The 72,089-nt window shown below is 45.9% G+C and overlaps 1 protein-coding gene across 1 annotated transcript; it reads right to left on the bottom strand.

Annotated features, from left to right (window-relative positions):
- Positions 1–15,792: 15,792 nt before the first annotated feature.
- LOC142559344 (uncharacterized) lies at positions 15,793–33,205 on the bottom strand. The gene is made up of 4 exons (XM_075670957.1): positions 33,200–33,205; positions 30,652–30,843; positions 23,809–23,934; positions 15,793–16,661 (listed from the first exon to the last, which is right to left on the bottom strand). The coding sequence occupies exons 1-4, from the start codon at positions 33,203–33,205 to the stop codon at positions 16,434–16,436; spliced, it is 552 nt and encodes a 183-aa protein (XP_075527072.1). The 3' UTR covers positions 15,793–16,433.
- Positions 33,206–72,089: the final 38,884 nt, after the last annotated feature.

Genomic DNA, 72,089 nt, shown 5'->3' with positions numbered 1-72,089 from the left:
CGTGCACCTGCCCGTAGGGATTTCAAGGTAGGGTCGCAACGTTGCCCGCTCTCGAAGGTACGCAGGTCTGGAAAGTCGGAAGAGATGGAAACTAGGTAGTCATCGAAGTCATCATCCTCAGCTTTAGTGTGCGGCGAAAGGATACGGGATAGGCAATCAGCATCCGTGTGACCAGCGCCCGCTCTTGTAGTTAACGGAAAAGCTGTACTCTTGAAGGCACAAAGCCCAGCGGGCCAACCGGCCAGACGGGTCACGCAGCCCAGCCAGCCAACAGAGTGAATGATGGTCAGTCACTATTGTGGATGCGCGGCCATGTAGATACGGACGGAACTTCTGAATGGCGAAGACGACTGCTAGGCACTCGAGTTCAGTAACGGTGTAGTTTGTCTCCGCTTTTGTAAGTGGTCGACTAGCGTAGGCATTGACATGCTCAGGGCACCGCAGAGCTAGACAAGGACAGTTCCAATACCCACACCGCTGGCGTCAGTGTGCAGCTCAGTTGATGCCTCCGGATCAAAATGTCGCAGTACCGGTCCAGAAGTCAATAAAAATTTCAGCTGTTGAAATGCCGACTCGCAGTCAGCAGTCAACAAGTATGGGGTGTGTTTGTGAAGGAGAGACGTGAGGGGAGAGGCAAGCTGTGCGAAATGCTTGATATAACGCCGGCAATATGAGCAAAGGCCCAAAAAGCTTCGCATATCTTTCACCGTTTGTGGCTGTGGGAAGTTGGGAACCACTGCTATCTTTTCAGGGTCTGGTCGTATGCAGTCTTTGTCGACCAGAAAACCTAGACGAGTAACTTGAAAGAGCGTAGGCTAGGGCGTGTTGGTATTCCATAACTGAGGTTTTTTAGCGCACGAGAAGGGACGAAAGACAGTGGCGAGACGAGTGTTTGATGCTCACCTAAATGACATTTCTTCGAGTTTAAAATAAGGCCAGCTTGCTGGATACAGTCAACAACGATCGACAGGCGCTGATTGTGCTCGTGAAATGTCTCGCCGTAGACAATGACGTCGTTTAATTAGCACATGCAAATTTCCCATTTGATTCCGCGGAGCACGGTATCCATAAGTCGCTCGAATGTCGCTTGAGCGTTGCATAAGCCAAAGGGCATAACGTTGAACTCGAAGACACCGTCAGGTGTCACGAAGACTGTCTTCTCCTTGTCTGAGGGGTGCATGGGAATTTGCCAATTTCCTGACCATAAATCAACAGAAGAGAAATACGACGTGGAGTGGAGGCAGTCGACGGCGTCATCTGTTCGTGGTAGTGGGTACGCGTCTTTCTTTGTGACAGTGTTTAGGCGGCGATAGTCCACACAGAATCTCCATGAGTTGTCTTTTTTCTTGACTAGGATCACAGGAGCAGCCCAAGGGCTACATGATTCCTGGATCACTCCTTTCTGTAACATTTCTTCGACCTGCTCGGCGATGACTTTTCTCTCTGACGGTGCAACACGGTAGGGCTTCTGACAAATTGGCGTTGCTTGCCCTGTGTGGATGCGGTGTTGCATACGAGACGCCGGTGGTGTATGGGACGCTCGTTGGCCTTGAGCAAAATCAAACACTGTGGCGTAGGGAGCGAGCACAGCTTCCAGCAGACACTGCCCACTAGAAGACAGCGACTTGTTAATCATGCGCTTAAAGTCAGCAGAATTATCATGGTTGGAATCGGGAGTGGATTTTTTTTTCGGCTGTTGACTTTTCGACCGTTCAGACGCTGACAATGGCTTGTTCATCAACATTTGCCAGTTTAAGTCCTAGCGGCAGTGTTATGCATTGGGTCGAAACGTCCACTGTCGACAAACGTGTACACCCATCAGTGGCGACAACGAGGGAGCGAGGGACTATCGCATTTTTCTTGAGCTCATTGTTAAAATCAGGCTCCGCTAAACCACAACAACAACCTGTAGGAGAGCGAGAAGTGTTGACGGGTTCAAAGATTGAAGTCTGAGGGGGCAAACACATATCTTGTGACACGGAGAGAACGTCGGCGGTATCGCTGGTGCTATATGTCATTGAAGTTCGTGCGTCGCCACGAAGAGAAATCGCGCCACTTCCACAATCCAAAGTTGCCCCCCACTAATGCAAGAAATCAATTCCTAAAATAATCTCATGGGTTGTACGTGCAAGCACAGTAAATTCACTTCGGAATGTCTGGTCCCCTATGGTAACATAAACAGAAGAGACCCCAAGTAGGCGTAACATTTCCCCGCCAACTCCACGAAAGGTAGCGTTCCGATCCCAAGGAAACAAAACTGTTGGTCCAAGACGATTTTTGAAGGACAGGCTTATAACATAAACTGCCGCCCCTGTGTCAGCTAAAGCAAAAGCACTCACATTCTCAACTAAAACGCACACTTTGTTGGTAAACAATTTTACACAAGGGGGTCTTGATGAAGATGAACATATTGTGGCCTCACCCCCGTCGGTCGCACCAACTAGTTTCCCAGTGGCGGCGGGGATAACGAGCGACGACGAGGTGATGGAAGGCGTCGTTGTCGTGTCGGTGTTGGTGTGAGGCTGCGATGGGAAACGGGGGAGTCACTGCGGTTCGCGCGTCCCTGCTGCAGCCACTGGAAGGAACTGGGATACGGCCAGGGCTCGTCAGCGGGCACGCGGGGTGTGTAGGGATTAAACCGTGGAGCACGCTGCTGGTGGTGGTGGCAATACCTAGCAATGTGTCCAGGCATACCGCAGCTGTAGCAAATGCGGGAGTCGCGGCTTGTCGCGGGTGACACCGGTGACATGGGTGTCATAGGTATAAACGTACTCTCAGGCTGGTTGTAGGAGGGAAGAGCCCGCAGAACAAACTGTTGTGGTGCATCTTGTCGGCGTCCCAGACTTGTCGGTTGCGGTGGCAAGTTGCTGCTCTCCGTACGATCAGCATAGGTCCTGCGAGGTTCTCGGTAACCTGAGGTGCCCAAGTGGCCGGTGGCACACGAGAGCGATGATCAAATACACATTGATGGCACACATGAACGTCGTCTACAACTTTAAGGCGTTCAAGCTCTTCTTTAACCACTTGCCGAATCACCGAGATGTCGTCGTTTGTTGGGACGGACACACTTGCAAAAGTAGTAACATTATCCAAGCGTTCAAACTTTGGTCCAATCCTTCTCATTTTCAGCGCTTCAAACGCCCGGCAGTGTTTCTTCAGATCAGATGGAGTACTAAGATCTTTCTTCGTTATAAGAAAATTATAAACATCTTCATCGATTCCTTTAAGCAGAAGTCCTACTTTGTCTTCGTGTGTCATGGTAGCGCTGACGATTCCGCATAATTTCAGAACAGCCTCTATGTACGTTGTACACGTTTCGCCAGGTAATTGAGCTCGCCGGGAAGGCGTCTCCTCACCCTACTTTTCTTAGAGATTGGGTCCCCGAAGCACTTGGTGAATTCTTCTAGAAAATTATCCCAGCTTGTCAGAACGCTCTCGTGGTTTTCCAACCAGAGGAGCGCGGTTCCAGCGAGAAAAAAAAATCACGTTATCGAGCTGCTTCGTAGTGCTCCAGTTATTGTGGCGACTCACTCTGTTGTAGTGTTCAAGCCAGTCGTCGACGTCTTCGATCGCCTTCCCCGAAAAGGTGGATGGCTCTCGCAGTGGTGTCCAGTAGCCAGCCTGACCTGGGTGATTGCTGTCTGGTCCGCCGCAGGTGGGGTGGTCATTGCCTTCTCCGGAATCAGCCATGTCCACTGCTTGTGGTCGTAAACCGGCCAAGCGTCTACTCCGTCCGACAGTTGGTAGAGCTCGGTCGTCCAGGATCGTCCTAGATTTACCCCGCACCTCTACCAAAGATGTTACGAATGATATTGATTTACAGGGGGAAACAAGGTCTGAGAGGGAAGCAACAGGCCAGGCCCAGCCGGCGCAGAGTATGCCGAGATCACGCGCACAAACACTACTTCTTCTTTCTCTGCCTCAGCCGCGTAGTGCTGCGACAATATATTTACATAGCCTGTGGAAGATAGTGTAAGGGGAGTCTGCTGGAGGTAGATGGCTCGAAGCGGAGGACAATACTCTCAGGATAAATGGAGATGTATAATCGACTAATTCACAAGAATGCTCTAATGACTTTTTAAGTGCTTGCGTTACAGCATATATTGCAATTTATAAGTTTCAGCCGGGGAGTTTGCGGAACAGATGTACTTGTAAGGAATTCTAAGGATTGTACGGAATCCGAGATATACGCCGTAAAAGTTGCGGTAAAAATGCACTAGTGTTCAAGTTACCATTCGACAAATCGTCCTTTTATTTATCCAAACATAAAGGTAACTGCAACGCCCATGCATAACATTCCAGACCTTGGAAGTGAATATCTCAAAGCTTGGGCCATCCTGAAAATTCGTTCTAAGTGGATAACTATTACTTGGGAACTCACCGACTACAGTGAGTAAATTGCAGCATGTGCCCTTAAGTAATTACTTAGAAAGTTATTTGGTGAATTTTTTTTGCCTATTAGTCGATCGTGCATTTCAATTTCTCTGTGGAAATAATGTACTTAGCCCGCTCTGTTATGAGGGGTACGGTGTGCTATCTGTACAGCAGAGTCATCTGTAAAACGAAGGATTTCGGAGGTCCTAAGTAGTTCCTTCTAAAGGCGTTTGTCTAATATTGCAGTGACACACCGAGCCCGTGCCGTGTTATATCCCCAGTTTATGTTGTTTGTACCACGGTGATTCTTTCCTGCCGCGCTGCGTACATGTACTGTTTAAATCAACGGTCTCTGAGTTCAGATAGAAATGAAGCAGCTGGAAGTTTTCCCGCTAGTTCGTTTTTGCTCATTTGTTCATACTCGCGATTCATTTTCCTTCAACACAATGAAAGAGCTAGTCCAACAACTGGCCTGCGCAGTTTTTATGTGTTATCTAAATATTCGTCGAACAATATGGTGTACTAAAAAAATAAGTAAAACTTGTGGTCGTTTGTGATCAGATATAGTTGCTTACAGAATAAAAACAGTCAGCAACTTATCAGTAGCTTTCAGACAGAGCAGCAGTGACCACATAAAATATATACCAGGAACAAAAATTGGACCTCGGAAAGAAAACTGATCAGGACGTCTTTTGCCCATAAAAACGTCATGGAAGAACGGCTTCTAAGCATACAGTAGTACTACGTGTATGTTTTGCTGTGTCTGTTGGGCAAGTGTTGCAAGCGCCGGTGAACCTGTAAACAGAAAGACGCAATGGAGTGGTTTCGGAATTCTTCAGGTTTACATTTATGCTAATGCCACGACACAACGACGCTATCGCGCTATAAAGCGGGCCCGCTACACTACGCGCCTATTCCCTTCACTTAAGCTATCAGCGAGATATATGCTTGGGTCTCAACGTAAGGCATTATCATACGGCAGCAACTCAAAGATCGAAGAAAGGTCGAGCGGCAAACAGTGCATTCCCAGACAAATCACATTACATAGCTGACATTCTTTTTCTGCTCATCCCGCGCACGAGCACTCACACCTAGAAGCCGGGGGCATTGGTTCCTTAACTTGACTTTACGAATACATAGGCACAAATGATCAAGCCCACTTCTACAAGCCCAAACCATACCGTTAGTTCGTGGCCTGCAGGCGTCTTTTGGTTTACATTAACCATCAGAGAGTGATTGACTTTGGTACACGTAACAGGGTAACACAGCCACACAGCACCTCAGCATCCTAGAACGTTCGCGCTACGTGTACATTGCCCGTTCAGGGGCTGCACTTTGGCTGGTTCCGAGCTGTTTGCAGGATTATTTATCATTGCATTCTTGAGGCGAGCAGCACGAACATACTGGGATTAGTCATCATTGCATTCTTGAGGCCAGCAGCACGAACATACTGTGTGCGAATTGAGGAAAGGAAATGCTAGTTTACTAGTTGCGGTGTTTTTTTTAGGTATTGATTCTTCTAATACGCATCACGTGCGTAAGCACGCACACCTAAAGTCCCCGGATATTCACTTTCAGCCCACCCAACCAAACAGAAACGATCACGTACACAGAAGTGTGAACCAACGAGAGACAAAGCTATCACTCTGCTTCCGCAACAGGATTTTCCGCTCCCGGCATAGAATATAGGAATCACGGCACGTCACCGGAGAGCGTGGGCGAAATGGAACCACCCTCTCAAACCGCCAGTGACATCACGTCCTGCACCCACTCTCCCGTTTCTTCGATTTGCCACTCTAACCATCTCGCTCTCTTCATTGCCTGTCGTGGAAATAGGCGGCGTACAACGGTGCTCTTCCCGCCAGTGACGATTTCGGTATTCTTTAAGATCGCCATTTGCGCGCTTGTGGTTGTGCGTCCGCGCCGAGCATCTTGGGTGCAGCACGCTAGCTTCCCGCGTTTCGCTTCCTGTCGAGCGAAAGATCCGTGAAAAATGGAGCGTACGCAATACGTCCTCACAGGCTTCGGCGACTTCTTCGAGCGACAGCGCATCGCCTTCGTCGACCCGCTGCCTCGCAACCACGTCTGTTGTGCCTGCGGTTTCGTGTCGTCCTTGTCCGTGAGGCTGCCATGCAGTCACGTCTTGTGCCGGCTGTGCAAAAGTCAGATCGCGAGTGACGGTGCCAGGTGCCCCGTGGAAGGCACGCAGTTCAAGGAGGACGACGTCGCGTCCCAGACCATCGAGCTGCCTGACTTGGAGCACCTCCGCGTCTTCTGCATCAATGGCGGCGGCAGCGGCCAACGCTGCAACTTCGTCGGCAAGCTGTTGGAGCTGCCCGCCCACGTGTACGAGTGCGGCAACGATGAGGTGAAATGCGAGAACTGCGACAGTGCCGTCACTCAAAACGCGGCCGTCGATCACCCCCGACAGTGCTCCGCCGATATGCCGCTCGCGGGGCCTACGGGAAAAGCTGCCGAAGTCGCTGCGGCGGAGGGAGACCCGGGAGCCGTCGTGGAGGACGTCGAGAAGTGGCGCCAACACGCGTCAGGGAAACAAGTCGACCGGCAGGGATTCGAGAAAAAAGCTGACAGCAGCTTGGCGGAATGTGCGACCGACCACCGAACACACTCTATTCGCGCCAAAAGAACGTCCAGCGGCGAAGTCAAGCAGCCCGATACATGCTCCGCCGGGCCTGTTTCGAGCTATGTTGCTCCCGGAGCTCACCGCGCCACTTCCAAGCCATGTGTATTCACCACGTGGTGCAGGCTCGACAACATATACGAGAAATATGAGGAGCTCCGATATAAGTACGCTGCTTCGGCTGTCACAAAGGGTTGCGCGGGGGGCGCCTACCCTTTTTCGCTCAAGTGCACACTCACCAAGGAAGAAGAGCACGGGGGAGTGGAAGTGTACTTTTCTCTCTATTTGCGCAGCGGCGAGTGGGACAGTTACGTCGAATGGCCCTTCAGTAAGGACGTGACCGTGATCCTTACACACCCTAGCAACAAGGAAAAGGACATGAGATTCCAGGTCTGGATATTCAAGAGGGACAGAGTCGAGAAACCTGCTCCACTTGGTGCCACTTCCAACGAAGGTCACCCCATGATTGACGGCGAGAGTTGGGAACGCATTGAGTTCGAAGGTTTCATCCATAAGAACGCCCTTAACATCATTGTCGAGTTTGAGTGACGGACAGATGACTTCGCACCGCGAACATTAGTTTCGAACGTTTTTACAAATGTTCAGTGCAAGTTGAAGACCATTTGATTTCGTAAGAAGCTACTCACGTGTGCTCGAATCTAACCAGCATCTTTGCGAGAACCACCCGCCGCCAATTAGATAACGCTGCATGTTTGTATTCGCTGTGTCCGTTCATTTTCGTTTTTTTTATTTAAGCCCAATGTATTGACGTCATGCTGGTTGCGTGCGTGTAAACGCCCTCATTTATTGCTAGCACCATCTAGTCTTGCACATCTTAACTATCGTGCAATGATATCTTAGTGCGGTTTTTTGTCAACCATGAAGCCTGTTAAATGGAAAGTGTTTTAAACGGAAGCAAATTTTCCAACGGATTACAGCAGTTTTGCGCAAGTTTACTCAGACTTTTCGCCGGCAGTATTATGCACCGCAGCCTGTTTACACTGACTTATCATCCAAACCGCAGCCTTTTGTTTCTGCAACCCTAAGCACTCAATGTAGCATGCCATGCATATTCTAGAGTCTACACTCACCTATGCAGCTCCCATTTACGTTTCTTTTGTAACAAAACTTTGGATAAATGGATGGTTGTCAACCTTGAATTCACCTCGTGAGGGCCGCCGCGGTTGAGGGGCACCTTTCTCGTGATTGTCCCAGCGTGGTGCGAATGCATCAGCGGCGAGATAGGCATTTGGGGACTTTCGTTTCTCAGAATCTGCATTAGACTAGGTACTACAGCACCGCGGAGCAGAACGCGCTTTGATCTGTTTGTCCCTAGCCGAGCTTCACTAAGCGACAGCGTATAATAGCCCGGAGGGGCTCGGTCTTTGCGGGTCTTTCGTGGCGCCGCACGATAGCATTGCGCTAATTACTGTAAGTTCCTAGGTTCGAATCGCGATTACAAATAATATTTTTAATGCTGAATTCTATGCCATCCTCACCGTTTGACTTCTGCAGTTTATCTTTCTTCTTGCTAAGCTTCACCACCGCCCCTGGCATGAACGGCTCCTGTCAAGTGATAGCGTATAAGGAATATTTGGGGGGGGGGGGGGGCGTCGTGGTTGCTTAGTGGCTCTGGTGTTTGGCTGCTAAACATAAGGTCGCGGGATCTAATCCCGGCCATGGCGGCCGCATTTCGATGGGGGCCAAATGCGAAAACACCCTTTTACATAGATTTAAATGCACGTTAAATAACCCTAGGTGATCAAAAGTTCCGGAGTCTCCCACTACGGCGTGCCTCATAATCAGAAAGTGATTTTGGCACGGAAAACCCCATAAGTTCTTTAAGGAATATTTTGAGAGAGCACCTAGGGTTTCGGCTTCCGCTGGCGCGTTTTGAGCGAGCAGCCGTACAGCGGCGATCTCGAGGACTGCTTGCGCTCGGTTAGCGAGAGGCCAAGTGGCGGCTGCACCCTTGGAACCTGTAATTCTTTGGTTCTTCTTGGTACGGAAACCATTTGGAGGATATTTTTCCTTAATGATGCAACATGAAATGGTACTTACACATTTCTTATGCATTGCTTCAGGGCTATCGCAGCAAGATGCAATATGAACGATGTGTCAAACAGCATCTTGCGCGGCCTCGCACGGATTCCACAACACGGAAACAGTTATGCACGATTTGACTACGTAGAGAAACGTGAAAAAAAATTGACGCTTACAAGCATAGAAGGAAAACAAGATTAGCATCGAGAAAACGTGCGCAAAATTTAACCGTGCAAGAATAAAAGAAGTTCATTCACGCAAAAAGTCGACAGAGTCAAGCTTTTAGAAATGCATTGCCCACGCGCAGGGATGACTCCACTCACCGCCATTCGATTTTCGTTCACGGTCGTCAGTGCCTTGCTGCTATGGACGCAGAGCATGATTTTAATGAAATTTCTTAGCTCCGGCTAGCAGTTTATCAAGCGAGGAATGTAGAGTAGGGTGGTTTTGTGAGCTAGTTCGTCCATGACGAAATTGTCAAGGTTCCAGCACGTAAAGACGCGAGTACTTCGAAAAAAGAAACGCACAGGATAAAGCTGAACGCAAACTAAGTTTATTGCGAACGAATTCCGTAGATAGCCGCCACGCATGCCTGAAAACGACGCAAAAAAAAAAGAAACGGAAGAACACTAGGTCATACAGCCTCCTCCCTTCCACCCTTACCCCTGGATCTCGGCAGGTTATTAGTGTGGCATGTTTAGAAGTAGATTTCAGAATTCAAGTGCCTTAATCATTCTCTCCCACATAACTTGGCGCCAAGGTTTCTAATGTAGAAAGCTTCATATATCTGTCTTCCCGTTTTACCACGCAATCTCCTCGCTATTCTCCCTCTCTCCTCGGCGCATTGATGCACCAGCAGCATGTTGGGCCAACTTAGAACCCACTCCAACAGGGAGGTATATCATAAACGACATATGAAGCGCATTTCCTGAAAACGGTGGTGTGTTGTCTTTTTCCACAGCCACTGCTGGCTTCTTTCTTCTATCCTGCCATGCCTTTGAACAATCCTTCTAGTTCTGTCGGCGCATAAAGCACCAGCGTAATGCCATTCGTTGTGGCCACACGTTTTAGGTTGACACATGAACCATGCAAATACGGCGTTAGTCAAACCTTTTTTTTTTCTTTTCGAGGATTGGGGTGTTTTGCGCGGTCTTCATAGTTTTTCTTTTTTTATTTTACTTGCCAAAACCACAATCTGATTATGAGGCAAGCTGTAGTGGGGACTCTGGACCACCTGAGTTTCTTTAGCGTGCACCTAAATTTAAGTACACGGGTGTTTTCGCCCCCATCTATATGCTGCCACCATGGCTGGGATTAGATCCCGCTACCTCGTACTTAGCAGCCCAACACCATAGCCACTAAGCAATCGCGGCGGGTAGCAACAGCCATCAAAAATGACGGCGTGTAAGAAGTAATGTGGTCAGAAAGTGGCCGGGTAAGTATGCGAGGCCGGGGTAGAAAGCGGCGCATAAGGGAAACGAGAGAAACCGTCGCACAGCAAGACCATGTCAGCTTATTTCGGGTCAGAGGTAGAGTGCGACAAAAAGTTCCTAACAGTGTCCAAGTAAACAACGATGGCTACGACATTCAGGGCCACGGTGGCTCTTTCGCTTGGTGCTGCGGTCACGTTTCTTTTTTGCGGCTTCGAATCAACGTGTTTCGTGGAAACGGAAGGGGTCCGTGTTGCCAATCGCTTTGTTTATATCGGTCTCAAAGATTTCAGTGACGAAATGACGGATATAGTTGCGCTGCGCGAGTTTCAACCTGTCCAGTTAGCCGCGTCAGGTTTTCTTTTTTTAAATAACAAAGCACCTTTTAAGCGAGCCGGAGTTCTCGGACGATTGCAGTACTCCCCAAAGCGGAATTTGAGCCCAGCTCTGTGCGTATTTTCACTTCGTGATATACTGAGACAAACAATTTAAGAGAGGCATGTAGCAGAGTCGGCAGTTATTGAAAATTTGATCTGGGGGTGAAGCGTGTCGGCTTTTATACATGACTCAACGAAGGTTACAGTGCAATCACCGGTGGCTCTTGCCTTCCAGAAAGCACTTCAGAACTCACGCTGCGCATACCATCAGATTACCCAAAATATCGCAACCATTGCAATCGAAACAAGCGCGAACGAGACCAAATCATGCAAACCATTAATTTTAAACCGCACCAAAAAACAGGCGGACATAGAAGAAAACAGGACCAGCGCTGACTGCCAACAACATATTGAAACGCGCACAAATATATATTATTCGCAATGGCCTGAAAGAGAGAAAGGAAGAAAGGGAAGGCGAGTCATCGTCAATCAAGTGCTGCTGCTCATGCGTCACAAATGTAAAGCTGTAGAAATAAACATAAACATAAATTCCTTAACGCAAAGAGCTATAGAAGGGGCGCTTACTCAAGCTGCTCCTAACTCGCAAATCAAAAAGGCCTAAACAATTTCCCTGGCCATCTGATCGCTGTACCTTATTAGCACACGTGTGTCTATTAAGTGGGGTGAACAGCCACACATTGCACAAGGAACAGCTGGATTACTACAAATCTTCAGATTGACACAGTACACATGCTCAAGTAAAAGTTCATTAAGGCAGCATCCCGTTTCCCTAAGTGCAGCCACAAGAGGCGGGAATGGCATAAACTACATTAGCATTCCAATCTATGGCCTTGGTGGTAGGTCGCTTACTATACAGTCCAGGCGTTTGACGGCTATAGCTGACTGTGTTGCACAACCTTCCCAACTTGCTAGGAGCGGTGAAGACGACCTTAACACTGGCCCGGCCGGTGGCTTTTTTGATGTGGTGAGACACACAACGTATACAGGGGACCACAACAGCCTCGTTTATGTCCTTTACCACTTCGCGCAGTTTCATGGGGGAACGACCCACTTGCAATAATATTTTCGTCAAGGATGACCTCAGTTTTGCTGTATAGCCACTTGCCTTAAGCCGACGGACATGGTTAGCAAAGCTGCTGGATATCACGTTGGGGCAAGAGCGAACGACATCATTTCTTAGAGCTCCCAGGGCTACGGAGCGCTCCACAACATTTGATGATTGTATGCGTAGGGGAGCTCTTGGCGATAAGGAACTTAAGTTGCTTAAAAGTTAAGAAACTTAAGTCCTTAACTTTGTGTCCTTAACGATTGTGTCCACATTGTGTACTTTGCATTTGTATAGTTTTACGTTTCTGACACACGCGCAGGAGGATTGACGATGACTCGCCCTCCCTTTCTTCCTTTCTCTGTTTCTGCCCGTTCCGAATGGTATGTATTTGTGCGAGCTTCAATAGAGAAGTTGTTGGCAGTGAGCGCTGGTCCTGTGTTCTTCCTTGTCCATGTCTTTTTTGGCGCTGTTTAAAATGAATGACCTGTGCCAACTAGCTTGCACCGAAACCCTTCTAATTCATGCAAACCAAACAAGGGCGAGTGAGAGCTGACGCGAGCAGGCGATAGTACGAAACGACCGGTCCGGCTGAGATCAGATATAAGTATGCATCGAGTGGTCGTCCAGGTCCACATGAAACCAGTTTCCCACGCACATGTCACTGCAGAGGCCGCTCTCACCGTTCGTGGCTCGCTTCTTTCATCTGGCACTCCATATTCGCTCTTTCATCTTTCGCTGTTGTGCTCGTTCGCTCGGCTACGCCACCGCCGCAGAAACGGGCCATTAAGAGCAGCGCTCTAAAACAGGGAAGTGTTGGTGCGTAGAAAGTATCTCCGAAAGGTGCAAGCACTTGTTCGCGGCGTTGCTCCACTGGTACTAGTACGATGCTTAACTGTTTTCTACCTTTATAGGCAACTCCGCACTGCCGTTAGTGTTGTAGTATATCGCATAAACGTTTAGCAATATATAGGCAGTAACGTCTGTCGTGCTCTCTGAAACTTAATATTTCTTTTCTGCACTGATCTGAAAAGGCTAAAAACTGTAAAGTTACATGGTTAGTGCGTCTGGGTATAAAAAGAAATGAGTGTTTGTTTTTTTAGGTCAGGGTGCACCTTCTTTTTACAGTTCGCTCATACGTGTGATGAGGTCGTCTGCGTCCGGTCACTGACGCTTGTTCGTATACTCGCAGTAAAACCCCAGTAATTCCGGACAAAGCGTTGACACCATGCAACGTACGGACCTTCAAGATTCAAAATTATAGCAATGGCACATGCAGCGTACTATACGAAAACAAAAAAAAAACGCGTAGCAAAAAAAAAAAAAAAAAAATCGGCACCGCGTCAACAATTTCACCACAGAGCCAGAATCAGCAGTGTCTAATCTGTTATTCGCCGCCCGTATAAGACGAGCGGCCTGCTGATCGAGTGTGAATCAGCAGTTTTGTTGGAGTTGATAGGCGTACAAAGACGTCCAGTCGCACTTGCAGAACGCGGGTGCAGAATCTCAAAAAAGCGGTTTGCCCCCCTCGCCCCATGTAACTTTTTCACGCAATTGCATTGTCCTGCAGCTCAGCAGGGTTTGTCTTTAAATCCAAGACCGTCGTTTGCTCACTACAGTTTTCGCAATCTGACTAGCTGATTTTCAATGAATAATACAAGCTGGTTAAATGGTGCTAATGGGTGCTAGTGGTCTTATTAGTTTACTGCAGGAGCATAGTGAACAAAGTAGTTGAGCTTATCGGTTTAATAGGGTCAGTAAAGGCAGATATCGTAATTGGCACTGAATCTTAGCTCAATCCAACATTTAGTGATAGCGAAGTATTTCCGCTAGGCTAGGTAATCTATGGCAAAGATAGGCCTCGCCTCAACGGAGGCGTTTTTTTTTCTTTTTGTTCATTGGACATTACGCTCTAGTGCTCTGTACACGTGTCATGACGCTATTGAAACAGTCTGGTAAGCAATTGTGTTATCTAACAGTTCTAGGTTTGTTGTTGGGGCTGTTTAACGAGCGCCGAACTGTGATTGGGGCAGGTTGCGGACTTTGCTCGAAGTTGTGTCTGAGGTGTCTGGCGAAGTCATGTTGTGCGGTGGTGATTTCAATCTGCGAAACCTGTGCTGGCGTGATAAACACTGTCACATCGATGTTCGTTGAGCTGCAAACACTGAAATGAAAAAGGTAGTAGACACGTCTGTCCTGTTAGAGTGCGTACACAAACCAACACGCGGAGGCAATATCCGATATGTGTTGTTCTCAAGCTTGCGTAACTTAAGTTCTGCTACACTTACACTATAGTAATGAGCGATTATTAAGCTGTAGTTGCCACAGTTCGAACCAGATTAAGCGATATATCTCTTGTGAGAACAGAAAGGCGTTTTTCTGTGATAAGGCCGACTACGAATGCAAAAACAAAATACTTTTTGATTACCTGCCTGTTTTTGGGTGCCTGGCGGAAGAACATAATGTATATGCACTATGGGATACTTTCAAATGCGAATTGCATGAAATTACAAATGAATGAATACATGCCGAACGTATAATCTTCCAAGCTTAAAAACCATAAAAAGCATAAAGTACACATTCCCCAAGGCATAAGGAAGCAGCCTATTACCCCACCGGTGCCCAAAAACATGCGTCCCGAACACCACAGAGAAAGGCGGGAGGAAAGGGCTAGGGCTATACAGAGGATATTCCAACGCTCTCAGGACGTGGTGTACGTTGACGCGGCAGCGTACGCAACTAATCAGAATATGTCTATCGTTGCTGTGAACTCAGAAGGTGATCTTAAGGTCAGCGGATCTATTAAAGCCAACAGAGCCGAGGTGGCTGAGGAATCGGCTATTGCTCTCGCAATGGGTTCCACACTGACCACGAAAGTAGTTAGTGATTCTAAAACCGCCATTTTAAATTAAGCAAAGGGGCGCATTTCGCCGGAATCACAACGAATCCTGGCAAACTTCCACGGTCAGCGGGTTGTCCATGTCATCTGTGCGCCCGCGGACTCTTCTCTCCCCTGCAATGTGGCGGCCGACACCGTGGTTCGAGGACTCACAAGCCGAGCCACCGGGGCGCCGCGGCTGGGGCTGACAGGGGACCGGATGGTTGCCTACAGGGAGATAACTAACCATTGCAGTTTGGGGAGGGTGCGGTTTCCCTCCCTCACACCCATCACTTAATAAGCAGCAGGCAGTGGCATGGCGCCTCCTTCAAGCAAATACGTATCCAAATCCGGTGATCCATAATCATTATTACCTAGACCAACGATCGGCGAAATGTAAATTTTTATCAAGAAAGGGTGGACCTGTATCACATTATCTGGGCCTGCCCTTGGGCGCCCCGACAAGGCCAAAAAAATTAAGGATCGGAAGCAGTGTGAGACCGTGTTGCTCAGCTCAGCCACCGAAGACCAACTTTTGGCCGTGCAGCAGGCCGAAGATGCCGCTAGAGCTCAAGGGCTTCTGGCCGCCATTTAGGCAATGTTGCCCCCTCCCCCCACCAATCTGCCGGCTACACAAAGAGAAGTTATTTCTCTCATTTTGGGTGATAACAGCCACTTTACAGTAAAAAAAAAGAAAAAAGAATTTTTACGCAGAAGAGAGCAAAGAGCGAGGCTCACTACGAGGAATCGGCACAATTAACGCATGATTATAAGCTGAATAGTAAAATCGCATGAGAAAACTACTGTGAAGGACTAAATGATAGACTGACAACAAACCCTAAGCTTTTCTGTAGATACGTAAAAGTGTATCGATCAAGTCAATTGGGTATAAAAGGAATCTGTATTAACCAAGTTGATACAGATGACTAAGAAAAGGCGACGTGCCCAAATAAATTATTGCACTCTTCATTTCTGTGCGCGCGAAACAACTGGTGGAATGTAAACAGTTTATACAGGAAACTTCGGACAGCTAATATGAAGTAAACCAAACCACGAGCTTTTCGGGGCAGCTTGCATGGAATTAACTAAATAAAGGCCAATATCCGCGAGCTTTGGAACTCGTCTCAAACTTCGTGTGTGCAGGGCGGTGTTCTCTCGGGGCAATGTAAATTGGACGATTTCATTTGGGTGCGGACGGGCTCAGAGCGACAAAAATTAATTTTATTTCGCGGTAATTGTGCTACGCAAACTCTTGAGGCAGATGCATTCGGCGTTTGCAGGATCGAAAGATGGCGGCTTCGAAGCGGCTCTTCTTTTATGGCGTAATTTTTGGTCCGAGTAGAAAGCGGTAATCAGAGCATAAGTAAAAAAGAATAGTACATGTAGCATGTGTATTACAAAGGAGTGGCATCCTAATTTCATTTGGAAATAAATGCGGCGTGGGAATCATTTACAAAACACGACAGTATCGGCGTGAATGGCGCAACAAAGCAATGCTTTTAGCAAAACGAAGGCGAAACATCACATCTGGGAACAACAGAGAAACGCGTAGGAACGTGCATCTTTTACGTCTTAGTGACATACTTTTCACTGCCTATATCACCGACGTAACCGTCGCGTATCTTTACGCGTCGCAGTTATCGGACGACATATTGAATGCACGACTACGGCAGCCTTTCTGCGTGTATCCCGTGAGGAGCAGGTGTTCCAGCTTGCACAGGAGCTTGAGGCGGTAGTAGGGCCCACGCAGAGTCAGGAACACACAAGCGCTGGACCATGAAGCATCGTAGTCAATGTCGTACGCTGCGATGTGGTAAGCAAGCGCCTTGGCATTCGGTTTGGTGTCGCATATCTGCGAAGGGAAGGAAAGTGAGGATGTTGCCTAGGCTTCTGTTTAAGAACGCAGAATTGCATTCAGGGGAACGGGTTCTTAAAAGCAATATCATCATAATAAGACTGGCACTCGTAGGTGCAAAAACTGATATGATTCACTCAAATATAAAAAAAAATATTTAAAAATCTTCTGGCACAGTAGTCTCGCAGGGAGGGTGCCCACATTTCTGTTAAAGCTGCTCTTGAATCAGGCATCTGTGTATGTGATTGTGTGTGTGTGCTATGCAGCTTATGTAATCGTAATGTTTTCCTGGAAAAGCTCACGGGGGACACTATGCACGAATGCGAGCTTTCTGATTCCTTCTTTTCTACCCCATGGCGGGCGCCACCGCTGCCGCGGATGCGCGGAGACGAGTGCCATCTGGATGGTGCTGCAAGGAACGGAGAGGAGCGCGCCGCAAGACAGACTTCAAATGGCAACTGGAAAAGGGGATTGTGTTTCAGTTTTCACGTAACAGGACTATGTTTTCTCGCATATTCAAACTTCAGACCAATGGTATCATGTCTGCAGGTTTTTTGTACGTCCTACTTTGCAAATTTTCTGACGCGTTTTACTTTGAGAAATTCAATTAGTTCAGTAACACCTCTGCGCCACGCGGAGAGCTTGCGTGGAATTGAACGCGTCGTTCGGGATGTTTTTTCTCATGCGGTCAACGGCGTTGACACCGTAGCCGACACCAATGGCGTATTTTCTGCGACATGGGATCCTTAATTTTATCGCATTATTATGAGGCTTTGCCATTTCGCAGTAGTTCCCTCCTTTTTATGGATCGCTTGCTGCAGTGTATCATGATGCGCTCCGATCCATATAATATAATTATCCATGCGGTAAAATTTGCAAGCTTTCTGTATATGCTGTTCGCATGTCATCCTAGATGTGCGCGCGCTAGCAGTTTTACTCCGGCCGTTAAATACACGCGGAGGGATCCTAGGTTCAGTGGTTATAGGGGATGACTTGTTCTGCGCACCACGGCTCTCGCACCCGATAGCTTTTCATTCGTCACAGAGGCTTTCGCCCAATCCGGTACTGTCGCTGGGGCTTTGATGAGGCGACAAAAACAGGATTTTGCTGTGCTATAGCATCCCTTTCCAATTAACAAATGATGGCTGAAGGTATACGAGGCGCAACGCTCTAACTCGTAGCTATTTATTCCCAAATGCCTAAGCTTGTTTGCGCTCGCATACTCCTCCGACAGTACGCCGGTGACGTCACGTCCACCAGGGAAGCGCCTGCTACAAAAAGGGCCGCGCTTTCACCGAGGAATCACTTGGCAGCAGCAAGGGCAGCCTGACGAGACCATCTAAATCTTGTCCGCTATCATTGCAGGTTAGAACGTTTTCCATACAGTGAAGTGCCATTTCTGTCCTTTCTGCCCAAACTGCTGCCAACGCCGTTGCTTGTGTGCACTCTTTTGTTGCATTTGAGATGAGTGGATCTGCTGAACTTAGGAAGGAAATGCGCGAATTTCAAGCTAAACTTGAACGGGATCTAAGAAAAGACCTAAGGGAAGTCAAGGCAAGTCTCGAATTTTTCAATAAAGAATTCGGGGACAGAAAGAAAGAACGTGATGAGCTGGCAAAAGTAAACAAAGAGCTCCAAGCGGCTAATGAAAAGTTATTAGAAGAATGCCAAGCGCTCAGAACGCAAGTTTTACAGCTCGAGGATCGAGTGACTTTCTCGGAGCAGTATTCAAGGAATCGGAACCTTGAGATTAAAGGGATCCCTTTCACTGAAGATGAAAACCTTCCTGATGCTCTTGATAAAATAGGGGAGGCTTTAAAGGAGCCTATTGCGAAAAGCGACATTGAAATTTGTCATCGCGTTCCTGCAAAAAAACCCAACACTGTACCAAATATCGTTGCACAATTCAAAAGCCGTCCCAAGCGAGACGCTGTGCTCCAAAAAGAACATAAAATGCGCCTATCAACTGAGGACCTGGGTTTTTCACCAAACTCGCCGCTGTTCATCAACGAACACCTGTGCCCAGCACTAAAACGAGTACTTGGCAGTACTTTCCACCCTTTTGCAAAGAAAGCAAAAGGGTGGAAATCTGTCTGGACAAGCAATGGTAGGGTTCTTGCACGGAAGGATGAATCGTCATCGATTCTGTACCTTCGCAATGCTCAAGACGTGGAAAAAATGGTTTAAGTGTCTTCACTTTTTTATATTTTGCATCTCGCCTGTAAAATGGCTCAGTCTCCGCACGACATAAACACCACATTTAATACATCGAGGAAAATCGGCTTGAGCTCTTTTCATCTGAATATTAGATCAGCGAGGCATAAAGAAGACGAGCTTTCTGTTCTTCTAAATGAATTTGTTTTTGACTTCGATGTAATAATGTTGACTGAAACGTGGTATTCATCAGATACAGAGGTTTACAGGCGTGATGGATATAATAGTTTCTTCCTAAACAGACCTAATAAACAAGGTGGTGGAATAGAAATCTTCATCAAAAATAATCTAGAATGTGAAATAATTCCTGAACTGTCTCTATTGACTGAAGCTTTTTGAATGCCTATGCTTGAAATCGAGAAAATACATCTACTGTGTGATCTACCGACCGCCAAACGGTCAATTCAATCAATTCATTTCCCACATTGAATTGCTATTCAACAACGTGAATGTAAATAATTTGGAATTACTACTTGCGGGTGATTTCAACATTGTTGTGCTAAAACCTTGCCCTGCGCAAGAGACCTTTCTTTTGGCAGTGGAAGCAAATGGTCATGCTATCACTACTAAAACTGCAACACGTGTTACAATGTACACAGAGACTTTGATAGACCTTTTTATCACCAACATTGATGTAAAAAACGTGATATCAGGAGTTGTATGTAATGGCATAAGAGACCACTTTCCGATATACCTTTTTGTTGAATGTGAAGATAAAAGAACACATGCGCAAACTTCGATGACAGTAAATATCCAGAACATCGCCCCTGTAACTTTGGAATCTTTCTACTCGAGTCTTGTGAATGAAAACTGGGATGGTGTATTCCATTGTGACACTGCAGATGAGGCATATGAAACATTCATATCTATTTTTAAGCGCATTTACTGTGAACAATTTAGAGAAATTATTTTAAAGCCACATCATAACAACCGAAAGCCATGGATCAGCCGTGAGTGTTTAAAACGAATAAAAAAGAAGGGTAGATTATATAAAAAGTTTGTCAAAACGAAGTCACTTTTAGATTTGAAAATATTTAAGCAATATAGAAATAAGCTGAATTCCTTCATAAGAAATGAAAAGCGGCGCTTCCTGCAGCATCAGTTCCAACAGGAATCCTGTAAGGATAGTGCAGACGTGTGGAAAAAACTAAACAAGTTGCTAAACAGAACCCCATCGTCGCCAGTTATCAAAGATCTCGTTTTTCAGGGCCGCCGCATACATGGCACAGAGCTTGCCGAAGAATTTAACAAATTTTTTAAAGATGTTGTCAGCAGTTCTCAAAACCCTCAATCTCTGAGCAGCACTATTCCTAGGAATAATCGCAGCATTTATTTTGATCCGACAGATGAACGCGAGGTATGTAATAGCTTCAACTCGTTGAAAAATAGCAAATCACGCGATATTGATGGCATACAAATTATTCCAGTTAAATATGTGCTGAACGTTATTGCCCCCCTACTGACTTATATATATAATCTGGCGTTATCAACAGGTTGCTTCCCCAAATTAATGCAAATCTCCAAAGTAATTGTACTTTTCAAGAGTGGCGATAAAAACGATATGTCCAACTATCGACCTATTTCTATTCTGCCGATTTTTTCTAAGGGCCTAGAAAGAATAATTCATAAAAGACTCATGAACTTTTGCAATAAGTTTAACCTCATTAATCCGTCACAACATGGTTTCCGCCCAAACAGGTGCACTGAAACAGCCTTACTAATGCAAAAAGAGATAATCCTCGAGGCACTTGAAAAAAGGGAGATATTCATAGGTGTTTTTGTGGATTTCTCGAAGGCTTTTGATCGCCTAAACCATCAAACACTACTCACTAAGCTAGAAAGATATGGAATACGTGGCACTGCAGCTTGTCTACTAAAGCCCTACCTACAGCACCGATATCAATGTGTAACAATAGATCAGCATGTTTCGACCCTTCAACCAATAACCACTGGAGTTCCACAAGGAAGTATCTTAGGACCGCTACTGTTTATTATATACATAAACAACATAACAGATATCAGCAACCTTCCAAAATATCTTCTGTATGCAGACGATACGAGTCTCTTGTTTAGGGGTAATAACATTCCATTGCTCATTTCAAGCATAAACAGCGTATTAGAGAAGTTGAAATCATGGAGCGCAGCAAATTCCTTGATAATAAATAGTAAGAAAACAAAAGCGGTACTTTTTCATTACCGGCAGAACATCGTTACATCAGACATTAGGCTAAAGAGAGACAATTCTATTATAGAGATAGTAGACACAGTAAAAACACTAGGAATTTTCTTTAACAAGAACATGAGCTGGGACCCTCATATTAGCTCCACTTTAACCAATTTATCAAAGTGCGTCGGAATACTCGGGAAATTTCGCTCCTATCTACCTGTATCGATTAAATTAATAATATACAACACATTATTCATGTCATATGTTAACTACTGTTTCCTTGTTTGGGGCACTACTACTCAAACTAACCTGCACAAAATACACACGCTGCAAAAGAAAGCAGTACGTTACATAGCAAATGTTGACTACCTCGCACACACCGAAGAATTGTTTAAGCGATTCAAAATCATACCCGTTCATAAGTTATACGAATTTTTCTTAGCCGTAAGATATAAAAAATTCGTTTTTCACAATGACAACTTCTTGATAGCATTGTCATCCCTCGAAGCAAACTCAACGCCATACTCGTTTCGAAAACACGAACGTTGGACCATTCCCCTTTGCCGTACACAACATGGTCGACAGATGATGCGTCATGCAGTTCCAAGGTTACTAAATAAATTCATATTTGAACGTTTTTCTCTTGAAACATCTAGTACACAAACTCTAAGAAATCATTTTTTGTAAGCCGCTGTATTCCCTTTGGATTAAAGTCTGACACGAATGACATTTGCATCTCGGTTAACACCTATGCATTGTGTATAAATGAGCATGTACGACGAGTTTATATCCATTGTTCTGAATTTCACTAATAACAATTTTTCTGAATTCTTCCACTGTATTCCCTTTGCGTTAAAGTGTGATGGAAAGGACATTTTCATCTCTGTGAACACCTATGCATTGTGTATTAATGAGCATGTACCAAGAGTTTATATCGACTGTTCTGAATTTCTTATATTATATTCTGTTATGTAGTGTGTGTGGATTTTGTACTTTGTTTTAAAACTTTTGACCTTGCTGTACGCCATGTAGGGGGGCTCGGGCTTCCTCAAGCGAAAATCGTTCGCTTTTTGCCTGAGCCTACCCACATCATAATGATGTAAATAAAACTGACTTGACTTGACTTGACTAATAGGTTCACGTGTGTATGTACAAGTGTTATATCTCTGAGACGCGTAGAATGGATGAACAGCTACCAACTGTTACAATTCAGCAATATCTTGAACTGCGTGTCAAGTGTTGACTTTGTAAGCGAGCGAACAAAGCTAACTCGCAAGACTAACCATGCCAGTTGAAAGGCTTACGTTCAAGGTGAATAGCCTCTGAAAGTGCTAACACACAATGAACGTTTCAGATGAGGCACAGCAAGGTTTAAGAAAGATTTCGTAAGGGATTAAAGAAAATATGTGAGTTCTGCTGCGTGGGTTTCGATGCCATTGCCTGCTGGATGCTGAAGTTTCAAAGCTGGCTGGAGCGAGAAATTGTGCGCGAAACGCAAAATGCGAATATACGCAATTATTTACTTGTTTAGTAGCACATTATAGTTGCCGCAAAAGCAGGCACTATCGTAACGAACTGTAATTTTGAAGTATTATTTACACCAAACATTAAAATTCGTGAGTCTAATCTAATACGCGCGTCTGCTTACAGCATGTCTATTTTTCTTACCCACAACCAAACTCGCTCACGATTAAGCAAAGGTGACTGAATTGCTCAAATATCAGCAATGAGTAAATGAATGCGCTTGTAATTGAGTGTGCCACGTACTGATACTAGAAATTTCCGCCACAAGCAGCAAGACAAGCGAGTAACTAGGGATAATATGCATTTGCTATGAGCTCGTGCAAAATCTGAAATACTGCATGTTCTTAGAGCAAACCTATTGGAGCTGGTGACACCCACGACCGTCTATTATAAAAACTGCATCTGTTCAGGTACTAACCCCACAATTACTCGAGCTAGTCATCTAGAGATGCTGCTGTATGTGGCTGGTTCGTTTTGTTGAGTTTACATAGCGCCTAAGTCACTAACAATTCTTCTGATATCATTTGTTCGTCTACCAGTGTCTACAAGACACACGCGAGCATCTTAGCGCTCACTGAAACGACGCGGTTATGCTTTTTATTTTTCGTGACATTAGACGATGTCCGCTTCAGTTCGCATGTGCTCTTCGCTTCGGTTTTACACCGTGCGAGATCAATGGGCAGAAACGGAGCGAAACTCTCTCTCCAATTGTTACCCGTTACTTTTACGATTGTCCTTTGTCTGAGTTGAGGATCGTTTTTCTTTATTCACCTACATGGTCATTTTTTTCCCAATATAAGATCATGAAATGCTTGTTTTACTTACGGTGATTATATTGATGATTTCAATTGACATCTCCTTCGTAACGGGGCCGCAAGAAGTGGGCACCTAAGCTGTTGGATATCGTAGTGTATTATATTCATGCATAGCTGTGTAGCAATTTGCCTCTCTTTCTTTTTTTCTTTGTTTAATATAACCGCTACCTCGAAATGGCTCAGTTACCTATGCCTTTAACGGCTGTAGTTATATCAATCTCTTTCCTGCTTTCTTTTCCGGCTAGTACTGCAAACTCCTGTTACATATCTCGACGGCTGAACAGGTAATGCATCTATCCGCTTTCTGTCCCAGTGCTTCTGGAAGGTAAACGTTCTGCACGCTCTCAGTGGATGAACATCTTGGCATTGCATTAACATGTACTCAGTCGTTTTTGATCTTTTGCTGCCGCAGATAGATACGAACCTTTGAACGCAATGCCCTCTCGCTGTCAAAGGTCACGGTGACCTTGGACGTCTTGCTGTAGGTTAGGGACACGTGGAGGTTGCTGTGATATAGGTAGTTCCTGGACAGTTCTGCGTCAGAGCAAAACTTGAAAAGAAATGAAATACAAAGAAAACATTCTCGATAGCGGAGCGTGTTCTACAAATGAAACTTCATTCTATGAAGAAATTTATAAGGCGCTGAAGTAATAGGAGAAGTTGTACTATTTACAATAGGTTCACGATTTCACGGGCAGATATCCGAATGAAATGACTATGTGTCTTGCGCACCATATACGTGAGTCAATGTTGCGCAATCCCACAAAGTTTTCTTTATGCACGTACATCGTGAAGGATGAGAGGTCTTTCAGCCTCACAAGTTTTGTGGCAAGGAAGATGGAGCGGCCTGCATCAAGTTCAGTAGAAAGAAATAAGGTTTCATAACGTTTAAATAAGTTTCCGCAGAGACAGATGCGTCGCAATAATGTGAGACGAAGTACAGAAGGTTAAATAGTACAAGTACTTAAGCCTATATAATGAAAACCGAAATAATTACATCCATAGGTAGGAACAAATACACAACTGCAGCAGAAATATTAACCGAGGACTGTAAGCTGAGGACTGCATGAAAAATAAATGATCCGCAATCTTTATTTAGGGTATTTCACCCCTTTTAAAAGCAGTTGAAGATGCTAACGCGCTCAGCTCCTTTTCAACCCTCTCTCTCTCCTTATACTATTTAATTGAGTTTTCTCAGAAGTATTACCAGCTGCAAGGTTCCTGTTATCTTCTGAGGCACATCGTTTTCACTAAAAGCAAAAAAAAGGATAAAAATCAGTCTACGTCTAGATAACGTACATACCATACGTAAAATACGCACAGCCCGCTTTGCGAACGTTAGCTTAGGACATTTCTGGAAATAAATACAACCATCTTGCGAACCTTGTGCCCCCTCGTGGCCGCTTAAACATCGTCAGTAAATTTTATTTTATTTTAAAAGCCACCCTCCCCACTGCTACAGAAGTAGCCATGCACGCGTCCACGACGTGTAATATTATTAAGTTAACCGATATACGTTAGGACCACCACTGGAAGCGGTGGCGCTGCCATAGTTCCCGCGTACAGAGTTGGATTACGCGACATCACTTTGCCTTTGCGAGAGCTGACGCGGCGTGGGAGAGACGAAACAACATCTGAGCAGGTTGATCAAGTATGAAATGCTGTTAGCCCCCGTTGTCGGTGACGTTCTAGAGACCTTGAGCGAGAATTCGGAGCCCTTATCCATAAGCTCCAGAAAAGAATGGAATGAGAACTACCGGGCATCGTCACTAGAACAAAGCGAGATCACGAGGGCATGCAACCGAAATTTAAGGAAATGCGACCTTTGGTTCCCAATTCTTTCTAGGTGACCGCATTACAAACGCTAGTTAGTACCCAAAAAAGCTACAAAAAGTATTGCGCACGAGTTTTTCCTAATGTTCGTTCACAACATCACTCAAGCTGCTACTTCAGGTGCTCTGAAGTTGTCATTTTCAATTGCAACGTTCAAAAGGAAGATACAGTGTACATATGCTTGATTGTTGTCACTTGGCGTTCAGACGGAATTTCTTGTACTTTTTTCAACGCCAGCGGTCCGTGAGTTCCGCGCGCGTCCGGCGCTCTCCGGGAGCCTGTTTCTACGAGACGAGACTTGTAAAGAGGTTCTGTCTGTGACAGGAAACCATCGCGTCCATATGGACCAGTGCACATTATGGCGTAGTGCGGTGTGGGGTGGTGTAGCGTGGTGGGTTGTGCCGTTGGGAGCATGCACTACACCCCTTTTAACATTGTGGCTAGTATCATCTCCCGCCAATCTGCTTCGCTGGTTGCCATTTCATGCTTACAGCTAATCACGATTATGTGACAGCTAGAATTTTTTTGATATTTAACATCCGCAAACGTTCCCACATGCTGTGGGATGGCATTGCCTTATTAGCAGCAAAAAAAAAGAGTTCTTTATGAAATTCTTGGTACTTCTAATTACGTTCATCGCGGAATATATACAACAGGGCCGGCATTTTCTCATGTTTTTGCCGGCTGTTCGTTGACAGTGCCATGTTAAGTGGCTGCCTATGCAAGCGTAAGCTGGTGAGAGCCTTTCTCGCCAACTTTAGGGGTTAAAAATCGGACCATAAAATTTTGCAATCAAGAGGCAGTTTCTTGTCGAAGAATAACAGCACTCACTATGTGGTCGAGTTACAATTGTCGATGGTGTTAGGCTATGTGAAAAAATATATGCATTTAAAAATATGTAATTTGTTTGACCTATAGCCAGAATGAAAGAAGGCATTGACTACTACTTAGTAAAAATAGCAGATAACGTTTTCTCCTTTTCTTTGTTCTTTTCTTCCCATCCGGCGTCTGTTTCAAGACGAGCAGAAAATTGCCGCCGATTTTGTCATTTGTGCTATCACTGCCTGGAGGTGCCATGCAAATGAGCACGATTACGTGGTTCGCACCCTTCTTATGGAGGAAACTTAAAAAAAGTGGTCGCTGATTGTGCAGCTCTTGCATTCTATTGGTGATACAGCTTAATAAAGACGCAACGAAAAATTTTCCAAGAACGATATTGCCCGTAATTGCGCCATCAAGATACTTTCATTATAACGTTATGCGTAAAATGTAGCTGCATTTAGCTTTACCTAGTTGGCTTACGATAACGATACGAGTAAGCGTAACAGCGCATGACAGGCGTGTGGGCCTGTTGTTCGCAAAATGAGTAAAAGAAAAAATGTAATAGTAAATGCCGAACCACTAGGGCAATCTCGAGCAATATTCGTTACATGCTGAAAGCGAAGACCCAAGATTCACGGGCTATATCTCTGTCCAGCGTGCACTTTGTTGTGTATATCGCTTCATGTATTCTACTGCTTCACACTTGCTCATGAAGCCTGCTAATTCATGCACATACCATTGGCGCTTTAACGTAAAGTATTCCAAACTGTTTCCATTTTGTTTCTTCAATAAACCTCCTCGATTGCTTAATCATATATCCTGCCCGCCATCCGCCCCTTTCGCGTTTCTGTAACGTGACCTCGCGAAAACCGCGAAGACTCCCAATCAAATTTCACGTGCACACATTTATTTTGCATGATTAAACCGAGCAAAAGAAGAATTGTTATTCGTATTTGGGCAACCTTCATGCCATTAGCCCTCCGGTAATGGTAGCAAGTTTTCGGGTAACACCGATTTCGCCTGTCTGTCCCGCGATGGCACAAATTTGCGAACGCTGTCCAGGTCGAAGTGAAGTGTAAGCCATAAAAGTGCGTGAATAATCATAAGCCTATTTTACGCCCACTGCAGGACAAAACCCTCTCCCTGCGTTCACCAATTACCTTTGTTCTGAACCAACCGACTGAAACTTGTGCCTGCTAATTTCCTAATTTCAGCACCCCACTTAATCTTCAGTTATCCCCGAATGCGCTTCCTTTCTGTGTGCAACTATAACTCTAATGGTCCACCGGTTAGCTAACCTACGCCTTACATTGCTTGAAAAGCTTCATGTATTTCTTCATGTCAATTACCATATCGGTTATTCCCATTTGCTCTCTGATCCACACTGCTGTCTTCATGTCCCTTGTCGTTCCGCCTGTCATTCTTTGTTCCATCGCGCTTTGTGCGGTCCTTATTCTCGAGCTTCTTTGTCAATCTCTAACTTTCTGCCCCATGGGTTAGCACCGGTAGAATGCATTGATTTTACACATTTATTTTCGTTGACAGTGGTAAGCTTACAGTCAGGATCTGACAATGTCTAACCAATGCACTCCAACGCAATTTTATTCTTCTCCAAATTTCATTTTCAATATCAGGGTCCCTCTTAGTAATTAACTTAGGAAAACGTACTCCTTCACATACTCTAGAGGCTGACAGGCGATCTTCAACTTTTGTTCCCTTACCAGGCTATTGACCAACTTTATCTTTGCCTTCTGCATAATAATATTCAACCCCACTCTTACACTCTCTCTGTCCTCAATCATTTGTTGTAACTCGTCTGCATTGTTGCTGAACAGGACAATGTCAGCTGCCAACCGAAGGTTGCCGAGATATTTGCAGTTGATCCTCACTCCCAAGCCTTCCCAGTTTAATAGCTTGAATACTTCTTTCAAGCATACAGTACAGCAGCATCATTCGAGAGAGTGTGCCTCCTTGCCTGATCCCTCTCTTTAACGTGTATTTCTACTTGTGCAAAATCGAGGTACCTGTAGAGTCATCGTAGATATTTTAAAAGATATTTAGGTAAGGCTCCTGCACTCCTTGATCACATAATGCATCTACGACTGTTGGTATCTCTAGTGAATCAAATGCCTTTCTGTAATCTATGAAATCCATATAGAGAGGCTGATTGTACTTTGCGGATTTGTCGATTACCTGATTGATGACGTGAATGTGATCCATTGTAGAGTATCCCTCCCTGAAGCCGGCCTGTCTTTTTGGTTGTTCTTGCTGAATATTTTATGCTATGGTGGCAGTAAGCTAATGGGCCTTTATTTTTCAATTCTTTAACATCTGCCTTTTTCTGGATTAGTATAATTCTGGCACTCTTCCAGTTCTCTGGAACCTCTGAAGTCGCGAGATATTTCGTAAATAGGCGCCGCAAGCTTTTCAAGCATGATATCTCCTCCGTCTTTTGTTAAATAGACTGTTATTCTCTCTTTTCCTGCAGCTTTTCTCCGTTTCATATCTTACAAGGCCCTTCTACTTCATCGCTAGTTATAGAAGGAGCCTCTGTAAACTATTCATTACTACTTCGAAGGCAGGTATTGTGGCTGCTCTGGGTACTGAACAGTTTGATATATATTTTCTTCCACTGCTTTTACTATACCCTCGAGATGGCTGATGATCTTACCCTGCTTATCTTTCAGCACGCACATCTTGGCTTGTATGCAAAATTTTCGTCTGACTGTTTTCATGCAGCGTCCATTTTTGACTGCTTCATCAGTATTTCTTACCGTATAATTTCGAATATCGCCTACTTTCGCCTCGTCGATCAGTTTTAAAAGTTCAGCGAATTACTCTTGGCTTGTTGTGGTGTCTGACACCGGCAAAAAAAGCCGAGATCCAGTGGCGTTATACTAATCCAGGTACAGCAAAATTAGGAAAGCCCACTAAACTTCAGCAAAATACAGTCCCTCCCCAGAACAGGGATTGGCCATCGTGTTGCAGTATCGGCCACTGCTACCCTTATGAGTCTTTCGAGTGCTTGAATATCCCGACAAAAACTGAACTTTTTCCGGGATAGCCGCGGATTGCTCTGTTTCGAAAGGAATACATGCCTGCCTGCCGATCCTTCGGACACTGGCTACTCGGAGCTACCCGTGACCATGAGGTTGTTGCGTATAGTAAACATTTTGGCATGACAGTGTAACGTTGTCAAGCCTCTTATGCACTCTATGGACATTACTCTGCAAGCTCTTCTTCACTGAGGATCCCTTTTAGCGGCATTTTAAACTTTCCTTTGCACGCCGCCGCGATTTTCTACCTGCCAGCGCAAGCTAGGTAAGAGGAACTGGGCTAATTGCCGATGCCATTCCTCTTCATTTTATCTAGTTACACTGCTCTAGCTCGGAGGAAGCGGAACCCTCTACACTGTTTCGTGCTCCTGCACTTTTGTCTGACAAGAAGGTAAAAAAAAACTGTGAAGGTAGGCAATGCTATTCGATTCGAAAGCAAATAAATTTACCCCCTATAAACGAAGACAGCGCGGTTCGCCCAAATAACGCCGCGGGTCACTGAGCGATGTTTACGTCGGCGGTTCCGTTAATTTGAACCATGGAGCTTGGAATAAACGCGTATTGGAATAGTTTTGTGTTATTGGATCCCATATGTAAGCAATAATATTTTCCGCGGTAATTTAACCGCCGTAAAGCTTGTGTAGAAGTTGCTTTGCTTTGAAGCCTGAGTCCCAGCTAACGTTGGCGAAGCTGTTCAAAGAAAAATGATATTAACAGATGTGTGATACAAGATACCATAGATATTTCATTGAGCAGCTGGGCTAACGTTATTTTGGACGCCCTAAGTGTCAGCGATAGTGCGTGGAGTGGTATTTGGCCGACATTTACAGGAAGGAACTCGAAATAATCATATATAGCTCAAAAAACCTTAAAATTGAAACAAGGAACAATCGATCTATGTAACAATTTTACAACTGACCGGAAAGTCGTGGCTGTGGGACGAGACATTCGCCGACCATTGCGATACTCCCTGATGCGAAATTTCAGTGCACCTTTAAACGTGTTTCCATTTTGCAATATATTGACTGACGCGGATAACCTGTACCGTGTGGCACGTTGCAAACAGAGCGAAGTGCGGCGCGACTGCCTCGCTAGTGCTGAGATTGCCAGAGGCAGCGCGTAGGTGACGCGTGGACGCGATTCACTGCAGCCGCCCCAAACAACGCTCCCAGACGACTCGCGCAACTTTGGGGTCACCTAGTAGCAGTCGCCATCGCACTAGGCTTTCGTTTGGCGTTTACGCCATACCCTCCTCCTCCGCTTTCCAACTCAAGGTTCCGATGCACCATCGTCCTCCGCTTTTCTCCACAAGTCTTTCATTCGCCGCTGCGCTCTGCGTCCGCTCTGACAATCTCTGTGCTCCTTCGCTCGGTTACGCCGACGCCGAAGCTCGGCTGATGAAAGGATGCCAAAGAGCTGTGTTTTAAAATGAAGCTCGCGCCACGGCACCACAGCGAACCCTCTGGTACGTCATCCATCTTTTCAGGTCGTTCTTGCACTGGCGCCATGCGGTGCCTCGTTATGTCCTCTAGACCAACACTAATAAGAAAACTCACCGACGCTGGTGGCCGGAACTGCGACAGATAATTCGGCTTGCAGGGCTTGAAGGCGCTGTAATTGCCGATCCGTACATTTCGCGGATCTGGATTCTCCGGTTCGTATAGTCGGGCTCTAAGAGTGAACGCCAGTGCCAGTGAAGGAACGGTGGTGGCGTTAGCGACCTGCTGCAGCAGCTGGATAGAGTCGTTCTGGAAAATCGTAGAGCGGTGTCGTGCATTAATGAAAAATGTTTTCATGTTTCCTTGTGATTCGACGACTCAAAATTTGTTTATTATTGCGATAGCAATTATATAGACACTCCAGGCGCATTTCTCGCGCCGTAGCCCAGGTGTTAAGCATAGAGTCCAAGGGCGATAACACCATCGCCGTGCGCCCTACGCTGTATGTGTCAGTGGAAGCGTGCGAGGGGAGCCGATCGTCGGGCGGCTCAATCTCGTATGCTTGAAAGGGTAGAAAGCGGCGAGGAAGCGCACCGTCTTCCATCGCGCGCAAGGCATCGGAGGAAGGGGAAGGGGGCAGTGTCCGGCTGCAACTGCGCATGTGATAGTTGCGCGCGGTCACCCGGCCGTATCTTGAAAGTGATCACCATTGGGGGATGAGTCTAGGTGCGTCGGCGGCTGGTAACACTGTGCGTGCTGTGTTTCCTTGGCGCTCAGTCAGCGTTGAAGTGATAGACAGCACAAAGGTCTCTCAGCTCGCTTTTGCTAACTATTTTCTCAAGGCAGCGTTTTGACAGCAAGTGCGCACGGTCATCGACTGTGATGCGTTTGTTCGCTGATCGCGCTGACACCATGCTCGTTAATTCTGTTAGCAAGCGAATGTTTACAACTTCATACGGCCTACAAAGGTACTATGCTCATTTCATGTGGTTGTCTGCTAATTTGCTATCGCAATCTATGCTTCACCTTTCCGGCGAAATTTTGAGTTTTATCGAGTTTTCGAGTTCTTGAATGCAGCGGGCAATCTGTAATCTATGGTCCAGGCGATGGTTCACCATTTTACCCTGCAACGTGCCGCCTTGTCGACGCATCGCGTTCGTTATCTGCGTTCGTCCATGCGCGCGTGTCGGCACTCGGCATTTTCGAGTAGTATGCGCCATTTCTATTCTGCGTTAACGCTCTCTTGTTTGAGGCTGCCAACTGGAAACAGCAAGCTATATTCACAACTACACTTGTAATACAATCCTCGTTTTGAATTTATTGGTGAATACGGCCGCCCTGCAGAAACAATGTCACTTGACTCATTTATGCGGTTGATTGTTCAAAGCGATAGCGAGCCCATGACACATGTAACAGTGAAGAAATCCGAAGCTATGATGTGCGCATAGAGACGTGATAGCGTCAGTTTGTAACTTGCATATACCACAAAACATAATTTTGTTAAGCTGGAAGGAACTCAGACATAAACCCCTTTTGCAGCGTTTCTACCATTTATAGAGCGCCCACTTCCTTGCAGCAACGTGACTAGACTGCCCTCGCCTCCGCGTCCCACGCAAGAGTCCGCGTTTCTGCCAGGTAGCTCCCCGCTCGCCCTCGTGCCTAGCGTTTGCCGCCAGCGTTTCCCGGTAAACATTACGGTTTGACAAGCTGCAGCTGCCGGGAAAATTAGAAGCAGTCAGCGACCTTTTGGACGATATTGCGTTTTACTCTTCCGTAAAAACCCCACACAAGCGATCTTGCGCGCCGGCGACTTTGATAGACGTCTCCCCGGAGTTGCCGGTATTAGGGCAACAAATATGCCCTGGCACTGGCGTGACGCTTGCCTTATTAAATTACGTTGATGTGCTATACTGTATAGAGCAGCATGAAATATTTATGGTCTTTCAGTAGGTCCTTGTCTTTGCAGGTATCAGAATTTAGTCGTTTACTCGTTCCGTGCGACAATCGGTCGTACTTCACTGACGTATGTACATCCATTTCTGGTTTCGCGCTATTGGCTAGTCGCTTATCGCACTTCTGCGTGACGAGTGACGAAATCTTGATTTACACAACCTAGAGATCGAGCGACAAGAAAGAACGATCTGTTCGCGCGACGCGCGACGGCCCATTTCGTCGCTCGTCGCCGTCGCCCATAAGATCGCTCTCATGGGGTTTGGGACTCAAAGGCGAAGCTTAAGCGTCATCCATATTTTTTGTTCTGCATGTGCGAAAACCGTTGGCCGACGCGGAGATAGTGCAATAACGTGCCGACGTGCAGCGGAGGTGAAGCAGTCTTCAAGTGCTCCGTCAACTTGGAAAAGCGTGCATAATATCTTGAGTCCAAAGAGAACCCGTGCGCGATATCAAGCTGATCAGAACAGATGCGGCATTTTGATCCGCGTCGGCCACGTCTACACGCTCCCACCACACTCTCTTTGTCGGCGTTACAAGCGCTTGCGCATCTGCATTCCTTTCCTTCCACTCTCCCGTGGTGGCGGTCCCGTCTCAACGTCACGCGTGTTTAGTTTCCCACTGCTCATCGGGGCGGCGGTTGCGTCGTCTGCGCGAATGTGTATAAAAAGTCGAGGCAAATGAGTTCGTAAAATTGTTCAAAATTTAGTGTTACCTGCATCTCGTGTGCTAATCAGCTTCGCCGGTCATCTAGCGTCACAGAGTGGAACGACTCACAATTATTTTTTGTCTAGGATTTTTTTTAACTTGCAGCGAAATTCAACTAAATGAGCGCTTTTCTTGCCCTTCTAAATGCGGCTGCAATGGCCGAGAATCCCCACATCATACCCAGCAGCAGAAATTCATAGACACTGAGACATTGGCGCGGAGGATCACTTCGTATTAAAGTTTTCCAATGAAAAGGCACAATTTATTTGTTGTGGATTGAACTTGAACGTCCCTCATGATCTGTCAGCAGCTATTCAGCTCAGCGAAAGCAGGGATAGTTGTTAACCAAACACGTTCTACTTTTTTGCTTTTGAAATTATTTAACAGTTGCGTCCGTCACAGTGGATGCCCGTCTATAAAATTATGCAATTCGCATGATATATGATGTAATCACGACATTAACCGTCAGGTGACGGTTTGCGCGTACAATGACGCTCTCGGTAGTATCAGCCATATTGTGCACAACTTAGTTGCGAAAGCGTGCAATCACCCATTGAGTGCAAAAGCCTGCGCTTGCTGCAACAAAATGGGACGTAAATTCCCCCTGACTGGAATGCCACGTCACGTGCACTCCTCGAATAAGTAGAGCGGGTGAAAGGGTACACCTGCTGGCAAACCAGCTGTTGCCTGAGGTGAGAGGTCATCACCGCAAGGCCACGTTACCCACGCTCATGCGCTCTCGGAAGCCTGTGTTATCGGCTTGTGCCCTGGCCGCGCAAGTTCTTGCCTGCGTTCTAACTTTGCCTCGGTAATCGTTATGAAGAAATAATGTAATAAAAGTAGAACTCGAAAGGAAAACGCTGGCAGTAGCGCGTTTCTAAAGTACGACTCCACGCTCAGAAGTTGAGTGTCTTATCCACTTGGCTAAACCAGCGCATCCTAGATAGTAGACCTGTTCACTCTGCTTCATGACATACAGCTAGTTAGACCGAAATGTCCATTGCCAAGTCAGGTTCGACGTCAATATGACCGCGAGAAACTCACGAGAATCCCCGTTAGTTTCCATGGCAGTCGGGCAAGGCAGCATGACGTCACAGATCGATGCGCGCTGGCCTCGTGCTATCTAAGAAGCGCTGGCCAAGCGTCTGAATGCGTTCGCTTGCCCATGGGGAATACGTAACTCGGAGCATAGAGTTCCCTACAAGAATTACTAGAGGGAACTCTGGCGCTAGTGTCTACGGGAGCTGCAATGGCAGTGGTTGTCCCAGCATGGAAATTATGGGAAGTACATGGATTTGCCTAAACTTCATTTTTTTGGCTTCAAACGGCTTTGTGACTGCGTAAACTTGTCATTTGCAACAGTATATTGCGCAATAAATAATTAAATAAACATATTAAAATTGCCCGACAGCAGGATTCGAACACAGGGACTCTAGCACAGAAGTCTAATGTTGAAATCATTAAGCCACGGACGCATGTATCGACAAGCGAATGAAACACCCTTATGAATTTATCGCGGGCATGCCAGTGCCTTGAGACGCTTGGCGCGTTTCGATTTGGCCACGTGGACAAGCTCAATCGTTGCTATCAATAGCAATTTTACGCGTTCCCGGCGTCTTCTGCACTTCGAAGAATATAGATTACGCAGAAATATACGACAATAAGATTTATATAGCGCAATATACAAAGCCACAAGAACGTCTGAATCCACAAGCACGAAGATCAGACAAATCCATGTACTTCCCATCATTCCCATGGTAGGACAACGACTGCAGCGCCAGAGTTCCCTCTAGTAATTCTTGTAGGAAACTATGACTCGGAGGACCACTCAGCGACGTTCAATTGGACATTATTGCGTTCGCATTCACAAGTCACAATAGGGAGCTACAGGTGTCTACGGATTTTTATTGCAGAATCGCACTAGAAACTATCGGTGTACCTAAGTTGCGATTTCGCGTAAACGCGCATGTTCGCACAATTATCACTTTTCTTCGCAAATAAGTTGTAAGAGGTTTCTCGCGTGTGTCTATTTCCACTTGAGGACGATAATGCTGTGCGTAGGAGGAAACCATTCGCAAGTGCGCAAAAATTGAGTGTTGGCTGCTGTACTGTCCTTGTTACAAAATGCCTCGTTGGATAGTGATCTTTTGTGCTGCTGTAGGGGAGGACCCAAAGGACGCGGCAAAATCAATTTCATAGTGCTGCAATGTGTGAGCACTTCTCGGTGTAGATGAAGATACGTTGTATAGGCGACTTAACTGTTACGGGAAATTAGGCAGAATATGCGCTGATACCGATACCTCAAGTCAAAACTTCTCATTGCCTCTGCAATCATTCGTTGAAAGAAGAAAGCTGAGTTCTTCTTGGGCAAATTTCTATCTCTTAGAAAATATATTGTTACGTCTTTAGTGTGGATATGAATTTTCATGCTTGAAAATATATCGTGAGATTTTTGTACGCCACGCGTAAATATATGCTTAAACAAGAAGGAAACTACTTTGCAATACACTAGCTGGGCTTGCTGGTGCATACTCAGTAAATCTAAAGGAGTGCAACCTGGAAGGCGGACGAAGAGTACAGCACGCGCCTTGTCCTGTTAACAAGATCTATCTGATGAAGGACGCACATACACATGCATCATTGCTCATGCGCTGCAGGACCCATTGAAAGATACTCGTATTTAAAGATAAGAAAGCATTTCTCCTTTTTCCATGATGTAAAGTGCTTCTACTAGCTCTCGAACTGTTTTATCGTGATTCATGAGCAGCCCTTTGCAACTGTTTAATTTTGGACCACAGGTGACACGTGCTTCCTTCGAGCAGACTTGCGAGTGATCATCAAATAAATCTTGGCGACAGTACGGCGTTCGTGCCGTCCTCGTTCTTCGAGCGTGTGCCAGGTTGTGATCCTTTATCATTATTGAAGGAAAATACTCACCACAGTGTGGGGGTAAGGAGGCTGCACTCCTGGCGGAACAATGAAGACGGACGGCGGCAGAATGAGACATTCTGAGGACGAAGTGTGGACGCCGGCAAGGTGCGCGATTGACACGAAGAGGTGGGGAACATACTCCGTCCTGCACGTAGGTGGAACAAAAGCATTATCCGGCCTTTAGATACAGCACACCAAGTCAAAGTTGCGGAGATGAGTAAAGTAGAACGCTAATGCCGGTTTTCTGTTTTTCAGAATGCCCAACGTTTTGAAAAGAAGCTAACTTTACATTTATTTTAGCCCTGGGGCTACATGAGAGGCTACGGCCGGCACCAGGCAAGAGACAGATTCCTTTAAATAGTTTGGTAATCCTCTCAATATGGTAAATAAATTTTCTAATCTTTATTTGAGGGGTATGTTGTATTAGCATGATTGGAGATCGTCTTGCAAGCAGTGCCGGGACAAAAAAAAGTCAATTTAATTCGGAAGTGTTTTCCTCGCGTTACGAGGTAATAAAGAAGTCGCAATTTCGAACGAAATCCCAAGCCGCGATTGCGATAGCAAATTGGTGGACATCTATACGAAGTGGTTCTATTGGCCGTATAAACTTCTAAATATAGCCATACTAATTAAATTAGCAATCATGGTGCCACGCGCACACAAGCAAGCATAAACACATCTCACTCTAAATCCGCCGGAACTCGCTGAGAATCGCTTGAGTGAGCCAGCGCAGTAGCCGCAGCGAGCGAATTGACCTTTGTCCCTAATTGCGCATAAACACGAACTAAGCCGCAAAGACACAGCGCATGGCTGACTCGGTCGGCGTCCCAGATGGCTTTCCAAATAGAACAGTGCCCTGGCGGGCACGCGCGGCCGTCCGGGTGTCCGGGTTACCAGTCTACGCACCCGGAGTCTCACGCACCCCCTGTAACTCTCCGCGTGGCGGAAGGTGGCGCGCTTCTTCCCCGCTTTCCAACCTTGCGTGTGCGAGGTTGAACCGCGATTGTCCGCTAACGCTCACACGCTTTCATTCGCATCTAGAGCGTACGGTGCGCGGCGACGATTTCATTGCCCTTAGATTTTATACTGTACCTCACGGCAACGGCGACGGCGACGGCCGATAAGCGCATGGAGTGTCCACATAATGGCTCTCATAAAGTGTGAATATATGCTTTTGTATATGTGTGTGTATATATAAGTCACCCTGGCAGGAAGCTTCACACTGCATCACAGCGACGGTGAGCGCACCGGACGTACTTCGCTCCGCCCTATGTTTTGCGTCAAACGGCAGACGCCACCGGAAGCCCGAATGGGCAGCCGGCCGGTGGTATCACTGGTTGTTTCGCTTCGATGAACGCACAGCCATTCAGCTTGCGATCCGACCTCAGGATGACTTAGGAGCTGTTGTCGTTTGTGAAAGCGGCAAAAAGAAAGGCTCACGCTATTCCCGCTCGAGGCATGTGGCAGCATCAGCCTCGGAAAGACGTAGCGGACTAAAGGAATTTTATCCAAGAAAAAAAACGTGGACATTGTTGTCGAATATGAAACCGTGGTGAAGAATAAGTGTCTGGCGGCGCAGTTATACGTTCTTTGATGATGATGATGATGCTGATGATGCTGCTCATGATGATGATTGAACTGCATGCCCTTGTAAACGGGGCGGTGAAAAACAGTCACCCACCCTGCTTGATTTAGTCAGGTCTGCTATACATTATTATCCGACATTTGTTTACAAATCCTTAATATTTCTTCCCTTCAAGATATACATTGTAACTCTCGCTATAACTGTCAGAGATCCGGTTGTATTAATAACTTCCTTGCTTCCTCACCACTAATACTCCAAACATCTCTTGCTTATCTCGACTGCTGACCGGTTGACACTTCCGTGCACACAAAACGCAAGCGCTTCTGAAGGAATACGTTACCTATGATTTTCATTAGGTCAGTCCCTTCGTCTTTCCTCAAGATGTGCTCAGTGGTCTCCGGAGCTTTGTCACAGCCTACATATGCCTAATCTAATTTCGAATATTTTTACGGTATGTTTTTGTCCTCAGACAACCGGCTAGAACGCTAAAGAGCAAGGTATGGCTTTTGTGTTACGTTACAAATGTTCCCTTCTAATTTCTTTCGTCTGATTCTTGTGAAGGTCTATGCACTTCTGTGTTTCCATTCTTTGCATCTAATTGTCTCTGTTGCTCTTCTTTTCTTACTGATGACCCTAGGTTGTCTATTTACTGTTACTGTTGCCCAGTACTTGGTTGCTAACTTTCTGGATCTCTTCCTCCGTTGTATGTCACGCTTTTCAAGTACAGATATTTGTGCACTTTAGCTGCCCATTACTTTTCATCCATGTTCCTGAATCTTTCTTGAAAACTAATTTTGCTGTGTTCTTCTTTGACTTCAAAAGAAGCCAAACCCACGTCATTCTACAATGCTTCATTTCTAGTTTTACCATAGGCTCTTAAAGCCAACCGACCTACCTACCGTTGGTTAACTTCAGACCCCCACAAGAGATTCGATTTTATGCGTAGAATGGCATTTGCGAACGTTAGCGCGCGCACCGTTACTCCTTCCATATTCCACGCAACACCTCATACTTATTATGGACCCCTATGCTCTGTGTTTCATTATTGCAGCATTTCGCCTCCCTTTTATTTTCAGATTCTGTTGGTGGTTGCTTGAGTAAGTCTATCGTTCTTTTATAAATACGACTAGGTATTCAAATTGTTTCACTATGGGGGCGAATTTTTGATGAATGTACACCACGCAATTACTCGACCCTTTATTAAAGATGATAGTTCCAGATTTCTGTGTGCTAAACTTGAGGCCTAGATTTGTGGCTGCGTTGTCAGAGATATTCGCAAGTACCTGTAGATCTTTTACTGTCCGCTAGTAGCACCATGTGGCCCGCATACATCAGTCAAGGGCGCTTCTGTTGCGCCGTTTGTACAATACACATTTAGGGTAAATCAAAGCAGAATGCGCTGTTTTCCAGCCTTTCCATGCCCTTAACATGAAACTTGAAGAACAATGGAGATAGAGGACATCCTTCTTCCACTCCTTCGTGGATTCCCACCACTTAAGGACAAATCTTATGTTACCCGTCATAAAGAGATATGGCGGGTGGTCACACCTAGAACAAATTGTTTAAGGGAAAAGCTGTCACACACAAGCCCAATGCTTCTAAATAAATATAATAATCTGGGGGTTGATATCACCCAAATAACGGCCCAACAACTGAGAGAGTTGTATGTGCAGGATTTTTAAATTACTGTTTAAGTGTACATCCTCTCGGCTAGTATGTATATAAAGTGTGCATATATGCTTTTGTATATGTGTGTGTATTTATGTAGGTATGCATACGAGTGTGTATGCATATACGCGTATATGAATGCATGTGTGTATATATATATTTGTGTATATAATGTTCAGCGGCGTCTTCTTGTTTCATTTGTATTCACCACGAGAACCACACAAGCTACCCTAAGTATTTTTGATTTAGTCACCAGTGGCTCTCTATGGATATGGTGTGCATGTGTATATGCGAGTATGTGGGTTCATGAGTATATATATATATATATATATATATATATATATATATATATATATATATATATATATATATATATATAATGTATGTATGACACATATGTGCATGTATGCTTTTGCCGAAAATTCTGCAGGGGGGGCTCCGGGCCTCGTCAAGCTGCATCTACTGTAGCAGCTTTTAGTTGCAGCCTCCTCCATCAAGTAGATGGAAATAAAGCTATTCTATTCTATTCTATTCATTACTTTTTCAAGCTTAAAGTACAACTCGTTCTCGGTTGTTTCCATGTATCTCCCTCAGCAGCAGCATAAAACCATCCACTATGGCTTCCTGATTAAGAATATCCCATCCTGATTCCATGACTACGTTGTTACTGACTCCTTTAACCTAGAAATGCTATCAATAAAGGTCTAATCTAAGCTACTGAAATCTCTATGCATTCAGTTAGTACAAACATATCATATAAGCGCCTGCCTGGCCCGGGTTCCAAGCATCTGCGACGCCCCTTTGCCGCAGAGATATCGCTTGAGCGATATCTCTGAGGTATTTTTAACATATTTAACGTTATTTAACACCGTATTTAACACGGTATTTAACGGTATTTAACGGTTTTAACATATTCAACGGTATTTTAACGATATTTTTAACAAATTTTCTTGCAGGAGTTATGTGGCGCAGCGAGAGGGCCCAAAGAGAATGTTCTGAACGAAGGGATTGAAATGGACGGGTTTGCGTTTGCAAGAGTCAAGCCACAAGCCAGCATTAGTCAAATAGTGCAGTGGGCCGGTGTTTGCATTTATTTTTTTTGTTACGCGTTGATAAACAATAAGCGGTCTCTCAAAGGGAGGAAGACTAGGTAACTGCAATGCTTGGAGACTTTTTTTATATCGGTGCATGCGAATACGCGATGCTTGCGCACTTGTCTTTACACAGCTGCACTCTGGCATTTGTTTATCCGTCCCTTCAGCTGAATACGATATTCTACATTGGGGTCTCATATGCTGTCATTAACCCGGGGGTCTATTAGACGGTTTTGTGAAGCATCTTATACCGTACTCCGCCCGACCCTCACACGTAGACTTCCTGTGCACTTGAGAACGTTTTCGCAGTTATTACGGCGACACCTAAGAAATAAAGAGGCACATTTGTTACGTGGTCCTAAATATCACCTCCAATGACAAAGCGCAGCTACCAATCTCGGTGCGGCAGGAAATCGGCTCTGGATGGAATTTATTCCCCGTGGTTAGAAACGTGCATCCTTTAGGCTCGAAGAAACCTGCAACATTGTATGGCCGGAATTGACCAGTTTCATACAGATCATACATAATAAGATACCTCGTAGAAAGTGACGAATTTATTCATTCATTCTTTTTTTCTGCGTCGTCATCTTTCTGTCTTATTCGAATAATCTCCAGTGAACTGTGGTTTGAGTTCGCTAAAGGTTATCGTTTCCTCTCAGTGCTTGAGATGGTACTTACATCATGAGCTCCGGAAGATGCGCCAGTGCGCTGATGTTGTCTGGTGCGACACCGAGTGCCATCATCGGACTCCGAATCGTAGTTGCTTTCGGGACAAGGTGGCCATAAATGGACTGCGGAAAAAGTGTAATATAAGAAGGTCATTTATATAAAGAGACGGCGGTTTGTGCGAATAACATAGCGATGAATGTCTTGAAGAAAATACAATCGCCATTTTTTTACAAACACGATATACGCCGGGCATATAAGATTACTACAAGCCTCTGGTTGCAACCAGTGCTGCTTGAACTGGCTAACTAAGAAGGTAGATACGACTATTTCAATGTCCAGCTGCAAGATAGGTTGAAGTTACGTTTGAATATACAACGTGACAACACCAACTGTCCTTTATCGTACGCAAGCGGATATATATATACACTTAGGACCAATTTGTGAAGAAAAGACAGAAGCATGTCATGAACACCAGTGACGCTCGTTTAGCTAAAACCTTGGCTTGATAAGATTAGCGCGAATTATATTGAAATTAGAAATAACAAAAACAGAATAAATAAATGCCTAAAACCACACAGGAACCACTAAACCTTTAGCGATGTGATACAACGTTTATCCTGTTGACGGAGGACCTGCTTCCTATGTGGCGAAGTGCTCTGTTTCTTTAGCGCAGTGGAAATGGCTTACATTGGACGCCATATGTCCTCAATATTCGTGAGTGTGTGTTGTCTTCTTTGTGTTTTCTTTTTTTTACTGTTCGTGCATTTCCCTTTTCCTCGTAGCCTTTACGCTCTCTGTGAGTGTTATCGTGGAATCATTTTTTTCTTATTACGAAGATTTGAATATTTCTTTCCATGGCGCGATTCTTTTTTTTCTTCCCGTGGTGCTCCTAGGTGTGCATAGATCTTGCTGAGTTTTTTTATTCGAACCCTGCAAGAACCATGTCTACAAATTTTACTAGAATGATGTTGCTGCAGATACCTGCCGTGCTTGCTTAGTGGCTATGGTGTAGGGCTGCTAAGCACCAGGTTGCGGGATCGATTCCCGGTCACCGCTGCCGCATTTCAACGGGGGCGGTAACACTTGTGCACTTAAATTCAGGTGCAGGTTAAAGAGCCCGTTGGTTCAAATTATTCTGGAGTCCCACGCTGCGGGGTGCCTCATATTCAGATCGTGGTTCACGCACGTAAAACCCCATTATTTAATTTTTTGCTGGAGATAAATTACCTGCCCCGGCAACAATTTTCGCAAGAAAGTTATAGCATTCCAGCCATTAAACAAGTGCATATTAACTTTAACTATAATTTTAACTCTGCACTAACATTTGGCTAAACGTTAATACTATACGGTTGAAGGGAATCGCCATAAATGCTGTCTACGCGTTTGTACATCCCGTCTGCGTCACGCTACACGTTCAATTTACCTGATTACGCTGGAACTACTCTTCGTGGCGCGACCCCTTGCGACCACCAACTACTGCGTATTGTAAGGCTTCACTGTATGGCGCGATCGAGTGGTTTGTCTCGTATCTCTACTGCTGAAGTGATCATGCGGAACAACTCGAAAACCTCTGCCTTATGGGAAGCTGGACCACGCTGTGCTGTTAGCACAAGAGCGTGGAAAGTACTAAATAATGAGCGGAATGCATTGTGGTACACAACTCTTTGAAGTGCATGCTGACTTTAAAAAGGTTTATCTATCAGGGAAACAATAATTGTTATAAGACTACGGCACTAAGTGAATGTACTGCACCCTTCTAAAATTGTCTGAAGGTAACGTTAAAGGAGGTCGTAAAATTTTGCCACTGAATTACCGGATGTCGCGATTGGTTGGTGCGTTCATTAACCTAATGGTAACACACCTGTTAATGTTAACAATGTTAACCTAACATTAGCTAATGTTAGAACTAGGTGTTATAGCGGCTAAGCACGGCGGGCACTAGTCGTGGCTACATAAAATGGACTATATTACCAAGTGTACAAATTAGCAGTGCTCGTTGCATATTTTTATTGACTGAATAATTTTACGTATTTATTTATTTTCGTACCCACGATCGCCCCCATACTTTACTAAAATGAGAGAGCAAGAACAATTATAAGTGTTAAATGTGGTCTTGAAATTCTTGGAGTTGGAGAAGACAATGAAGGAGGCAGGGAGGTGGTTCCAGCCTTTCGAATTTCTTTGTATAAATGAATCTGCTGATATACTTGTGCGATAAAGGGGTGAACAAATTTTGGGGGGAATTATCAATGTAAGATTATATGTACGATGGCCGACGGAGCAGCTCTTTTCTAAGTATCTGTCCAAAGTAAAATATTTTATGGAAGACGCACAATGGAGAACACTTTAGGCGCATAGCGAAGTCTGGTGTGTCAATCTTTAGTTTCATTCAGCAAACATGCTAAAATAGCCTCTATAGTTGGAAATATTAAGCCGTTTGCTGCCATTCTTGACAGACTCTTAGAGGAAGCTTTAGCTCGGGCCCAACTCCGACGCGGCCTATTGAAATAACATGCAACATGCGGAAACGCTTTTCTAAGTAACCCCTGGACCCACTTTCATTAAATTTTTTTGCATTTGAAAGAGAAAGTTAAATTCTAGTAACTGTTTAAATGGAATTTAGATTTAGAGCTTGAATCTTGTTAAAAGGGTTTTCACAAATTTGAAAGTTTGAAAAATATAGAGGCACGAAGTTTAGAAGTTAATAGCACTGCATCAAAAACAGAAATCGCTGATTCGTAAACGGCATGCACTAGATTATTGAAAGTGGACAAATTTGGTATGTCATCTTACATTTTACGGGAATCTGTTACGTTGTTTACAAATGTTCTGGAAAAGCTGTATTTCGATATTACGCATTTTTGCGATTCATATGTAACATATCAATTTTGTCCGCTTCAGGTGTACTATTCGATACAACTGACAAGACTGTGATATCATTTTTCATTGCTGAGTTAGAGTTGTAACGTTGATAGTTTTGTTTTCTGAACATTTGCGATTTTTGCCAATTTTTTAAAATAAAAATTGAGGACATAAGTCAAAAATTCGAAATCAACAGTCACTAGATTTTAAGTTTTTTTTTTCAAATGCAACAAACCTCGTCAAATTTGGTGCAGTGGTTGACGAGAAAAACGAATTGTCCTTTTACATTTTATATAGGAGCACCTGAGCTAAATCTTACTCTCAAAAGGTTGTTAGTGTTACGTGGCCCCAATTTCAATTTAGGCTGATATACTCAAGTTGGGTCGGATCAAGATCTTGTACAGTTGGAAGCTTTAGGGCAGTAGCCGCGGGTGTGAAGTTTCGACGCTAAAGCCTTAGCGTGTCTATAGTGTGGTCGATAATGTAATAAAGATGGAAAGTTGACAATATACTTTGTGCTACATTGATCCCGAGATATTTGAAAGTCCCGGCAGTTACGGATGTGTTAGAGTGTAATCAGTAAGGTTTGCTCAGTTAGCCGGTCGAAAAAATGCGCATGCTTTCTCACTTCTTAATTTTCAGTTTCATTATCCAATGAGAACACCCACGAGAAATATTGATTAACTGTACAGTGCGTTCGCGCCTGCATTGCAACGGTTGCTAAATGCTCGCAAATGTTCTTGCATTGGCGCTGTCAGCACAAGTTTCACCCGAATGGTCTCGTGATGCGCATGAACCACTAGTGGCTGGCACCACATCATGCATATTATTTGATGTAGTAAGCCTGTATTGACTAGATGTTCGCAGCCTTACTTTAATAGCGTCCGTGGGCAACTGGTGGCGTATGGTGTAAATGACAGCTGAAGGCCGGTGGTCCTATTCAGGAGAGGTGTATTACAATACGAAAACGGTGTGTAAAGCACGCACGGCTTTGAATTGAGTACTTATAGTGACCTATAATTGCGAAAGATACCAAACACTCAGTGGAATTTGCTCTGTGTAGGCTTTAGTTAAAGTGTTCTCAGCGAAATCTGATGTGCGGCAGGCGTCAAAGGAAGATGATAGCCGAGAAATATTATGAACTAATCGTAAATTTATGCCCGAACTTCAGCGCTCTAACATCATGTAAACTCTTTTGGAGAAGTGCGCCAGAAAGTGTGGTTTGGCGCCCAACTTATGGAAGCTGCAGGCTTAAAGGTTTCCATTCCTAGCAAGAACCGGCACTCTTTCAATGAAATATCGCTTCTTTGTTCAGGTCTTGCACTTGAAATCCAGTGTGCTTAGATATACAGGCCCATACTACAGCAAAGAAAGACGCAGAAGTTACTGTGGGAACGCTACTTTACAAGTAAGGGCCCCATGTCTAGCTTCTGTTAAATGCGTGATGGAGCTTCAAGCAAATATGACCAGAAATGCAGCGCGATTTGAATATTCTCGGTTTCGGGTTCATATGCAAAGTTTATGTGACTTTCAATTATGTGAATATTTTGTGCAGAAGCTTGTGAAAGAAACTTTCTTTGCAACGACGCCTGCTGCAACTTGCAGGTATTGTGTTTCGTCATCACGCCACCAGGACAGCACCACAATCTTGTCGCATAGTGACTGCGATACAGGTCTCTTGCGCTGGACTCCTGGTCAATGCTCACGGCTTGGGTTCAATGCTCTTGGGCTCAAGCTAGTACTCTGCAGAGGTTGAAACAAACTGACGAGGATAGCCATGTAGACGACTATCGCAGTCAGGCTAACTTTACGGTCTTGTCAATATTCTCGCGCATTATGGTACTGCGGGCCATCACATGGCTCAGACCTAGTACCTACGCCTCCGCGATATTGTGGTAAAACGTTGGATACATGATGCAGGCGCTCGCCGACACAGCTACGGCTACTACCTTCAGTGCTTGCAGCACTCTCCGCAAGACCTCAAACTCAACAAGGTCTCCGTATATGCTGAGAGCGCCGAAGTGCGTGATCCTGTTCTGCCACAGAGCGTCCAGTGCCTTCTGGAAGTCGGCATCCAAGAAAGAGTTCATGAACTCGCCGTCACTTCTGCAGCAAAAGATCGAACGTCGAAAAATTCGGTTGAATGCATGTTCTCTTATCATCGTCTTTCTAGATGAGCACGCGTTCAGTGGTTTTTGTATATGGCGGCTCAACAATGAAATATCACTAAGACGAAGATTTCAGTGCACCGTAGTAGATGGAGTACATTGTTAGAATATTCATAATATTACGGAAAATTGTGTTTAGAATGCGGCGTGCTTGAAGAGATAACACAAGTTAAAATTGCAAGTAGGTATTTTTTAACACCGTTGAACAGATTCAATTGTTCCGCCCCCTCAGTGACGTTCTCGTGATGAGCCGCTATTTTCCGAGTTATCGACGACTGCCGCTGCTTTACGAGAAAAGTGTACATTTTATTATAGCCTGATATAGAATTTACGTATTAGAAAAACGTCGCATTGGAAGTATTATGGCGAATTAATCTTATTCACAATTTTCTTGGTCTTGTGCACTTGTAAATCACCATTTCTCTAACGCTCATAAGTAGTGGGGTCAACCCATTTTATAACAGTGTAGCCGATCTCTTGGGCGCTTGGTACACAGTGTTCCCGTTTAAGGGCTGGACCCTCTAGACAATCTTTTGGCGTCCTGGGTGATATCGTATCTAGAATATGCTACGTGAAGTGTGATGATTGCTCCTACTGACGCTTCATCTGAGCAGTTCTCACCTTGGGTAGAACGAGATGCCGAATTTCGTGCTCGAGTGGGTTTTTGCCAGATCGACGAATTTCCTCGCGGGACCCAAGTCACCTATGATGCCTGTGGTCCCGTCTTCCCCCACGGACTCGTAAAACACGTAGCGGCACAATTTATCGTCAGGCAACTGGATGTACGTGGATATTTCATTGCCCACCGTGCACAACAGCAGGCCCGTCGCTGCCACTGAGAGGAATCATTCGATGAATTTGAGCTGAATGCTTCTACGTTATAGTGCTAATGAAAAAGAACTCATGCAGAAATTATCGGAGATGACTAGGTAAAAAATCCAAAAGCCGGGATTGCGGTCATCGCGAGTGTGGGTGGGATGCATCGGCATTTCTTGCTTTCTGTTAGTAGGCATCGCGGCGCTGATGCTCGCTGCAGTAAATGGAATGTTCGTAACCGATGTGGTAACCCAGCGCCTCGGAGGTTGCGCTTCCGAGCTCAAGGTGATGGATTTAATCCCGGCTGAGGCGGCTGTGCTACAATGGCAACGCAATGCAAAAAGACTCCAGCAGCACGCATTGGATACACTGTAAAGAACCCGAGGTGGTCAAAGCTACTGCGCTTTCCTCCACTACGGCGTTTAGCGTAATTAGATCATCGTCTTGCCATGTAAAACCGCTCAATTTTTTATCTCTATGTTGGAACGTTCTAGAAAAATGCGGCCAAAGCTTGTCCACACCCAAGAAGATTTGAAAGAATTCTGCCGTTTACCTGTGTAGATAGCACGCCAACGCTACGCCGCACAGAGCACTGCACGTCGGACGCTAAAGGTCGCTCAAGTGTTCTCGGTCACTCGTGGCAAAACCACGCGACCTCGCACTCACAGCAATGGAAAGCGAAAATTTTTATTTCTGGCCTTGGGCGAAGTAGCTGCAGTTAAATGGCGTCTAGAAGATCTCAACAACTGATCACGTCAAAACAACTTGGCCATTATTGTTTCCTGATGTGATCGCAAAACCAGAGCTGGAGGGAAACAGAAGACAAGACTTAAGCGTTCCTCCAGGACGAACTTCCAGTGTACATCAAATGAACACGCATCAATCGTGAGCATATAAGCCGGGAAGACATCGCAGAGGCAGTACTCATCCTGTAATTATTAATTATTGTCAACAATTTTATATATAACAGACAAGTTCTATCTTGCGGGGCAAAACTAAAGGTTAAACGTGTTGCAATTCGTGAGGATCTTAGTGTCACTGTTCGCCTCTCGAATTTGGAACTTGTCAAAATACGGTCGCAAGGTTGACAAGCCATTCAAGTTCCGAGGAAATGCGCCGCATGTTAAAGGTAGGTGAAGTGGATAGAAAAAAGCGCCATCGAGTCTGGAAGACGGACATCACCGAATCACCGACATCAACAAAGCATGTGCTCTCGCCTATACACAGTGTGCACTTGTTTGAATGAGCTTGCTTCTTCAACTCTAAACTACCATTTTGCTAATATATAAGGTAACAATTTTCATTTTTTACGTCTTTTCTCAAGCCATATGATATTTTTGTGCTGACTTATGGGTCCCCGACGAACTTCAGGATACCAAATTCCGGCAGTCTGGCGTTAATGAACGTCACAAAGTATGTAATGCTACTTAGGTCTCGCCATAACTCCAATATGTTGGTAGTCATCACCAGTATGCTCTGAATATGAATGGTGTGACCAGTTGCGCAGTGGTCGAATACTTAATAAACAATTTTTTAAAATTTTTTAAATCTTTCTTGTTCCACAGGTCCTAAACGATATTTCTAGTTTCTAGTTTCCATTCCCCACTAACACTAACATCGTGCTTAGTGGCAGCTTTAACGTGCCGCACATAGCAAAATAGACTGGTGTAAAGCTAGCGCTTTTTGAATAAAGTACTTTATCACTTGCGTGTGCTTATCTCATTACTCCCCATCGCTTAACTCAGTTTGTATGTGAAAACACGAGGCTTAAACCTAGTCCTGAGGAGTAGCCTATGGAGATTCGTCGCCCCCCTCCTTGATATGAAAATCTTCGCGCATTTTCGCCAGCACAAGTGCAAACAGACACGCAGTAATTTGTTGCAGGCACGGAATACGCACGCGCTCGTACACAAAGAAAATCATTTCTGCACCATGTTGTCTTGGGCAGGCAAGTGAACGATACTTTGATGAATACTTTTTTCCACACGGACACAGAAAGGTACACACACGAGTGCTATGTGACAAAGATTTCTTCAAGTACGAAGCCTCTAACGTATTAACATTGGCTGGAGAACGTTTGCACCTGTTGGAACTCACGCGTGGAGTTCCGCCTGACGATGTATCAATGAGGTTCCTAGGTATACGTTTTTATTTTTATGCAAATCGCCCGAACTGGTCTCATGAAGCTAGAGGAGAGAAACCATTGTTGCCATTTAGCTGCTATGACTCGAAATTCGTTAACACGAGCATCGTCAGACACTGCCTAGATAATGCTCTGAAAAAGTCATCTTCCCTTCTAGTAGGAACCAGCATCGCCTCACGGATGCAACTTATCCCGGCCACATTCTGGTATTCGTTGCCTAAGCACTTCTCAGGAAATGGCCCTGTAGCTGTAAGGCCTACAAAAACACTGCAGCTGCCTTCGATGGCCGAATAAGATTTGCCACTTTGCCATACTTGCACAAAATAGCCCACAACATTAAAAAGGATGGGTTATCGGGCAAACTTCAGTCTCGTTTTCATGGCCCCGAAGAAGCTTTGGAAAATATGCAAGACCCGCAGACCAGTAGCTGAAGAAAAGGTAGGCCGTGGCAAGAAGCACAGAACACGGTTCGTATCCTGCAAGGAAGGCGTCCTATACCAGATACCACTACCGTGTGGTAGATACTACGTCGGGCCAACCGGGCGATGTCTAAATGATGGGCTCAGAGACTGCTGCAGCAATGTAAAGAAAGGTAGTGTGATTGGATAGCAGCCAATGCAGCTCGCGTGATTGCTCGCCTCAATTCTAAAACTGTTTTCATGTGCCACAATAAAAAATAACCAGACTAATAATTGAAAGTGCAAGAATTGAGAAGCTAGGCCAAGATGGTGTTAGCCTGCCTTCACTATCCTTAAAAAGCAACGAATTATCGTATCTGAATTCATCTTTGTTTGCGCTTACCAGAGTAGTTGCATGAAAAATATAAAATGGTGATCTGGCTTCCAATAAACATTATGTTTAAGTTAGCACTTGTTTGTGTCCTTTCCTGAATCCATGTGAAAAGAATTATTCGTGGTAAGATGCCATATCAAACATGTCACACCAAGAAGGCCTGAAGTAATTTGTTGAACAACATTATCGCTAAGGCATTCGTCCTGACTGGGGTAGGTGCAATTGGTGTCGGTTTCGCGGTATAGTTTTCTCCTCAACACGAGGTGGGGAATCTCTTTTGGTGTAAACTGCGAAGTACCAAGGTGTGCACGTTGGAGAGACAAAAATATTCGGTTAGTCATTGTTCTTGTTCTACATAGGAGTGCTACAGGAGAGCTACGTTCATTCGCTGTGTCCACGATGTGAGGGCCTCCGTCGAGCACCGCTTTGCCATCCATCGGACAACGTTCAAAAGCTTGCAACTTCTACCGAATTAATAATAATAATAATAATATTTGGGGTTTTACGTGCCAAAACCACTTTCTGATTATGAGGCACGCCGTAGTGGAGGACTCCGGAAATTTTGACCACCTGGGGTTCTTTAACGTGCACCTAAATCTAAGCACACGGGTGTTTTCGCATTTCGCCCCCATCGAAATGCGGCCGCCGTAGCCGGGATTCGATCCCGCGACCTCGTGCTCAGCAGCCCAACACCATAGCCACTGAGCAACCACGGCGGGTATTCTACCGAATTACCCGCCGTGGTTGCTCAGTGGCTATGGTGTTAGGCTGCTGAGCACGAGGTCGCGGGACTGAATCCCGGCTACGGGGTCCGCATTTCGATGTGGGCCAAATGCGAAAACAGGTGCACGTTAAAGAACCCCAGGTGGTCGAAATTTCTGGAGTCCTTCACTACGGTGTGCCTCATAATTAGAAAGTGGTTTTCGCACGTAAAACCCCATAATCTATCTAGTCTTTTACTGAGATACGCCGTCAAAGATACCAATTAAACCGGCGCAGCCGGTCTTCGAATTTTGTATCAAGGACATGAGAACGCCAGTGTCCCTAATCTCTTAAGGATGCCGTTTGTAAATAGTTCGTAACTGCATGCGTTTCCTCTGTATTTACTACCTTCTTACCATCTATGGTTTAGCGAGCAGCTAGTAAAGCTAGGAAGTGCACTGTTATGAGCCAGAAAGACTCTTTTAGTGTTTTTTGCTAGGTAAGTTCGACGCTACGGCGGAAGTTTGTAAAGTGTGCGACCTTGTCCGGCCATGGCCTATTATGATGTAACTGTCATAGGTTTAGGCAAAATTTAGATAAACTGGATTGCAGTTACGTGCGTCGTTGTGGGACAAATACAGGGTGTTTAAAATTAAGCTTTATGGTTTTCCTAAAGTTAGGCAGCGGGACGCACGCGAATACGTGTGCAAATAAGTGGGGAAGGGGACCCAAAGTGAGGTGATAATTATCGCTCTCAGCAGTCCAATTGACTAAAATTGAACAATTTACTTTTGGTTCAGTGCAGTAAATGGGTATGTTTGTAATAAAAGTTAGAAGCACTCGTGCTTCTACACTGTATCAGTTGGAAGAATTTTAGCATTTCTTTGCTCCCAGATATCCGACTCCAATCTTTAAATGTCGTTCGCATGGTTACGCATGCAAGAAGGTGAGGATCGGCGCAAAGCCCCTTCCTGATGTGACGCTGCTGTTGCGTGTGTTGTTTAGTCTGACAACGGGGCGGAGGCATTGGAAAATGTGATAACTGTCCTCCTTTCCATCTCGGCTGGCGAAATAAAAATCGAAGTATCCGGAACCGCTGTCGTAACATGCGACCACGCAGCCTGTATCGATGGTGACAGCTGCCGTGTCGAAATAATGGCGCGAGCGGAGAAGCAGGAGGGCCTTGCGCGTGCGTAATGGTGCGGGCATGGTCCTTCACTGGGCAACGCAAATAATGTTACTGCTGATTTCCAAGTATTCTAAGTTTTCTTCAAATCAAGAGCTGCAACCGCACGGCACACCGCGCTGTCATATTTTGATTTCGCCAGCCGAGAGGAGAAAGGGAACAGTTATTACATTTACCTGTGCCTCCGCCCTGTTGTCAGACTAAACACCGCACGCAACAGTCGCGTCACAGCAGGGATGAGCTTTGCGCCCATCCTCACAATCTTGCATGCGTAATCATGTGAATGACAATTAAAGATTGCAGTAGGATATCACGTAGCAAAGACACGCTAGAAGAATTCTTCCAACTGATTCTGTGCAGAAACGCTACGGCGTCTAACTTTTCCATACAGACATACCAACAGACATACCCATTTACTCCACTCAAAAAAAAGGTAGTCGTTCAATTTTTGTTAATTGGGCTGCTAACAGCTACAATTACCATGTCACTTTGTGTCCCTGTAGCCAAATAACATATTTGCACAGGTGGATGTTGCGTGGCTCCCAATGCCTAACTTCAAGAATACCAGAAAGCTTATTTTGAACACCCGGTATATGTGCCCAGTAAGCAATCGTAATTCGGGTTGAAAGCTTTCATTCTCTGCGCAAATACATACGTGCTCACCATCACGACATGGGCTCCCTCAAAGCAGGGCTATGGATACTCTTGAAGTTGCGGCTACAGTACATGTCATGTAGCACCTTTCCCCTTGTTATTTATGAGTGTTGTGTTTTCATTTATCGTTCGTTCGTGGATGTAATGCATTTTTCTGCGAAGTCAATCAGCCGTTATGACTGGATTCAGTGTTTTGCAAGCGTTACGCATACCAAAATAAAGCCTGAAGAAGCTTAACCGCAAGATGCAGTTTTCTTTTTTTATTTTCTTTATATTACCTTGTGATGCTTTTGCAGTTGCATCTACTTCATATGAGAATGGAAGCGACACTTGTAAAGCCAATAGTACCTGCTTCGTTTTTGGTAACTGTCATTCAGTTGCATTAGTAAGTGTACAACCGAGGCAGTGAGTATAACAACGAACGGCTATTAATATATATATATATATATATATATATATATATATATATATATATATATATATATATATATATGAGTACTGACAACTGTTTCTGAAGTGAGGGTGTGTTCAGCAGGCTCTGAATACGACTATTGTTTCAGTTATTGAGAAGGATGGGCCTTCTTTGAAGAGTAACCTGCTAGAATTCGGTTAGTCAATCTGATGACCTTGTGTTTAAGAGAATGCTATGAGGCGAGTGGGACATCTGGAAGTCAAACTGGCAGGCCTTGCAAGGAGAAGAGCTGCTTGGTGCCACATGTGCAAACTGAATCCTAAACATAGTCCTTCAGAACGAATCAAAGACTATGCCTCCACCTACGTACATTTGCTATGCATTACAAATTAAACTAGGCAACTGATATGATTAGCTTCGGCGTGTTGTCGTATCGCGCAGCTTACCAGCTGCCGTCGATGTCACGTATGTCGTAGACGTCTCTAATGTCACGGATGGGGCCGAAGTCGCGGGCATCGTGGATGTGGGTTTTTCCGTCCTGGCTGACGCAGGTGTTGGCGCATTTCTGGTCGTTTTTGTCACCAGGTCTCCTTCCGTTTCAGTCGCAGGGGTGGCGGGGGCGCTGCTGCTGCTGTGTGACATCCGGGGTGGCAGAGCGGGAACCACCATCGCAGTGTCGGTGGCGAAGACCTTTGGCTGTATTCTTGAAAACGTCCTAATCTTGCCAGCGTCGATGGTTGCTGCGTTGTTGTTCTCGTAGACCCCTGAATAACGCATGAAAGAGGCACAGCTCGCTATCTTTTCCGTAAATCCGTGTGGGGGCACTCGAAGTTATGATACCGATATAATCATGCACCAAAAGGCCGAAATGATGATACCTTGCTGATGACTACGATCAGTCAGTGTAAAAACCCCTCTAACTGAGCATAAGTATCTCATGCAAGGATGAACTATATATTTGTGTAATAAGTCGCACAAATATTTAAGTAATAATAATAATAATATTTAGGGCTTTACGTGCCAAAACCACTTTCTGATTATGAGGCACGCCGTAGTGGAGGACTCCGGAAATTTTGACCACCTGGGGTTCTTTAACGTGCACCTAAATCTAAGCACACGGGTGTTTTCGCATTTCGCCCCCATCGAAATGCGGCCGCCGTGGCCGGGATTCGATCCCGCGACCTCGTGCTCAGCAGCCCAACACCATAGCCACTGAGCAACCACGGCGGGTCAAATATTTAAGTAATTACTTTGGTATTTGTCCACACAAGAACGAAGCCATAAAAGCGTCGTCTAAGCTTTCGATAAAAAAAATCTCGAAAGTGAGAAGTTCCCGTAATCTCCGACGTCATGCAAGGATGCGACCGATTGCCTCATTTCTGCGAAATACAAGCTTAAAGAACTAAGGTAGGACTGCAGTCCGGGTTGCCAATTCTGTTGTTTTTCTTTGTTACAGAACGATTAGTGAACGTGTTGTAAAATACTACGGGCCGAATTCTGAAATCTTACCTTCTTTGGGCGCGTGCCAACCAGCCACCGGAAAGTGATTGCGCGTGCGTGAACGAGCATCACGTGGGCAAACATTGACAAGAAACCCCTGTTTCAGAATGCGGCGAGGAAAGGCATTTCCGAGAAGGTCCTTTAGTGAAAAAAAATCATGGAGAGGAAGCATCGAGGTAGCGTCGGGGTTGCCTTATGGTATGGGAGCGCCAAGGAAGGCTCTATTAAGTACGCCTCAAGACGGAAGCTTTCACAATTGATATGAGGCCCCCTAACCGCAATGAAGGCTTCATTACTAACGTAGGAATGTTTGGGATTTTGGACTTAATGGGCATGTCCTGCCAGATGCATGTCAAGTATTTCCAGTAACTTCAACCGAACAAAAGAAGACTGGTACACCTCAGACGAACGAGTCCAGTGCTATATCTTTTTTTTTGTATTCGTCTTGAGTTAGACTACTTTTAGATGTGTCGTTACTTAGCAATGTAATTACGTCAGTTGATGGAAACTCTTATGTATCGTCTTTTAGAGCATAAGTCGAACTTGAAAAGTTGCATAGCGAGCACAGAAACACGCAATCAACCTGTTTCGACGACATCGTCCTTTAAGTGCTTTTTTATAGCCGCTTTAAGGAAAGGTACGGAGGAAATGGGGGGGGGGGACGTACATGAGCTCTTGCGCGTCTCGATTGCACCCCTAGCAATCGTGTTTTGAAGGAAAGTAACTGCTCTCCCATCAAAAAGAAAAAAAAATACGACGAGTGTGCTTCCATACTCATTGATCGCCTGCTTATCATCGTTTTGAACTGTGGCGGGCTTCCATCTTCACAATAAATCCTCTAATGCGCTAGTGTCTACTGCAAGCCGTGGTTGATCGTTTTTTTTTCTATAAGCACATGGGCTTTGTTCTGTTGAGATATTATTTGGGGCTCTACTATTCAGACACGCAAGATTGCATTTGCTACTCTTATTTTCGTGATCCGCAAGTTCTTTTCACAGTCCTGAAACTAAAAATATATTAAGAGTAAAGGCAACACTAAAGGCAAGTAAATATTAATCTAAAGTGAGGCTGTAGTGCTCGAAATGGTCTAAGGCGTATAGCTATAATCGCGAACAGAGTTTCAGTAATCAAGGAATTGATGTAAACCGAGGATACCACTTGACTCCCACGGGACATTCAAGTACTATCCCTATGGCGTAGGCACTGCTTATTTTAATTCTGTCACTAGTAACCGATAATTTGTAATAGAACGATCGTTTCATTGCATTGCAAGATGGAATAAAGTACTACTTGGTTACTTCTATTCGGTTCTTCGAAAAAAGAACTCATTGACCCTTGACAGGCGGGTGGCCAAAAGCTTTCGTTTTTGGTCGATTCTGCACCGCTCACGCTTTCGCGTTTAGGCAGTTTCGTGATCGTGTAGTGTTGCGCTGGATTTGTGGGCTCGCAAACTCGCACGAACTGCCAGTACCAGAGAACGCCACGTTCGCATGATGTCGCGGGATGGCAGAGCAGTCCACGCCGCTTGACCAGCATCGGCTGCAGCAGTGAATTCAAGGCGTTGTAATGGCTCGGTTTTTACATCTTGGGGCCTTTGTGCATGACGTAAAGAGCCGATGCGCCGTCTGTATGGCGCCATTTTAGTGCCCAGTGTTACCAGTCCCCTCTCCTGAGTGGGTGATTTCCATTTCACTAAAGGTATGTGGACCTCTCAGACACAATTTTCCCTTAAACAATATCTTTTCTTGACCCAAAAGAAGCGCTGCGTGGTTTATTAAATGGTATTTTGACAGTTCACGCTAACCTCTTATTTGCTCTATCATCCCTCTGATGGCATGGAAAGAACAACTTCATTAGGTGGTTCCGAGCATGTTCTGTATCTTTTGAAATATCACATGTGCCCTCAAGCCAATAATCAAAATGTTCTATTAATAAACATAACTAATTAGCTCAGTAATGACACTTTTAAGAATTCTCTCAGAATTCACGTTGGCTCTCTACAGTAATGCATTAGCATTGAAGCAATATAGCCAGACAACTTGCCGAATGGTCGAAACGAGCTATGTATAATGCGCGTATTGCCGCGGGACTCCTATTTCGTGCTTCCCAAAGAACACTACGGGCCATCTAGCGCCGCCGCCTCGAAACCAACGCGTTGCCTCACAAATGAATAGCACGCCGGTGCGTGCGAACGACATGAAACGCGTCGTATACCTTTCTCGCGCTTCATTCTAGTCCCGCTGGTCTATCTAGCGGCACTGCCGATAAGTCCGCGCTTGGCCTCCGAGACGAGAAGCGTGTTGCAGCGGTGCCTGCAAGGGACGGGAATTGTTCCCCACCTTGCCGCACACTCAGTGCCACAGACTCAGTGATCCGTGTTGGCGAGAGGTTCATCAAAGAGCGGCACATGCCCCGTACACTTGTAGCGCAGCCTTCTACTGCTTCCATAGAGTTTCTTGAACAATTATTCGGGGCAATTCTGGCGCGGCCATCGCCTAACATACCTGGGAATGATGGGTAGTGCGTGGATTTGTCTGATCTTCGTGTTTGTGGATTCATACGTACTTGCCACTTTATTTAAAACACTTTATTCGCCTTCATTGTCATAAATTTCAATGAACTCTCAGCTTTTTCTAAGTAAAGAAGACTGCGCGAACACACACGATCGCTACTTGTCGCTGTGGTTTAGCCTGTCGAGGAGGCCCAATCGAAACGCGCCAAACATCTATACACCCTGGCTTACCCGCCAAAAATTCATTGGGGCGCTCTGGACCGCTTGTCGATTGATAAGTCCTTGGCGTCATGGTTTCAATAACGCGTTTTTTCTAGAGGTCTTTTGTTGGAATACTGCCATCGGTCAATTTTAATAATGTGTATTTAAATATTTAGTACACAGCATTTTTTGAAAATGACGAGTTCACGACTTTGCTTGAAGCCAGGAGGACGAAGTATAGGCAACTCCATGCACTAACCATCATTCCCATACTGGCTGAACTTACCCCCTCCCCCCCCATGCTGGTCCCGTAGACACTAGGGTCAGAGTTCCCTCCAGTGAATATTGCCTGTAACTCCATGGCACGAACGCTCATGTGCTTAAATTCAGGAACACGTTAACCAATCGCAGCTAGCCAAAATTATTGCGCATTCCACCACTACGGGGTGTCTCATAACCAGATCGTGGTTTTGGTACGTAAAATCTCGTTTTCTTTTGGAATGCCGAGAGTTTTTCTCCCCAATTCACGAGCAATGATTTTAGTTTCGCACTGAGCGACAGCCTTAGTGCTATATTTATTGCTTAATGAGAACTGGTGATAGGCTGTCGAGCTGCAAAGTGGTGAGCGATAACAGCCTTGGCTTTACGTGGCCACGTAGACCTAGAAATATTTACACACCCTTTTGAGGCAAATTTTACACCCAAAGAATAATGGGCACCTGCCTTGCATGCTCGCGTTTGCTTTGATTGCCACTCTGCGCTTGCTACTTTATTGTCAAGAACGTTCTGTCACGGTGATATGTGCGTGCCGTTCGTGATCTGTGACTTCCGAGTTCCCCGCTTTAAAGAAACAGCGGCAGTTGTGCCCGAAACACGATGCAGCGATTGCACTAGAAAATTATTAGACAGCCACACGAAGTAACAAAAGTAGTTTTATCGGCCGTATAAACTTCTAAACATTCGCTTACTAACGAAACTAACAAGCGTGGGGTCGCACGTGCAAAGCCAAACAGAAACAAACTCACTTGACGACCGCGGACACATGCTGTCAAAAAAATGGCGCGAGGCAGGGCGCGGCAGCAGCAGTGAGCGAAATGAACATTTATCTCTAAAATTACCTTCATGCTGCCCCTCGTTTCAACACGAACTAAGCGGCGAGAACACAGCGCGCACGAAGCTATCAGACCCTGTGCACTCTGTACCTATCGCAGATCGCTTTCGAGATAGGGCCCACACGTCCGCGCTACTGGCAACTCCACAATCCGTTACTTGGGCTCACAAAACTGCAAAAATAAACCAAGATAGCTTCGACAACCAAGTTCACGGCGGCCATGATGGTGGTGCTGTGCCTAAGATCCTTACTTGCGCTGTAGAATCGATATGTTTCAGAGAACCTGAAAGTGTCATTGCTGCCGTTAGCATATTTGGATCCGTCTGAACAATGTCAGTGATGAAACCGTGGAAGTGGTCGCGGTGTGCGTGCAAACGTCCGGCCTGCTTATCGAGCCGCATCAGCTTAAAAAATGACAGAGCCTTTTAAGTGAGCCGGAAGGTAAAAATGGAAACAACTGGGGCGTAGCGGGTCTTTTAAGCCGTTGCTTCAGTGCTCACTCTGCACTGCGACTCGTGTTGTAGTGCATCACATAGCCACACACATTTCAAGGGCAGTATCGTCTGTCGTGCCTTCAAGCGCTAAATACAGATATTCTTCACAGACAGAAATAGGCTAAAAGCTTGTTGCCCGGTCAGTGTTTCCTGGAATAAAAACAATGAGAGTCCAGTTTGTGAGTCAGGGTGAACCATTGTCTTTGTGGCTAGCTCATGAGGGTGATAACCTAGTCTGCATCTAAAGCTCACAGTACGTAGTGTCTAGGCTTGGGCGCACAGCAGGCACCTGCCGCCCGTAGGAATTCTCAAACACCGGTGAAACACGAGAGGTAAAAAACAAACAATGGAACCTAGTTGCGGTTCTCGCCACCGGATTCCGAAACTACGCGTGGCTTCTTTTCTTTCAGAGCACTATCTTTTGCATTAGTGGAAATGCCAGAGTTACAAAGAAATCAAACCAGTTGTAATTTAATTTAGCTGTGTTCACAGACTAGGAAACCAAACTAGCGGCGCTGTGGGCAGGTCGAATGCCACAAATTTACAAAGAGCGTTGTTTGCAGTTGCTTCTAAATATTTTGCGATCTGCTGAACTGACAACTCATCGTACTGAATAAGAAAACAGTATCTTCTGCTTACACTGGTAAACTGAGGCATGATATCAAAACGATACGTCGCCTCGTGGCATAACATGTGCCATGGTCAACTTGAAAACTTCCGAGCTGGTTATCGTTCCTGCTACCCGGGCCAGCGGCAAAAGTACATTAGCTTAAGTAGTCTTGCTGCTTCAAGTATTATTTACAACAATGCAGGGCTTGATAACTAAACCAACAAAATTTAATGAAGCTTAAAAGTATATCGCTAGTTTATTTAGGCGCCTGCCAAAACAAAGCCAAATTCACAATCTTATACGCCCGAAAAATAAATGAATTATATAAAAAAAAGTACGAATGGCCCACTCGCCGGGAACAATGAAGCCTTTCAGAGGGAAGTGCTTCTAAGAAACTAGCATACTATCAACCACCTTTTCTTAATGCGTAGTAGTCTAATTCTTGGCGACCACCGATTGGAGTCGTCTGCTTCTTCATAGAAGCTATAAAATCAAGCAGTGGTGTACTTCCACTGCGATGACACGCACTATGGTACGCAACAAAATTCTTTCGACATCCGTTCTTTTTTTCTTTTTCAGGCTTGTGCGCAGCGCCATCACAACTATTTCAGAACGGCCAGGCAACGTTGCAGCGCAAGCTGCGAGAACCCAAGGTTGAACCTTGATGGACTAGTTCTTGGATCGTCCATTAGGGTACGAGAAATTAGCTGAAGTCGGTGCAGTTGGAAAGAAGTTACAAGGGAAATCTGTGCGATATCACTAGGAGCAGTGCAGTGCCACGTGAAGCTCGAGGTGGTTGTCTAATGACAAAAGCATACCGCAGCAAATTTCGCGACAGTATGAGGCATGTGTATTGCGCAGAAAAAATCCGGAGGCCACATAGCAAATCCGAATGGAATGCGAAGGGATTAAGTTAATGAGACGCTTATGTAACGCCACCTTTCGTAAGCGGTTGTATCTAAAGTGTGCGGAAGTATCATACGGTCAGCAATCGTGATAATCAAAAGATGTTTTGAGTATTGGAAAAAATGCACCGAAGAGATTGATATGACAGAACTTGTTACAGGCACCGGCAGTGGTACAAGGTAGATAGAGAAGACTTGAGGAAGAAAAAAGAAAGGTTAAAGGGATGTATATAAAAATGCAAGAATGAAAAACATGTATGGCCTGCTTCCAGACTAGGTGACTATTTGTCACCGCACCACTTCAGAAGGGATGCCACAGAATCATCATCATCATCATCATCATCATCATCATCATCTTCATCATCATCCCGGATACGCAGGTGCCGTCGGAGTACAAACTCCTCTCCTCCTCCCTGGTGCCTTACTCACGATGAAAGACGGCGCACTTCCACCTCGCGTTCCTACCTTGCGCATGCGCGATCGATTCCGTATCATCGCCGAATCGTCGTACGCTTACACTAGCGCGTACAGCAAACGGCGCGGTGGCGATGTTATCGCAGTCGGGCTTTATAGGGAACATTAGGGTGACGGCGACATTGACGGAAGAAATGTGCCTGGCGTGAACTTATAACTGCTCTTACAACAAAATAAACGCGTGCAATGTAAAAGACCCTAGTTTTTTTAGGACAAGCCAAGCCACTACGGGTGCAGCAGCTGTTCTTGGAGTGCAGTCATATATCCATTGGGCCAGCAAAACCGCATTATAACGCACTATGAACCAACTCACAATTCATACACGTCAAGAGAAAAAGCACGGACCTCTGCCAACAACCCCTACCTGAACATCTGTAGCTCAGTTTGATGGCGTTCACACCAGAATTTTTGCTTCAGGCATCTAATTAAAGCAGACTCGACCTTGCAATGAACGTATGTATATCCCAGTGGAAACATTATTAATCGCTTCTATGAGTGCATCTCTTTGAAACATTTAAAAGAATGCCGATGCAGTAGCGTTCCGCCTGCAGCTACCTGCCAGATTAAGCGGAGTCATTGTCCGGAAAGAATTAGAACAGAGGAATTTGCATGCAGATAGACTTAAACGCATTGCAAAGGCAATTATATCACAGAGTTAAATTTATTCGAATTCGTATTTATAGCGAAATCCCGATAATACGATTTCATAAATCTTCACCAGTGATGTATATCTCCAAAATGTTGTGCCATATTGGCTTGTATTGTTAGACTTGGTATAGACGTATGCAGGTGTGGAGATGTCAGTTTATTCTAATTTAAACTGCAGTCTTAAGAAAACATTTATTTCAATGTACGATGATGATTTTATTGCGATTGTGGAAGCTATAACATAAAACTATTCCAGTATGTTTTTATTCCAATCTCCTGACGTCAAATTTGCGTGACCACCAACGCAAGCATCGCGCGGTGACCCTCAGGGTTGTCTGAACAGACCAATCAAACGCTCTCCTCGTTTAGAGGAGGTCACTTTTCTTTGCTTTAAAAGCGAATAACATTGCCTACAGTGAGTGGCTTGTCTTGTGTAATTGGCTGACAAAAGGCGAGAAGCACGCTCAAGTGGAAATGAATTCGATGGGGCCGAGCCAGCGCACGGAAAATCAATAACTGGATGAAGTGGGTGGTGCCGGCGTCTGCAATTGGTCCGCTTTCTTTTACTTAGCTTGGGGTGGCTGGTCAAAAATCGAGGCGACATGCAACTGAAGGTTAAAAATGCCGCTAGAACGGATCCTCAGCAAGGAACAGTTGGGAGAGCGAGGTTGTAAACGAGCTGAAAGTGCTTCAACAAGTTACAGGGCTACGCTAAAAGGTTTATTACAACCAAATCACCCCATGTTCTCCGGCACGTGCGAGTAACCAGTGCCTCAGCCATCTGCAGCAACCATCTTTTACAACTTTCGGAACGGGGCAGCCAGTGGCTATTCAGAAGAAAATTCAGTTTTGTGCGGCATATTACTGCATCTTTAACATGTACAACGTCCCTTTGATGGGGTCAGTTTTCGTGGTTTTGTGACGCCGCGTGACAGACAGGTAAAGTGGGTGCAGCCCGGAAACCTTTGACCAATAGCCCGGGGCTAATGGCGAAAAGGCGTCGAATGAGATATCACTATTTTTCTTTTGTTCGATACAATCAAGCATAATCAGTATGTACACGTCATAACGGATGGGGAGCTATCACCGTTCTCGTGACGTCGCGCGACAGATAGGCGAAGCGGAGGCGGCCCAAAAAAAGTTTTTAACCAATCACGGAACGATGATTGCAGAATTGGAATAAAAAAGTTTGGAATAGTGTTACGTTATAGCACCCTATATGACACACCACCCGTATTTTTGCCGATACCGTCACCGTGATGTTCTGTATCAAGTCCAAGGGCCATAACACTGTCACCGCGCACCGCATTCTGAATCTGAGTCTGAAAGCACGTGAGTTGAGTTGACAGTTGGCAGCTTTATCTGGAGTGCGCGATGGTGTAAAGCGGAGAGCAGATCATTCGGGTAAACTTGCCATCTTCTGTCGCACGAAAGGCCGTTAGGAAATCGGAGGGAGGGAGAGAGAGAGGACGAGAGGGAGTGGAGGGAAGTTGTGCTCCACTACTTTAAAAAGTTTAAGAGGCTTTAAGTATATCGCGATCAGGCGCAAGGGGAAGTGACCTTCGCTACTCAATCTCGCACGCGCAAGGGAGGAAAGTTGGGTTACAGTGCGGGAGGGAGGGGGGCCGGTGTGGCTTCTACTCTCCTAGCAACTGCATACTTTGCGCGGTCGCACCCGCCATATCTTAAAATCAATCTCCCGACGGCTCATACCTTTGTACTTGCTTGTTCTCGCCGCTCAATTTGCGTTGAAATGATAGACAGCACGAAGGTCACTTCGCTCGCTGCTTCTTCCACGCTTGCCCATGCCACCCTTTTGACAACTAAGAGTCCGCGGTCATCGAATGTGATGTGTTCATGCGTGTCTGTGCGCGCTGACACCACGCTTGTTAATTCACTTTGCAAGCGAATGATTCCCATTTTATACGGCCGATAAGAATACCATTCTTAGTTTGTACAGCTGTCTACTAATTTGCTGTCCCAAACGATGCTTAGTCTTTCGGACGAAACTGCGACTTTTCTGTTTTTAAATAATGCGCCTGAGCAAGTCCTAGAAATTATAAGCTAATCACTGTTGCCTCGTTTACAAATCATGAATACTATCCAGGGCTTCCAGGTGCGTAGCTGGAACGAGGAAACTGTTTTCCTGTTTTGGAAACTAAATACACTGAGGTGCCTGCATATACCACAAAATGCAGATGCAAAGAAAATCACTTCCCATTTTTAGATTCTCTATGACTAGTTGGGAACAAAGTTCAGAGTGAAACGACTTAGCAGATGCCTTTAAGTCAATCACGTCATGCAATGTTTTCACTTTTCCGGACAAATGACTCATTGAGAAAGAAACTTAAGATAGAAGCTACTTAGCAGATGCCATTAAACAAATCACTTGATGTAAAGTTACATTTCCGGACGAATGCTTCCGCAAGACAGCTTATGCTTCTTCACAGGACACCTAGGGAAGTTCTATCAGTGGCCGTTCTTTTTAACTCTTTGCGCAGTAGTGTTGCAGCGAGTGTCAGGAAGGTATGCTACAAAGGGTGCCATGCAGACGCCTGTCACCGTATAAGAAAAGCAAGTTTAGCGAAGAAGAGTGAGCAGTTCGTTGGAGTCAGAACTAAAATCCTTGCGGCTACCCAATATACCTTCCGGGATGATGGTCTTTTGAAGTTTCGTTGTCATATACCTGTATAATGTTTCGACAGACATCGAACCATGAAAAAAAACAGGAATTAGCGCGCTTGTAGCAGAAGATTGTGTGATAAATGCTCCTTTCACTAACAGTTAATTTTGTGTTCCCTTCAATATTAGAGCCCCATGCGCCTAAGTTCCAACAGAAATAGCGACCGCAAGCTGGAAGACCGACCGCCTGCCTTTTCACATTGCGATTCGATCCACTATGGCAGACGGTTCTCCAGAAGAATAAGTTTGATGGAAAAGCCGCTGTGATTGTGTGAAACTTGCAAACAGTAGCAAAGTTCTCAACTCAAACACCTTATATTTTTTCGAAATTTGCTAAAGGGAACAAGGTAGGGACACATCCAACAAGAATATAAATATACTATAGAGACAGAAAACAACGACACCCCCGCACATGGAATCAATACAGTACATAAGCTGAGAGGGAGATGGCCTTGCCTGCGCCAATGCGTTAACCAAACAAAATATTTCAACCGGAGGTCCTAACTAATGAATAACCTGAGGATGGATCTATCCGTTTCGTGGAATTAAAGCTAACCTTCTCGGGTTCACGCGCTTCTTGTAAATACGAGCCACTAGCAGATAAGCCTCTGCTGCCCTGGTGTTCAAATCATTCGAAGTTAAAGAATGCCCTGCAGAAGTGTTGCCACCACGTAGTGGAAAATTGTTTTCAGCCTCAGGTTGGACGGCTCCAACAGGCAGTATGTCCAAGTGATCTCGTTGTATCTGCTGTGAAGTCTTTGTGGCGAGCTATCAGACGGTGTGGGCCATGTAGGGAACCCAGGTGATCTGAGACCGAGAAAAGTCGGACTTGAGGGACGGCTGTAATACCTTACTTTCATGACGTATCCCACCGTCTAAAAACATTGGAGGCCATGTTGGGATAAAAGCAGTATTTACGGCTCCACGAAAGTTAGCATCACTATGTAAATATGGGAAAGCAGTTCAAACAAGACAAAGAATCAAAACAGCACGCACACTGCGAAGAAAAAGTAGTATTCGAGATCCCGCTTTGACTGTGGGAAAGTACATTTACCAAAGGGGCAGATGGCTTAACGATACGCTTCGGGAACACAAAAATAATGTACATTGGACAGTCCAAGGGAGCCTGGGTTGGCACTGTCGGTATCGCGGTTGTAAGCCATTGTTTAATGGCTGCAAGGTGCATTGCGAAGCACAATAATCAGAGGACACGTGAAATTATTGAAGAGGCAGACATTCATCGCCTTGAGTAAGGCTCCATCAGTGTGGCTTCATTAGAACTTTCAAAATAAGAAATTAGGTATTCTAACGGGGCCGGCACTTTGCAAAAACTGGGTAATGCTAATGAACGTGTGCAAGTCTGGTTTGTTGATTGCACACGAACATTTGATGCTGTCTTTCATGTTACGTCTCATATATGTGTGTATAAAATAAGGAGCTTTTAGCATTAAAGCCAGTTGAAAGTTTGCGCTTGTGTCTGTCGTTCAACAGTCCTCATTTCAAGTGGTGCTCAAATAACAATGCCGACGATAAGTACAGCTTGAGCTTACACGTGGCAGTAAAAATGATGATGCCAACGCAGCAGATGCAGCACAGCATGCTGGTGATGCCCATGAACCAGGTGTAATACTCTCTAGAGTTTCTTCTGTTGATATGGAGAAAAAAGGGAGCGCAGAAAAATTACACGATGAGATTGGTGCGAAAAACACGTAACAATATCAAACACTTTCGTCCCCGCTCATTAAAAAATATCCTCGACAAATACAATACTCCCTCTTTCTAAATTAAAGCGCAGCTGTATACGTGTTTTCATTTCGACATATTGTCACGTGGTGGTGACGTTGAATAACACAGTAGCAATACTGTGAACAAGAAAGCTAACTTTTATTGGGCGAACCGGTGCCCACAAAACAGGCTACACTTATAGCACAACGATAGCTGCGAACACGCTCGGCGATCGTCAAAAATCTGATCAGCGGGTCAAGCGCGTCGGCTTTTATACAGCAGTCATCGAATGTTCCAGACTGATCATTGGGACCCGCTTGCCTTCTACAAAGTTCTACACTATTCGTGTCAAGCGATGAAATCAGATAACACAAGGTTCGGCGACAACAGACAGCGGATAGAAGCATCGATAACGTTCCAGAAACTTCGGATACATGCAGGCGCGTCCCGCGCTGTGTGATAACATTTGCTAGGCGGCAAAACGTATCGCCCGTAAAAACAAGTACACGTGTCAATGCCCCCCTCTTAAAAAGCATCGACCCGATGCTGCAAACAAACGAAAGTAATAAATAAGCACTTGTAGCAGAGAAAAAAACAACATAAGGAAAGTTCGATAGCGTCCGTAAAACGGTTTAAGACGCACCACGTGGACCACTTCAGCTCGTGCGCGACGTCGCTGTGAATGCGAAATGTCGTCTGGCACGACCTCATAATCCAGTGCGCCAATACGTCGGATGACCTTGTAGGGTCCGAAATAGCGTCGCAATAGTTTCTGACTCAGTCCTCGTCGGCGTATCGGGGTCCATACCCAAACACGGTCGCCGGGCTGGTACTCGACGAAGCGTCGTCGGAGGTTGTAGTGCCGGCTGTCGGTACGCCGCTGGTTTTTGATCCGTAGGTGGGCGAGCAGTCGGGCTTCTTCGGCGCGCTGGAGATAGGTAGCGACGTCAAGATTCTCTTCGTCAGTTACGTGGGGCAGCATGGCGTCGAGCGTCGTCGTCGGGTTCCTGCTGTAAACCAACTTGAACGGCGTGATCTGTGTTGTTTCTTGCACCGCCGTGTTGTAAGCGAATCTTACGCACGGCAGGACGGCATCCCAGGTCTTGTGTTCGACGTCGACGTACATTGCTAGCATGTCGGCGAGGGCCGACATGCTAGCAATGCCAGCCACTCCGTAAGACATTCCACTCCGTAAGACATTCCGACATGCTAGCCGCTCCGTAAGACCATTCGTCTGTGGGTGGTAGGCAGTTGTCCTCCTGTGCTCTGTCTGACTGTATTGCAGAATGGCCTGGGTGAGCTCCGCTGTAAAGGCCGTTCCTCTGTCAGTGATGAGCACTTCTGGGGCGCCATGTCGCAGCAGGATGTTTTCGACAAAGAATTTCGCTACTTCGGCGGCGCTACCTTTCGGCAGTGCTTTAGTTTCAGCGAAGTGGGTGAGGTAGTCCGTCGACACGACGATCCACTTATTTCCGGTTGCTGATGTCGGAAAGGGTCCCAACAAGTCCATCCCGATATGCTGGAATGGTCGGCAAGGAGGCTCGATTGGCTATAGTAATCCGGCTGGTCTTGTCGGTGGTGTCTTGCGTCGCCGACAGTCTCGGCATGTTCTGCATAACGGGCGACGTCGGCGGTCAGGCGCGGCCAATAATACCTTTCCTGTATCCTCGACAGCGTCCGGGAGAATTCAAGGTGCCCAGTGGTTGGATCGTCGTGTAGGGCGTGCAATACGTCTGCACACAGTCCTGCCGGGACAACAAGAAGGTTGTTGGCGCGCACTGGTGAGAAGATCTTCGTTACGAGTAGGTTGTTTTGAAGCGAGAACGAAGATAATCCTCGCTTAAATGCCCTAGGGACAACGTCGGTGTGCCCTTCCAAATACTCGATGAAGTTTTTCAACTCCGCGCCTGCTCGCTGCTGTTCAGCGAAGTCTTCTGCGCTTAAAATGCCGAGAAAGGCGTCGTCATCTTCGTCATCATGCGGCGGCGAGTCAATAGGGGCGCGTGATAGGCAATCGGCATCAGAGTGTTTTCGTGCGGACTTATAGGTTACAGTGATATCATATTCTTGAAGTATTAGGCTCCACCGCGCCAGCCGTCCTAAAGGATCCTTTAAATTTGCTAGCCAACACAAAGCGTGATGGTCGCTGACGACTTTGAATGGCCTGCCATATAGGTACTAGCGAAATTTCGCTGTAGCCCAAACGATGGCGAGGCATTCATTTTCGTTTGGAGAATAATTGCCTTCCGATTTTGACAACGACCGGCTAGCGTAAGCTATTACGTGTTCATGACCATCTTTTCTCTGGACTAGCACGGCACCGAGGCCTAGGCTACTGGCGTCAGTGTGGATTTCGGTATCGGCGTGCTCGTCGAAGTGCACAAGTACGGGCGGCGACTGCATGCGTCGTTTGAGTTCTTGGAATGCGTCGGCCTGCGGCGTTTCCCACTTGAATTCGACGTCACATTTAGTTAGCTGTGTTAGCGGCTCAGCGATACGTGAAAAGTCCTTGACAAATCGCCTGTAGTAGGCACACATGCCAAGAAATCTACGCACTGCCTTCTTGGGCAGTGCGTAGTCGATGGGCTGCGGTAACTTTGCGATGGTAGCTGTCTTCTGTGGGTCGGGGTGGACTCCAGACCTGCTGATGACGTGGCCTAGGAACAAAAGCTCATCGTAAGCGAAGCGGCACTTTTCTGGCTTCAGAGTGAGCCCTGATGACTTGATGGCATCTAGTACTGTCGCAAGCCGCCTAAGGTGATCGTCGAAATTTTCAGCGAAGACGACGACATCATCCAAGTAAACAAGACACGTCTGCCACTTCAATCCTGCTAACACCGTGTACATGACGCGCTGGAATGTTGCAGGCACCGGGTAGAGTCCGAATGGCATGACCTTGAACTCTTAGAGGCTGTCTTGCGTGATCAAGGCGGTCTTTTCGCGATCTCTCTCGTCGACTTCTATTTCCCAGTAGCCAGACTTGAGATCCATTGACGAGAAGTATTTTGCGTTGCAGAGCCGATCTAATGCGTCGTCTATCCGTGGTAGGGGGTATACATCCTTCTTTGTGTTTTTGTTCAGTCGACGATAATCGACGCAGAAACGTAAGGTGCCGTCCTTTTTCTTCACCAAGACAACAGGGGATGCCCACGGGCTTTGCGACGGCTGGATGATGTCGTCGCGCAGCATTTCGCCGACTTGTTGGCTTATAGCTTCACGTTCTCGCGACGAAACTCGGTAAGGGCTCTGGCGGAATGGTCGAGCGCTCTCCTCGGTTAGTATGCGATGCTTGTCGACTGGTGTTTGTCGAATCCTCGATGACGTCGAAAAGCAGCCTTTGTATCGTTGGAGCAGACTTCTGAGCTGCTGTTGCTTAATCACGGGGAGACTTGGATTAATATTGTAGTCTGGTTCGGGAACCATGGTCGTCGGGGTAGATGCGGCGGAATCCGAGAGGATAAACGCATTACTGGTTTCCACCATATCCTCGATGTACGCGATCATCGTGCCCTTGTTGAGTTGATGTGTTTGAATTGGTAAGTTTGTCAGCAACACTTCAGTTTTGACTCCATGCAGTCGAGCGATCGCTCTTGCGACGCAAATTTCACGGTCTAGCAGTACACGTTGGTCACCCTCGATGACGCCTCCTACGTCGGCAGGCGTTTTTGTGCCTACGGATATGACAATGCTGGAGCGAGGCGGGATGCTGACTTGACTTTCGAGCACACTAAAGGCAAGGTGACTACTCGAGCTCTCCGACAGTATCGCTCGATCTTCCGACAGCGTCATGGACTTCGACTTCAGGTCAATGATTGCGCCGTGTTGGTTCAGGAAGTCTATGCCGAGAATGACGTCTCGCGAACACTGTTGGAGGATAGCGAAGGTAGCAGGGCAAGTACGGTCATGAACGGTAATTCTAGCCGTGCAGATTCCAGTCGGCGTAATGAGGTGTCCTCCAGTGGTCCGAATTGGGGGACCGTCCCATGCAGTCTTAACCTTCTTCAACTGGGCGGTGATGTGTCCACTGATCACGGAGTAATCGGCCCCTGTGTCGACCAAGGCAGTGACTGCGTGGCCGTCGAGAAGCACGTCGAGGTCGGTGGTTCTTTGTCTGGCGTTGCAGTTGGGTCTTGGCGTCAGATCACGGCTGCGTCGTGTTGAACTGAAGCTGGAACGTCGCGTCGTCAAGTCGTCTTTCGTCGGTGTAGTCTTCGCTTCCCGACTTCTTCGGGACGGCGGCGTGTCGTCATTAGGTCGTCGAGATGGTTTCTTCGTCGTCTTCGTCGGCGGCGGAGGAGCTTCGTCAGTTCGACGAACAGCAACCGCACCTCTATCGGTTGCTGCTTTTAGTTTTCCGGATATGGGCTCGCAGAGCGGCCCCGGGCTGGGCCGGTGTATGGTCGGCGCTGCGGCGACAGGTAGCGGCCTGGTGACGGCGAACGGGACGGTCGTCGAGGGCTCCATTGAGTAGCGGCGAGGTAGTAGGCGATGTCACGTGGGCGCTCTCCAAGCTGTGGACGCGGCGCGTTGACGGCGAACCCTCTCAGTTCCAAGTCGCGGTATGGGCATCGGCGATACACATGGCCGGCTTCCCCGCAGTGATAGCAGAGCGGGCGGTGGTCGGGGGCTCGCCAAATGCGTGTGTTCCTCGGGTAGCTGTGCTGGGCGACGGGTGGGCGTGGTGGCGGCGGCGGCGGTGGTCGACGGAATTGAGGCGTTGCAGGGCCCTGGCGCGGTCATGGAGGGGGACCTTGACGGCGGGCGACGGTGGCGTAGGTCATCGCTTCTGGCTGGGGCTGCGATGATTGTGGTTTTACCTCGGGAACTCCGAGCGATCGCTGAACTTCTTTGACAATTTCGGCGACTGTGGCCGCTTGAGGTTGCGATGAAGGGAAGATCCTTTGAAGCTCCTCTCGTACAACTGCCATGATGGTCTCGCGCAGGTCGTCGGTGGCCAGTGACTGAACTCCGGCGTAGTTTGTCGAGCACGTGCGGCGGTTGAATTGCCGGTTACGCATTTCGAGTGTCTTCTCAATGCTGTTGGCCTCGCGAAGGAACTCTTCTACGGTCGTCGGTGGGCTTCGTATCATTGCGCCGAAATGCTCCTCCTTTACACCACGCATCAGCAGACGGACTTTCTTCCCCTCGGACATTTCCGGGTCGGCGTGGCGGAACAGACGGTTCATTTCCTCAGTGAAGATCCCGATCACCTCATTCGGCAGCTGCGCTGAATTACAGCTTGTCGGGGGCGTCCGGTACATGAACGTAAAGCACCTCCACCAGATGTCACGTGGTGGTGATGTTGAATAACACTGTAGCAATACTCTGAACGACAAAGCTAACTTTTATTGGGCGAACCTGTGCCCACAAAACAGGCTACACTTATAGCACAACGATAGCGGCGAACACGCTCGGCGATCGTCGAAATTCTTATCAGCGGGTCAAGCGCGTCGGCTTTTATACAGCAGTCATCGATGTTCCAGACTGATCATTGGGACCCGCTTGCCTTCTACAGAGTTCTACACCATTCGTGTCAAGCGATGAAATCAGATAACACAAGGTTCGGCGACAACAGACAGCGGATAGAAGCATCGATAACTTTCCAGAAACTTCGGATACATGTAGGCGCGTCCCGCGCTGTGCGATAACATTTGTTAGGTGGCAAAACGTGTCGCCCGATAAAGACAAGTACACGTGTCAATATATTGGCTGGTGCGGGCAGTCAGTCTCGTACGGCGCATTGCAAACGGAGCGAAGTGTGGCGCAACTGCCTCGTTAATCGAGAGATCGTGAGAGGCAGCGCATGGGTGGGCGCGATTCACAGCAGCCGCCGCAGACAAACCTCCGCTCATGCAGTGCTTCCTCACTATGTATGGTATCGGTGAATGCGCTCGTCGCCCGCCATTGTAGAAGAGGCGAGGACGCGCTACGCTGGCGCCATCTCGTAGCAGTCGTCGCCGCAGAGCCCGTCTTGCGCGGCTTTTCTTCTCATGCTTTCGCCATGCACTCCTCCTCCGCTTTCCCCAATATATGCTCTATTCGCTATCGCAGTCCATCCCCCCGTGCTATCCGCGTTCACTCTTTCATCTTTCGCTGTGCTCCTTCAAGCGGTTACGCTGAGGGATGACGCCGAAGGATTCAAACGCGAACGCAGGGACAGGCGCCTGAGAGCTGCGGTCGAAAATAGTTTTTTAAAGCGTTCATTTGTCTTTCTCTTTCTTTCTTTTTCTCTCTGTCTCTCTCTGCACACACACACACCCACACACACACACAAACACACACACACACACACACACACATATATATATATATATATTATGTGTGTCTGTGTATTGTGAGCACTGTATTTCCGC

This window comes from Dermacentor variabilis, chromosome 10 (genome assembly GCF_050947875.1).
Source record: "Dermacentor variabilis isolate Ectoservices chromosome 10, ASM5094787v1, whole genome shotgun sequence".
In the NCBI taxonomy this organism is placed as follows: Eukaryota; Metazoa; Arthropoda; class Arachnida; order Ixodida; family Ixodidae; genus Dermacentor; species Dermacentor variabilis.
This window is presented reverse-complemented; position numbering and strand designations above follow the sequence as displayed.

Excerpts from the sequence above, each read along its gene's own strand:
- LOC142559344 (XM_075670957.1), bottom strand. Across the intron at positions 23,935-30,651 it reads AGTTCCGGCCACCAGCGTCG|TTTTGCTCTGACGCAGAACT; the intron begins GTGAGTTTTCTT and ends TTTCTTTTCAAG. Across the intron at positions 16,662-23,808 it reads AGAGGGCATTGCGTTCAAAG|ATATGCGACACCAAACCGAA; the intron begins GTTCGTATCTAT and ends TTCCCTTCGCAG.